This window comes from Siphateles boraxobius, unplaced genomic scaffold (assembly GCF_051911475.1).
Source record: "Siphateles boraxobius isolate OS27281-9 unplaced genomic scaffold, OSU_SipBor_1 11, whole genome shotgun sequence".
Classification (NCBI taxonomy): domain Eukaryota; kingdom Metazoa; phylum Chordata; class Actinopteri; order Cypriniformes; family Leuciscidae; genus Siphateles; species Siphateles boraxobius.
Window position 1 is genome coordinate 8,854,395 of NW_027508711.1, and position 72,089 is coordinate 8,926,483.

The 72,089-nt window shown below is 41.2% G+C and overlaps 1 protein-coding gene and 1 long non-coding RNA gene across 2 annotated transcripts; one reads left to right on the top strand and one right to left on the bottom strand.

The window, feature by feature from the left end:
- Nucleotides 1-2,785: 2,785 nt before the first annotated feature.
- Nucleotides 2,786-14,871, top strand: LOC143701781 (multidrug and toxin extrusion protein 1). Its single transcript, XM_077195392.1, has 17 exons — nucleotides 2,786-3,255; nucleotides 3,713-3,814; nucleotides 3,897-3,965; nucleotides 4,041-4,189; nucleotides 4,521-4,563; nucleotides 4,672-4,716; nucleotides 4,815-4,912; nucleotides 5,264-5,361; nucleotides 5,921-6,034; nucleotides 6,128-6,195; nucleotides 6,965-7,073; nucleotides 7,232-7,307; nucleotides 7,565-7,634; nucleotides 8,307-8,439; nucleotides 12,663-12,757; nucleotides 12,831-12,909; nucleotides 13,008-14,871. Exons 1-17 carry the CDS (start codon nucleotides 3,073-3,075, stop codon nucleotides 13,241-13,243), a joined length of 1,767 nt encoding a protein of 588 aa, XP_077051507.1. The 5' UTR covers nucleotides 2,786-3,072; the 3' UTR covers nucleotides 13,244-14,871.
- A 15,065-nt stretch (nucleotides 14,872-29,936) lies between these two features.
- Nucleotides 29,937-33,325, bottom strand: LOC143701930 (uncharacterized). The gene is made up of 4 exons (XR_013190205.1): nucleotides 33,123-33,325; nucleotides 30,713-30,761; nucleotides 30,389-30,599; nucleotides 29,937-30,295 (listed from the first exon to the last, which is right to left on the bottom strand). It is a non-coding gene; the product is annotated as an uncharacterized LOC143701930 (long non-coding RNA).
- Nucleotides 33,326-72,089: the final 38,764 nt, after the last annotated feature.

The following is a 72,089-nucleotide window of genomic DNA, read 5'->3' on the forward strand; positions in this document are numbered from 1 at the left end:
AAATGTATTGACGATTTAGCTCTGAATTGGACGGGCTATGTGCAGTCTGCTTTTAGCCCACCCTGCGAAACAGAGGCAATCAGTGGTCTATGATCAACGGCTTGGCTATAAGCCCTGATTTAGACCAGCGTATAGCCAAAATAGTCAATTTTAATTTTGGAATCGTGACATTTTAGCGGGTAACAGTGCAGACTAGAGTAAGCCTGTGCATGTTAACATGGTATGCACGTGTATTGTAACCCCATGTGTCCATGTGCAACCTATTATAATGTGTTATGAAAGCCACAAATATATTTTACTCTCTTCTATCATTATAATATGAAAATAGGACTTTTTAATTTGGCAAGTTTATTTGTAAAGCACATTTCAACAGCAAGGCAATATACAAATACGTACAATATAAGAAAACAATTAAACACTTTAAAATAATAATAATAATGTGACCAATTGGTAAAAGCTTGTGGCAATCAAAACTAAAAGTATTTAGCCTAGTTTTCTTGGAGTTGGTTCCAGATATATGGTGCATACAAACTGCAAACATTGACCAGAGTGTCACGTTTGTATTAAGGACAGGAAGCAATAGCGAGGGAGACAGAACCGGAACCAACAAGACGCACATCCAAACACAACGATCTGACAAGGAAGATGAAACAGCGGTGAGTATATATAGACAGGTGAAATGGATTGCAGCTGGTGATGATAATGATGATCAGTTGGAGTGGATTTGGTAATGACATACATTCACGCCCACTACACACGTGGATTCACACAACAACATAAACACAAGACTAAACGGAAGTAGAGAATACATCTACCGTGACACAGAGAGCTTATCTCTGTTTTAGGCTGAATGCGCCAATCTAGATAGAGGGCGCAATCTCAGAACTCCCTGATGAATCAAGAAGGAGACCACCGACACATTGTCTGCGTGATGACCCCTGAGGTCTGGGAGGAAGCACTGAGCCCTGCCATCCATTACCGCACCCCAGCCCGTTAGGGAGGCGTCTGTCAAAGCGGATTTCCAGCGACATGATGCTCCCAGCACGGGGCCTTGGGACAGAAACCAAGCTTTTTTCCACATATATAGGGAATGAAGGCATCTGCGCGTAACCCTGATAATGCGAAAGGGTTCACACTCAGGGAAACCCCTTGGTTTTCAACCACCACTGCAGGGCCCTCATGTACAGCAGGCCGAATGGAATGACATTGGACACTGCTGCCATGAACCCTAACACTCTCTCAAAATGTTTTACAGTGATGGCTTGGCCTAGCTTTATCCTGGTCACCATGGCCAGGATGGAATCGATCTGTGCAGGAGACAATTCTGCCCGCATTGTGACCGAGTCCCACACCACTCCCAGGAACATGGTTCTCTGGGCTGTTGCCAACACGCTTTTTTTCGTGTTGAGTCTCAACCCCAGGCTCTGGATGTGGGCAAAGACGACATCTCGATGGCGACCTGCCAGCTCTTGTGACTGGGGCATAATAAGCAAGTCGTCCTCAGATTTGATCGGACTCACGATGATGGGAATAGTGAGCATCTTGAACCTGAATCTCCTCAGAGACCGATTCAAATGCCTTAGATCTAAATTTGGCACAACCCTCCATCCTTCTTGAGAACTATGAAGTAGCTGCTGTAGAACCCGGACTCCCTGTCCGGCGGAGGAACACGCTCTATGGCCTCCTTTACCAGCAGGGAGTTTACTTCCTGTTCTAATACCCGACCCTGCACTGGGTCAACTGCAGTCCAGACCAAATTGTAATTTTGGTGGGTGGAATCAAACTGCAGCCTGTAACCCTTCTCAGGACCCAAGGAGAAATATTTGACAGGTCTTACAATGCTTTGAAATATTCTACTAAGGGAACCAGCCTCTCAAGACTGATTTTGGGTAGTAATTAAGATTCATTCTCGATCCCCTGAAGTCGCTCTCCGGCAGGGTTTGGTCGAAACGATTCTCCATGTGCGGACGCGAGCGCTGCCTGGCCGCAAGCCTGTGGGGCAGACAGAGGAACGTGCGTTCGCCTGGAAACCAATGTGTCCCGAAGCGCACGACGCTGGATACAAACATTTCCTGAGGGCTCCGCGGAGGAGCTATTCTTGGTCGTCCCTCCACAGGGGGATAGCCCTGCTATTTTGCCCCCCAGTGTGTAGCTACAGTAAATTTGAGCGAGTGGCTCGTATGACCTTGTGTGATTGAATGGAGGCGGGGCTAATTTGCATATTAATGGTTCTGTTCAGGCTATACTAAATGAAGCAAGGGTGTAGAGTTACATTCAAGCTATTTAAGGCATGAGGAAAAAATATTCACAGGAAAAAAAAACGTTTAAATGTGTATTTTTGTTGATCAAAGATGAGTTTTAAATGATATAAGTATTGACTACATGGGTGAAAAAAAAATTAAACTGGAACTTCCACTGGATATCTACTAAAGTAGCAATCCATCTTATCCCAAAACCTGTAAATACTACAGAATAAACATTATAGCAAAGGTGTAAAAATAAAAGAATTTGATCCAGATGCTTCATAATTTTTCCTGAATTTATTTACATTTTTCTCTTTTTTTTCAAAATTGTGAAAATTATATCATATGGATACTATTTTGTGGGATTCTGCTACAGAGTTTCCCTGATGTTTGCTCTGTAAGAAAATGGCTTGTGTAAGCACAGATCAGCAGTAAATGAAATCAGCAGTATAATGAGCTGAATCTCTCATGACTCATTAACTTCAGAGACCTTGTTAAAAGGCTTTACAGCACATTAAAAAAGATATGAGTAAAGATTCACACCATATGTTGTCTCTATTGACTTTTCTGCTTGAATGATGGGGTTCCTTTAATGAAACCTGACCCGAGCACAAAGTGACTTCTGTTTATGTAATGACCTCGTGGAGTACAGCAGCAGGCAGGGCTAAACTTACTACCAGACAGTTTTCTAAGTGTCTCCCTTTGAGATCCACCCAGACGTCTCCCTACAATGGACCTTAAGCGAAATGTCTTTTATGCATATATAGTTCTGTACTGTAACTAAATATAAGCTGCATTGTGGGAATTAAAGACTTCAGGAATAACGAAAATGGACAGTATTACCACAGTGAGTCAGACAAATGGAGACTCAAAACAGGAGAAAAGTGATGATGCTGAGTCAACGTCAAGTTCACAGGTTGTTTGTGGAGGGTGTCGAAAGAAACTTCGGAGTTTGTTACCAGTGAATTATAAAGAAGAAATTGTAGAGCTGCTAAAACTGGCTGGACCAGTGGTAAGTTTGAAAAGTGTGAATTGATTTATGAAGGATTTTAAACTTTGCTTATAGCAATCATGACCAAATATCGAAATGATTTTATTCAATGTTGATTGACAATAGAAAAAGAAAAATGGACACCATTAATTTTGTAGAGAACATGAACACATGAATATGAATCATTAAAATAAACTATATTTTCTGGTTGACGGGGGATATTTGACCTTTAATTATTGACACACTTTCTGAGACTATGAGAAACAGGGAAATATCTAGTTGAATGCCTCTTTCTATGTTTAGTTTTGCAGAATAATCTAAACTAATTAATTGTCAACTTCTTAGTTCTTTAGTCAGAATTGCCTCAAGAATATTGTACATGACAAATCCAATATACAATATTGTAGCTTTAACTGAAAAAAGTGGAAATGTCTTGTGGCTTTTATCGGATACTGAAAACGTTTCCCGTTTTTTGCAGTTTATATCTCAGCTGATGATCTTTCTGATCAGCTTCATCAGCACTGTGTTCTGTGGACACTTGGGGAAAACTGAACTGGCCGGTGTGGCTCTGGCTATTGCTGTGAGTTCACAAAATAACTTAATTATAGCGGCATTATTTAAAACACCCATCACCTTTATAACTATGTCCTTTTTGCTCACAGGTTATTAATGTGTCTGGAATCTCCATCGGATCTGGATTGGCGTCTGCGTGCGATACACTCATCTCTCAGGTATGATAGTCAATGTTCAGTAATGTGAGTGTCATTTGTGCTCAGGTGTCATTTGAAGTGAATTGTGTCCTGCAGACGTTTGGGGGTAACAATCTGAAGCGGGTGGGTGTGATACTGCAGAGAGGGATTCTCATCCTCCTGTTGGCCTGTTTCCCCTGCTGGGCGCTTCTCATCAACACAGAGCCGATCCTTCTGGCTGTCCGGCAGAGTCCCAGTGTGGCCAGGTCTGACACATTCAACACACATTAAGTTATGGTTCTGTTTAGCTTACTTCTGATATCTGCTGATAAAATCTGTTGTCAATATATTGTGAATGCAAGTGAGCATACAAGTAAATGATGTAAGTATTGTGATATAACATGATGTCATATAATTTGGACATGTGGCAGTCACATGGACCTAAAGCCAGTGTCTGTGGAGTTCCTTTAACTGCCCCCCCCTTTCTCTCTCTCTCTCTCTCTCTCTCTCTCTCTCTCTCTCTCTCTCTCTCTCTCTCTCTCTCTCTCTCTCTCTCTCTCTCTCTCTCTCTCTCTCTCTCTCTCTCTCTCTCAACAGTCTGTCACAACTCTATGTAAAAATATTCATGCCTGCCTTGCCTGTGAGTGACACATTAAACATGAAATGTATTCACTGTCTGTAACTATAAGTAACTATACAGTAAAAATAACTATTATAGGTACTAACTTTAAAAAAATATTTTTTTCAGGCTGCCTTTATGTATCAGCTGCAGGCAAGGTATCTTCAAAATCAGGTAAACTCAAGCAGTGTATCTCCATTATTATTTTGCCTGAGATTATCGTTCATAAATAGGATTTACAAGGGTCTGTTTTTGATTGTATATTTGTTTAGGGTATTATTTGGCCTCAGGTCATCACAGGAGTAGCAGGGAACATCCTCAACGCTTTAATAAACTACATCTTCCTTCATCTTCTAGATCTTGGTGTGGCGTAAGAACCTGTCTAGATTCTGTTTATCACATTTCATAGGATCTTATGTTGTGTCCCAAATAACATACTATACACTTTGCACTTATACTATGCACAATGTACTCTGTACACAAAAATGCAATTTTGCCATCTAGCTTTGGAGTCTGATAGTCACAATGTAAGGAAAACTGTGACAGTTCGGATCGGTCTGAAAACACTACTTGCACTATTTCTACTACAAAATGGAATAAAGTGCATAAGTATGCAAATTGGGACACACCTTTAGTTTTTTGTATTTTTTTTAAGAACCCAAGGCTTAAAAATAATTAAAGGTCCAAATGACGCCATGAATTTATTCTTTCTTACTAACAGTGGATCTGCTGCTGCAAACACCATTTCCCAGTATTCATTGGCTGTGTTTCTCTATGTCTACATCCGCTGGAAGGGCCTACATGAAGCCACCTGGGATGGTGAGTGTCTATCTACGTCAACGCCAGAACCCTTGGTTTTCAAGAGAGTGTACGGTTTATATTCTGAGACACAAAGACTTGTGCAATAACAAAATTACATTAAAACCTTTAAACATTCAAGGAATGTCTGGTAAATGTATTTTAACTGAAGTCTTTTCACTAAAAGCTATTTCTTAGATGATTCAAAAGATTATTGCATAATTTAAAATTGGATATGGATGTTGCTTGAATATTTAAATGTTACTATGATTTAATATTTTTGATTCCTTGAATTACACAACTTTTCTTTATTTGAAAATTGTTTTGGCATTGTATACTTATTTAAAAGATGATTACATCACTCACAGGAGCAATATGTAACAGTTTTATGTCCTGGTGCACAGCTTGCTGTTTTCTTTATTAATATGTGACCAGAAAGTAGTTTAATATGTGACTCTTTAAGATAGTGTAGAGGAGAGCTCACTGAAATGTTTAGATGAGTCATGATTACTTTTGCATAGATACTCATTATTGAAACTGTCATATCTTCTTGCCGATCTCCATCTCTGTCTCACATTAGGCTGGTCTCGTGACTGTCTGCAGGAATGGGGCGCCTTCATTCGCTTGGCTTTTCCCAGCATGCTCATGCTTTGTGTGGAGTGGTGGACATATGAGATTGGTGGATTCCTGGCGGGTTTGCAAACTTCCTGTGCTTTTATGTAATTCAATTTGTCTTGTGGCATGAATTATATTTGTGATCTTCATGTATTGTATTTTATCATTGTAGGCCTCATCAGTGAGGCTGAACTGGGAGCCCAGTCTGTTGTGTATGAGCTGGCCACTATTGCATATATGGTAGGTTTACAAGGGTCATTCAGTCTAACTTGTAACAAATACAAAACTGTACACTTGTTCTGGTTTCAGGATCTTCTCAGACCCAGCAGCACCAGCTGTTTTCTGGTCAACAGGTCAAGATATTACCATTACATTCATACAAAAGATAAACTGAAATTGGAACTTGTTGACAGAACTGTGTAACTAATGTTACATTTCTATTATTCTACATTCATTACTTAGTCTCATTTTCCATTAGTAAATAGTCTTTTGTTATCCTCTGCACGGGTGGTGAAAACCAAATCACACATTGTAACTAAACACATCAGCCTTTTATTTCCAAATACATTTTCTAAAACAACTCACTCTAATATATATATATATATATATATATATATATATATATATATATATATATACATTCAACAAATACTCAAAGTAATATATCTTGATAGTAGTAATCTTGCATATTTATATATGAAGAACTTGCACAGGAATGCAGCTGTGTGGTTCACTTTTTTTTAAGTGAAACTAAGCAGCCACAGCCTTAATCCATCCCATAATTGAGATTATTAAATGTAGTCATGGAAATAACTGAAATGCATGTAAAGTTTTCATAGTAAGTGTGACCAAAAAAAAAAAAACTCTGAAATAACAGAGTAAAACAGTAATAACAAAAGCAAAATGGCTCCAGGAACAACAAAATCTGTGATAAATTATATTTGAATCCTTTGGTTAAAGTAGACCAATTAGCTTGAGCACAAGTCATTGTTTTCTCTTTGTCTTTCAGTTCCCACTGGGATTTGCAGTGGCAGCCAGTGTGAGGGTGGGAAATGCTCTTGGAGCTGGAAACACGGAACAAGCCAAGCTATCCGCCAAAGTGTCTTTAATCTGTGGACGTATGTGATCTATTCATCAACAGCTTTGCTATAAAATGCCTAATAGCTTCTAAGAATATCTGCATGCATTATTAATTATAATAATCTCACTTATGACTATGTTTTATTATCATTGTAAAGTTAAGTGTGATTTGGTTTCCCTGGTGTGTTTTTTCTAGTACTTGTTTCTTGTGTGGTTGCAACCATTACTGGGAGTACCAAAGATGTTATTGGATACATATTTACCACGGAAGAGTAAGTACCTACAAAGTAGATCTACTTTGCTTAAAAGCAATATAACATTTTAGATTGGGTATTTGGTATCTACAAAGATTCACTTATCGAATGGGAGAAACTTCAACGTACAGTAGCAGCTCTAGTAAAGAATAAAAATAAAATAGTTAAATAAACATTAATTGCATCATAATAACATTGGTTCATGTAAACATGGATGTTGAAACTTTAAAATCATTTACATCTGATCTGTGTACTGAACTCTCTCTCTCACACAGGGAAATTGTGTCCAGAGTATCAGAGGTCATGATCATGTATGGCTTCTTTCATCTATTTGATGCCATTGCGGTAAGAGTTTTTATTTTTTACTATTATCTGCATTAGGAAAAAAAAGATTTCCAGTACAAATATCGGATCGCCTGTAAATATACATATACTCTGAGAAGTAAAATTGCATAAACTTGATTCCAGATACCAATACCTATAACCCCACTGGTATATTGATTTTCTCTTGTTTTAAGCATAAATCTAATGATATTTTGTGAAGGTTTTTTATATTTTGGTGAAAAGCAAAACAAAAATATTTTTTATTCCTTTTTAACAAAAAGTCTTTTTGATTTCATGAATTACGCAACTTTTCTTTATTTGAAAATTGTTTTGGCGTTGTATACTTATTTAAAAGATGATTCCATCACTCACAGGAGCAGTTTTATTTCCTGGTGCAAAGCATGCTGCTTTCTTTATTAATATGTGACCAGAAAGTAGTTTACTATGTGACTCTTTAAGATAGTGTAGAGGAGAGTTCACTGATATTTTTAGATGAGCCATGGTTAATTTTATAACAATTTAACAAAAAGTCTTGAATAGTTTAAATAAACTGAGAGGGATAAAAAAAAGTGTGTGGTGATATTTTAATGTCTGTGAGGTGCTTTCAGTCTTTCAGAATACTTCAGATATTGTGAATGTCTGTCAATGTCCTTTTGATAATAGTCAAATTAAGGTTTGTTTTTCTGTCTGAAGGCTATTACAGGTGGCATTGTCAGAGGTGCAGGAAAGCAGCTGCTCGGTGCTCTTTGTAACATTGTGGGATATTATTTTGTGGGATTACCAATAGGAGTGTCACTGATGTTTGCTCTCAGCATGGGCATAGTTGGTAGGTGACTTGCAAACATGTGGTGAAATGGAAATTCTCAGCAGCTTTGCTGAAATAACCAAAAATACTTTATTAACCCTCTGATGCTACTCTGCTAAAATTTACTAAAATACTAAAAAAAAAATTTACTTTTACTTTTCTACTTTTTTTTACTAAAAGGTAGAAAAGTGAAATCGTGTTTTACCACCCCTTTAATTGTATATTTTATAAGACCACGTAGCCTTTTCGAATCATGTCAATTTTTCTGTGTTCACTTGGCAAGTTCCACAAAATTCTTTACTCTTCCAAGGAAGTAAAAAAAATACTTTTGTGAAATTTGCTAGTGTGAAATGTTGCTGTCTGAGCATAAACAGCATCTGCAAAGTTACAATGCTCAAAGTTCAAAGCAAAGGGATATATTTGCTTTTAAAGAAAAGGACTACAACATCAGCAACAATCCATCAACTAACCATTCAGAGACGTCCTGTTGCATTCTACATGTTGTCACTTCTTGAGTCTGTCCATCTTTGTCTGACTCTGTTTTAACATTAAAGGCAGAACAGTTTCTGTCATTTTAGTGTGTCTGCATGAGGTAATCGCAGCTGCTAACACACAAGATCTCTTGAAATCCCGTCCTCTGAGGCAGCTCATTTGCATTTAAAGGGCCAGGCATAAAACGGTGCGTTTTTGCTAATCCTCAAAAATGTCAACTTTTTTATCTTGTGAAAAGGGCATTTTACCACCCCTTAAAAAAATTCTCTGTAAACAAAAATTTACATACACATACACAGGAAAAAAAGTTACATACACAACCTTTATACAGTATCTCAGAAAAGTGAGTACATCCCTCACATTTCAGAAAACATTTTAGTATATCTTCTCAAGGGACAATACTATAGAAATAAAACTTGGATATATTTTAGAGTAGTCAATGTGCTGCTTGTATATCAGTGTACACTCACCTAAAGGATTATTAGGAACACCATACTAATAGTGTGTTTGACCACCTTTCGCCTTCAGAACTGCCTTAATTCTACGTGGCATTGATTCAACAAGGTGCTGAAAGCATTCTTTAGAAATGTTGGCCCATATTGATAGGATAGCATCTTGCAGTTGATGGAGATTTGTGGGATGCACATACAGGGCATGAAGCTCCCGTTCCACCACATCCCAAAGTTGCTTTATTGGGTTGAGATCTGGTGGCTGTGGGGGCCATTTTAGTACAGTGAACTCATTGTCATGTTCAAGAAACCAATTTGAAATGATTTGAGCTTTGTGACATGGTGCATTATCCTGCTGGAAGTAGCCATCAGAGGATGGGTACATGGTAGCCATAAAGGGATGGACATGGTCAGAAACAATGCTCAGGTAGGCCGTGGCATTTAAACCATACCAATTGGCACTAAGGGACCTAAAGTGTGCCAAGAAATCATCCCCCACACCATTACACCACCACCACCAGGCTGCAAAGTGGTAACAGGGCATGATGGATCCATGTTCTCATTCTGTTTACGCCAAATTCTGACTCTACCATCTGAATGTCTCAACAGAAATCGAGACTCATCAGACCAGGCAACAATTTTCCAGTCTTCAACTGTCCAATTTTGGTGAGCGCTTGCTAATTGTAGCCTCTTTTTCCTATTTGTAGTGGAGATGAGTGGTACCCGTGGGGTCTTCTGCTGTTGTAGCCCATCCGCCTCAAGGTTGTGCGTGTTGTGGCTTTACAAATGTTTTGCTGCATACCTCGGTTGTAACGAGTGGTTATTTCAGTCAAAGTTGTTCTTCTATCAGCTTGAATCAGTTGGCCCATTCTCCTCTGACCTCAAGCATCAACAAGGCATTTTCGCCCACAGGACTGCCGCATGCTGGATGTTTTTCCCTTTTCACACCATTCTTTGTAAACCCTAGAAATGGTTATGCGTGAAAATCCCAGTAACTGAGCAGATTGTGAAATACTCAGACCGGCCCGTCTGGCACCAACAACCATGCAACGCTCAAAATTGCTTAAATCACCTTTCTTTCCCATACTGACATTCAGTTTGGAGTTCAGGATATTGTCTTGACCAGGACCACACCCCTAAATGCATTGAAGCAACTGCCATGTGATTGGTTGATTAGATAATTACATTAATGAGAAATTGAACAGGTGTTCCTAATAATCCTTTGGGTGAGTGTATATGTACTGTCCTCTGAAAATAACTCAACATACAGTCATTATTGTCAAAATAACTGTCAACAAAAGTGAGTACACCCTAAGTGAACATGTCAAAACTGTGTCCAAAGTGTCAATATTTTGTATGAGTACCATTGTTATCTAGCACTGCCTTAATCCTCCTGGGCATGGTTTTTAATCAGAGCTGCACAGGTTGTTGCTGGGATCATTATGTAAGTAAGTCACTTTGGAATAAATCACAGCGTGCTTCATGATAAAAAAACTTGACTTTACAGTCCAGAAAATATAGGAAAATAGCAAATTATTTCACGGACCCCCTGGCACTTGAGAACTGCTGGTCTACACAGAAGAATGCCCTGTCTAGGCTCTTCCCTGTACGGGTTGTGTCGAGCCATTCGTTAGACTGGTTGTTTGATGAGAAAAAGATGAAATGTAGTTGCAATAAACGAGATAAGAATCTGCACATCAGTTGCAGCAGCGGAGGACTCTATTCTGCTGTGCGGAACCGAGGAAGGACTGATGATGGCACAGTTTGATCTTCGGCTGGCAAATCTGCGGAAATGGGCGTTTCATTCCCGCCCATGTGTAGAAATCCAATATTCAAGCTGTTTATTAATTTTTCAAGCTGAATTGTTTTTTGGGGAAAATGAAAAAAACAAAAAGGAACTGTCTTCTCATTTTTCTGCCCGTTTCTGAATGACCAAAAGATACACGGACCCAACACTGTCACCCTGTCAAATTTGGTGTTCTTGTCATGTACTGTAAGTGGCCACATCCAAACAACAAAACAAACAACATCCCGAACAAACAGGCCTTTTTTCGTTTCTGATTTAAAGTTTTTTGTTTGTTTTTTGGTTATCCGAAATAGAAAATGAAACAAATCCTTTTTAAAATTTCGCTCATCCCTTTTTGACACTGAAAAAGAGAAACACTTTGTAATTTAATTTTAATTTTTTCTTTTTTAATACCCGTTTCTGAAAGGAAAATCAAATGACCACGGACTGCGAACGACCGCTGCTTTTTCATTGGCCATGTAGGTTACGTTATTGTTCAGATGATTGGTTAATCTTAAAAAAATGTGTGTGTGATTCTGAATTTGTTTGAATTTCTAAATACATACATTTGCAATACCTTTCAAACAATCCATGTGTTTTTGATATTTTTCCAAACACAATATTTCTCTACTTGAGGCTTTTATATGTAGGTTAAATAAAATAAGCTACTTCTGTTTCAGTTTTTTGACAAAAAACTAAGGCTTCAGGTATCAGTGTTGTAATTGTTTGGCTGTAATAATATTACTGAAGTGTTTTTTATTTTTTTTAAGATTAAGAGGATCATGAAGAGGTCAGGGGGGCGTTTGTTCAAAAAAGGTTGAGAACCAATGCTCTAAAGCAATGCTGGCAACACTCATGCGTCTCTTTTTGAAGTCAGCTTCTGCACTGACGCACAGCATGAGAACTCGACTTCTTTGATTGACCCTGTTCCAAGCGGAAAACCTCTGAATGACCCTGGCCTGACCCCCGGCCTCAGGGTGTTACCATTCTTCTTATAGCCTAGGCCATCTTTGTGGAGAGCAACAATTCTAATTCTCAAATCCTTAGAGAGCCATGAAAATATTTGCCATGAGGTGCCATGTTGAACATCCAGTGGTCAGAATGAGAGAACTGTACTCAAAGCACAAATTTTAACTGCTCTAATACAAGATACACAAATTTATATGGTCCTGTCAAGCAAACAAAAACATGAACGTGATGAAAAGGACATGTGGCTTTGCATAAACCACGTACAGCTATTATCGCATCAGCTATTTTGAAAATAATATTTTATAATAATATACATCAGCTATTTTGACTATACAAGCAGCACATTGACTACTCTAAAATATATCCAAGTATTGTCCCTTGAGAAGATATACTAAAATGTTTGCTGAAATGTGAGGGGTGTACTCACTTTTGTGAGATACTGTAGGAGTACAAGTGTGACCCATTTGTGAGGAGCACCAGAGGGTTAAAACTCAAGTTCCCCAACTTAAGTCCATCAATCTCCTCACGTCTTTTCTCTCTGTTGTTAGGTCTATGGATTGGGTTTTTTGGGTGTGTCTTCCTACAGTCTTTGTTCTTCATCATCCTCATTTGCAAACTGGACTGGAAAAAGGCGACTCAAGAGGTTAGGCCATTTTTCCTCATCCATAGTCTATTTGTACAGATATTTATTTTAGTCTTTATCTTCTTATTTTCAGGCCTTGATCAGAGCAGGTGTTCAAACCCCTGAGACCAAAGATGAATCTTATGCTATGGAAAATAAGGGCTGCACAGAAGGTACCTTCTCTCTGTGGTATATGATGACCTTAATGATGAACAAAAAACATGTTTCTTTCATCATGAATTTTCCCTTATGTTGATCAATTATTGAACAGATGTGCCAGAAGAGTCCCAGGACACTGAAGAAGGCCAGACAGATGCAAGCACAGATCTGGAAGGACTCAGTAAAGGAGGAGGAGGAATAACAGACGCTGGCACAAAGGTCACAGTTGGGGTGGTTTTGACCACCAAACAGCTGGTTGTTCGTCGTGGACTAGCGGTTTTCTTAATGCTGCTTATTCTAGCTGGAGGGATTGTGTTAAATGAGGTGCTCACTGGATTTCTCAGATGAGCATAATAAATACAGAGCTTTGTCTTCAATGCAAAAAAAATAAAAAAATTCCACCAGTGCCTACGCAAAGTTAATAATATTTTAGAGGTAGATGGTTGTTTTATTTATTTTTCTATGTATTTTTTCTTTCAAAGCAGCCTTTTTAAAGTTCTTACACATTGTACCACACTGGCGTTGTGAAAGTATTATTGAATTTCAAGAATAAAATAAGCAACAAGCAGTAACGGTTACTTGACATGTATTTTTTATTTATTGTCAGTATTGCGGTTGTTAGTGGAAGCTCGTTTCTGCCACGGAATTAAAAATAAAAAAGATAATTGTGACGTTACATCATAATTGCGAGTTTGCATCTCACAATTCTATCTTTATGTATCACAGTTGTGAGATAATAAAGCAATTATGAGTCTGAGGAAAAGTCTGAACTGTGAGATATAAGTTGGCAAAAAAGTCTGAATTTTATTTATTTATTTACATTGGTAATGTAAGCTTCCCATGAAAATATTAATTTCAGGATAAATGTGTGCAAATTATGTGCAAATAGTTAAGGTACCGTCGCATTAGCACAATTTCTGTGAAATGTTGCAGACAAAAAAGTCCATGTCTATTGCAATAGTGTAGCGATATATGAAGCACAGCTCACACAGAAGTCACTTTTAAACCAAGCACGTTTTTTTGGCCAATGCTACAAATTAATAATTAATTAATAATAATAATTTGTTACATTTATATGGCGCTTTTTCTGGGACCTCAAAGCGCTTTACATAGGAGGGGGAATCTCCTCAACCACCACCAATGTGCAGCATCCACCTGGATGATCCGACGGCAGCCATATTGCGCCAGAACGCCCACCACACACTAGCTTACTGTTGGAGAGGAGACAGAGTGATGAAGCCAATCAAAATGTATTGGGATGATTAGGAGGCCATGATGGACAGAGGCCAAAGGGCAAATTTGGCCAGGATGCCGGGGTTACACCCATACTCTTTATCGAAGGACTTTGGGACTTTTGGGATTTTTTGTGACCGTAGAGAGTCAGGACCTCGGTTTAACGTCTCATCTGAAGGACGATGCTTTTTGACAGTATAGTGTCCCCGTATTCACGTGAGCAGCTTGAACCTGTTGCGAAAACGGCGTGGGGAAATCATACGCCTCCACACAAGAAATCCCTGATCATGTGAATTCCTATTGAAATAACTGGATTTCGCATTCGTAAATTTGCTGAGCAATGGTAAATGTGACAGCACTTAGCCTGTTTAGTTAGATTGCTTTGTGTTCACCATCACTGAAATTAAACTGTATGATCCCTTTTGTTGTTGTTTTTGTTGAAATAAATATTCTAAACTGAAGCTTCTTGTAAACTGATCATGGAAGAATCACACACCAGTTGTGTGGCATTTGATGCCATTACTGAGTTTTGTAGGTTTAAAATTAGATTTTGGAAAACAAATGAACATTAGTGATTTTGAAATGAACTTTTTTGTTTATCTTCATTCATCTTATGTTCCTTTGCTCTGTTCCCGCCTCTACTTGGTCGTCATGGTTTCTGTCATTATGAGGTTATGTGTATCAGCTGTGTATCGTTAATTACCTTATTTGTATTCACTATTTAAGTTTCTCCTTCACCGTCATTCAGTGTCTGGTCACGTCTTTGTGTATCATCTTGTTCGCCTGTCATTTGGACTATTGTCATCAAAGCTTTGTGTTGGAACCTCCCTCTTTATCTTCATCTGTTTACCTGCAACAACCTGTGACAGAAGCTTTATGGAAGTTAATAGTATCTGAGATTTCGAAGCCCAAAGTGCATCCATCCATCCATTATAAAAGTAATCCATACAGCTCCAGGGGGTTAATAAAGGCCTTCTGAAGCAAAGTGATTAGTTTTTATAAGAAAAATATCCATATTTATAACTCTATAAACTAGAATCACTATCTTCTCTACACGAGTCGAGTTCCAACCGAAGAGTGATATCTGCCCCAATGCACGACGTACTGAGGAGCTCAGAAGCACAGAGGATAGATCAAAACAAATCACCAGTCATGAAGTCTAAAACGATAACTTTTCAAGAGAAATGTTGGAGGAGCTTAAGTTTGTTGTCCAGTCCTATTTGTTTGAAACGCAAGAGGCGTCTACTCTCACCTAAGCTTACGCGACTCCTACATCATACTGTACGTCACATGACGTTACTGGAAGCTTGTGATTACAATTTATAAAGTTATAATTATGAATATTTTTCTTATAAAAATGCATCCCTTCACTTCAGAAGGCCTTTGCTAACCTCTTGGAGCCGTATGGAGCACTTTTATGATGGTTGGATGTAGTTTTTTGGGCTTCAAAATCTCAGTTACCATTCACTCCCATTATAAAGCTTGGAAGAGCAATGACATTCTTTATAACTCCGATTGTGTTTGGCTGAAAGAAGAAAGTCGTTTACACCTAGGATGGCTTGAGGGTGAGTAAATGATGTGATAATTTACATTTTTGGGTGAACTATCCCTTTAAGAGAAAACACTTTTCAAGAACTACATTTCATATAACTACATTTTCAAGAACCACATACTAAATATAGTTTGTTGGGACTATATTTTTTCTGGATCTTGTGAAGTCACAATGTCACTCATTAAAATAATCACTGACCACAGAATATGCAAGGGGCGAGACCTGGTTAAGCTGCGCTTACAAAGACTGTTCTAAAGAAGATGAAGAAGACATGCTTTAGTAGCGTGCAGTTGCCATGTCAAAGAGACGCTGTTTTTCCACCCCAGTTACAAAACCCCTTTGTTTGTCTTTCCTAAAGGCAGACAAACTTAGAATACAGCAATGCATTTGTTGAATAGTCAAGCATGAAATCCTATTCTAGTACAAAACAAAAACAAAATCAAGATCGTAAAAAATTCATAAAATGGCATAATAAGACTACTTAAAATAAAGCCACTGCATAAGGCCATCTGGACTGTTATCAACTTGTTAATTTAGGGATGACAACTATATGTTGTGTGATTCTGATTCCCTCTCATAATTTTGTCTGTCAATTTAATGACCCCCTCAAAAATTTGACTTTCATCTACCATATTTATACATTTACTTACTCAATTGCTCACTAATTTTACAAATCTTTTCTTGTCAGCTTAGTCCCAGACACTGGCCATGGAGTAATATGTAAACATTTTTAATTTGTGAACAAACAGAAGTTTAGCCTACCGTGTGACTGAGTGAAAGTGTTTCTGATGAGTGAGATTTGAAACGCCTACACAGATATTCATTGTTTTGAAATCTGTATTTCATAAGATGCATTCAGTATTTTTTTCTAATGACACATAATGAAATAATAATAATAATAATTATGTTATTACTATTTAATATAATTAAATATGATGTTGTTGTTATTTACTTGAACAATAAAAAAACGAACACATCTGAGCACAAAGTGACTGTTTATGTAATGACCTAGTGGAGTACAGCAGCAGGCAGGGTTAAACTTACTACCAGACAGTTTTCTAAGTGTCTCTCTTTGAGATCCACCCAGACGTCTCCCTGCAATGGACCTTTAGCAAAATGTCTTTTATGCAGATGTAGTTCTGTACTGTAACTATATAAGCTATATAGGCTGCACTGTGAAAATTAAAGTCTTCAGGAATAACGAAAATGGACAGTATTACCACAGTGAGTCAGATAAACGGAGACTTAAAAGAGGAGAAAAGTGATGATGCTCAGTCAACGTCAAGTTCACAGGTTGTTTGTGGAGGGTGTCAGGAAACTTCGGAGTTTGTTACCAGTGAATTATAAAGAAGAAATTGTAGAGCAGGTGAAACTGGCTGGACCATTGGTAAGTTTGAATCGTGTGATATGTTTTATGAAGATGAAGGACATGTCACAAACATTTAAAAATGTTGAATTTGAAAAAATTTGCAAAATCATTGTCAGTAAACAATTGACAAATGAACATTGACGAATTAACAAAATAGCAAAACTTAATTCGGATTACGTATGAAATTTTGAATATTTTATTTAGCTTTGATTTTTTTTTTTAGCTTTAACCTGTAATTGTTGCCTCTGTTAAAAAATCAAAACATTTCATTACATTGTGCTCATCCCAAATAGTTTTGGCAAAACTATATTTTCAATTTGGAACTGAATCAGATATGACCATTAGAATGTTCTTAATAGATCACCCAAAGTGATAAGATAAAATAAAATTCTGCATCAAAATTTATAGACAAGACAAGTAGTTTGTTTAGGCATGGTTTGTAAGGAATTACAAACCTGCGCACATATATTCAAACGCACATAACTATACAATCAATTCTTAATGCGCATGTGAACGCCATCAGCGTCTATCACAGGTTCACGTTTAAAGTCTGTTTAGAGAGAACGGTGTCGTCTTAGCGGCCCCTAATTTAATAACAAATGATCATTTAGACGGAAGTGAATCAATCAAATATAACTTTAGCTGGAAATTTTTTTTTTCAAGAACCACTACAAAAACAATCTCTGTTACCTTAAATTTTATGTTTATCTCTGTAGAGCTGCTTTGAAACAATCTACATTGTTAAAAGCGCTATATAAATGAGGATGACTTGACTTGACATCTGCCATTTCATGTATCTGAATGCAATCTAAGTCGCAAAGTTAAATGCTTAATTTATTCATTTGTAATAATAAATATTTGATCACCTATAATGAGTTAATAATATATTTCATTAGTCCATTTTATCTGAAGAACATGACATGATCAGTTTCAACCATATTTTATTTCTCAAGAAGTGGAAATGTCTGTTGGATCCTGAAAATGTTTCTCCTCTTAATGCAGTTTATATCTCAGCTGATGATCTTTCTGATCAGCTTCATCAGCACTGTGTTCTGTGGACACTTGGGGAAAACTGAACTGGCTGGTGTGGCTCTGGCTATTGCTGTGAGTTGACAAAATAACTTTTTATAGCGGCATTCATTAAAACACCCATCACCTTTATAACTACGTCCTTTTTGCTCACAGGTTATTAATGTGTCTGGCATCTCCATCGGATCTGGATTGGTGTCTGCATGCGATACACTCAACTCTCAGGTATGATAGTCAATGTTCAGTAATGTGAGTGTCATTTGTGCTCAGGTGTCATTTGAAGTGAACTGTGTCCTGCGGACGTTTGGGGGTAATAATCTGAAGCGGGTGGGTGTGATACTGCAGAGAGGGATTCTCATCCTCCTGTTGGCCTGTTTCCCCTACTGGGCGCTTCTCATCAACACAGAGCCGATCCTTCTGGCTGTCCGGCAGAGTCCCAGTGTGGCCAGGTCTGACAACAGTCACTATGTGACGCATGTGACCACAGTTCCTTAAAGCCCCCCTGTAGTCAATCATTTTATCACTTAAAACTCATATTTGCGCCTTTTGAAAAAAATTCTTCATACCTTAAAATAGTTTGAATGTAACTCTTCACCCATTTAGTATATGCAGATCCATTAATATGCAAATTAGCCCTGCTTCCACTAAATCACCTATTCTTAACCATAGGGCCACCTGGAGGGACGCAAAAAACTTTACGTTTTTCACCTGTGGGCCGCGAGGGCCGCGGGACCAAACTAGTTATCAATTGAAGACACCAGAATGACCACTGTTATCCATGAGACAGTTACGGCCGCTTCACGGCTGCTCACTCTCCATTAAAGTGAAAGCACACTTTTGATGGACAAAATAAATTTGATTTCACACAAAAAGTGCCCAAAATGCACAGAATAAGCATGTCTAGTGAGTTTTAACAAGAACTAGGGTAGGCAAAAAAGGCAAGGAATATAGGCAAATTCAGTTTGGGTGAAAGTATGTTGTATTATAAAAAACTAAAAAACCTAAAGTAAAATAGCCAGAAAATATTATATAAAAACTTTCTTTTAGTTTATGAAATACACAAACAGCTACATAGGCTAGCACAACCCAAATCAAATCAGAGTGTGCGGTTTTGTGTGTGTGTGTGTGTGTGTGCTTTATCTGCGGAGTTTGCATTCTTGTAAACCTATTGAAAATATGCGATGACTGAAACGACAAGATTGGAGCTGTTTTCTTGGTTGTTTTGTTGTTTACTGACATTTATATGGTTTACCAACTTCTAAAATCAAATGTATAGTTGTCTTTGTAAATAATTGTTCGCTTATATGTAGCTTTAGAGCCACTACTGTGACACTGTACAAACGGTTCCAGTGTGAATACTCTCGCGTGTCTGCAGCTGCAGTGACGATGTAGTTACGCTGACGCACTGCTCAAGTGCCGCTCACGCTTGCGGTGTGAAACAGCCGTTACAATGCACCATCCCACCACTAGTGGCAGTAATGCCAACACTGGAGGCTACTCTGAGAGTGAGCCTTTCCCCCATTCCACCCAGGCTGGATCTGATAATATCTGTGAAGCAGGCCCAAGTGTCTCATTAAGAGGGGAACATAAATAGGGAGTTGTAGCTTGTTCAAATTGGACTGTTGTGATTGTTATTGTTCATTTATAACAGATATGAAGAGCAACTTCTGGTTCTACCATGCAAAAATGTAGACTGCTGAAACAATAATCAAATTATTTTGCAGATTATAAAGCTATATTTTTTCATTTTCACTTTATTTAAATTTTAATTTACAACTTATTTATTTTGAAAAATATTATTATGAATTTATTTATTTTAGCAACACATTTTATTGTTTTTATTTCGCATTGGCTTGACATCGCGATTGCGATACGATTAATCGTGCAGCACTAGTAAGGCTAATATGTCTGACTTGAGCCTTTAAATTTGTTCTTGATGCAGATTGATTTGTTCCATGAATTGTTGTGTGTTTTGCATCTTGTTGTAGCCTATGTGCAGGTTTACATACACAATAACCTGTTAAACTGCAAGTGGATTTCATTTAGTTATTGAATACAAATCAAACCAATGGTGAGATCAATAAACCAATACAGTGCTAATATTTGAATGGGCCCTGGGCCACTTTGTACTGTAAAATGTGGGCCCCGACATCAAAAAGGTTAAGAACCCCTGCACTAAATCACACAAGATCAGACTACCTAATTCACTTGGGCAGCTTTTCTTTAGTAAACGTTGGAAATACTGGTTTAATTCAGCCATATATGTTTGAAGAAGAAACTGATTCAGAAGAAGTGGAAGAGTCACTTGCTGGGGAATGGTTCAGCAAGTGAGACACAGAGCCAGCCTTCCTGCATATAACCTGTTTGTAGCCAACACATGGGAAGAAACAGGCTCTGCTCAGAGATTGTAGAATCTCGCGAATGTATTAGGTGTCACCCAGTCCGCAGCTCTACAAATGTCTGCCAGCGAGGCTCCGTGCACCAACACCCAGGACGAATTAACACTCCAAGTTCTGAAGCTCTGCATGAGATCCACGTACAGTCGCAGAGCAAGAACAGGACACAGTAACGCAAGGGCTAGGTCTGCCTCCTCCGAGGGCAGCAGTTGTAAGTACACCACCTGGTCCATGAAGGAGTGGTGGAAACTTTGGGCACATATCCCGGCCGGGGTCTCAGGATAATGTGAGAGTCAGTCGGCCTGAATTCTTGGTATGTTTCGTTGACTGAAGACACCTGCAGGTCCCCCTACCCTCTTAGCACTGTCTTAAGAGACAGGATCTTAACCTCAACTGACTGCAAAGGGTTTAAAGTGAGCTCTCTGTAGGGCCGTAAAGACCAGAGAGTGGGGATGAGGTTGAGGCACCCCTTTCTGGAAGCTGATGACCAGGTCATGCTTTCCCACAGACTTACATTCTACTGAATCGTGATGTGCGGCGATTGCAACAACATACACTTTTCAGCGTGGAGGGAGACAGCCTTTGCTCCAGCCCTTCATGCAGGAAGGAAGGACAACTCTTATCTGGCATTTATGAGGGTCTTCTCGGTGAGAAGAACACCAAGTGGGGATGAGGTTGAGCCCGCCCCTTTCTGGAACCTGATGACCAGGTTGTGCTTTCCACAGACTTACATTCTACTGCATCGTGATGTGCGGCGATAGCAACAACATACACTTTCAGCGTGGAGGGAGACAGCCTTCGCTCCAGCCCTTCTTGCAGGAAGGAAGGACAACTCTAATCTGGCATTTATGAGGGTCCTCTCGGTGAGAAGAACACCAATCACTGAAAAGACTAAGTCCTCTACATCCCGTCCAGAGACCACATGTGGAGGTTCCAGAGGTCTGGACACGGCTGCCATATAGTGATATAGAGAGGCAAACAGGCATACCACTCTCCCGGGAGTGTGAGCTGTCGTGCTGCACGATTGAGCTCACCCAGAATGTAAAAGGCACGAAGTGACCTGAGTCGCTTCTGACTCCAGAGGAGGAGATTGCGGGCGAGTTGCGACATGCGACGGGAGCGTAGACCACCCTAACGGTTGATGTACGCAACGGTAAACGTGTTGTCCATCCAGACCACTACATACTTGCCCTGCAGCAACGGTCGAACTGGCACAGGGCAATTAATATTGGTAGAAACTCGAGATAATTGATATCTCGAGATAATTGACTGCCACTGCAGTCGAGGTCCTGTTCAGGAGACCGAGGCAACATGCCCGTTGCACACGTGGTGTGCAGCAGCTGGTGTTAGAGGCATCTGTTAAGACAGCAATGTGCCTGGACACTTTTTCTAGGGGAACGCCTGTAGAAAAGCAAGGTCTGAATACAGGCTGAAAGCTCTGTAACTGGCCGGTGTGATTGTCACCTGGAATGTGCCATGCACATTTTGGGACTCAGTCGTGTAACCAGTGCTAAAGTAGAGTCATAGAAAGCAATCTGAGCGGCGTGACTGGGGCTGCTGATGCCATATGCTCCAGAACCCTATAAAGTAGTTTTAGTGGAATCACTGACTTGCTGTTTAACGAATTCAAGCAGTTCAGCACTGACTGAGCATGTTCGCTTGTGAGACATGCTGTCATGTTAGCCAACTCATACTGAGCAAAGATATTCTCTGCACTGGGGGGAGAGTTTGCTCTTTTTACAAGTTGACCTGAAGCCTGTGGTAGATTTTTGTAAGACCTAAGTCTGCCTGGGTCTCGTCTACAATCGACGTCCCCGAACGTGTACAGTCGACGTTGGCCAAGTTTGCAATCCCTATCTTGTTCCCCTAACTAATTTGTTGTGCAGCATTAATAACCGACAGACTTCAGGCAATGCCTTTGAATATGCTTTAATCACGGCCGGAGGTTTTCGAGCATTCCTTTGAGCATCCCACCAGCAAAAGGAATACAACAGTTTTTATAGACTAGGAGCATTGCAAAAATGACATGAAACATTACATAATTTCCCTACAATTTGATTGGTTCTTCATTGTGTTACGACCCTTGGCACAAGGGAAGCGACAAAAACAAGGGGCACACATAAACCAAATTGTGAGCTCAAAAGTAATGTTTATTTTACTACAAAAATAAGACAAGACTAAATAATAGAATGAAAACAATTAAAGAAAATAAGAGTGTTTCCGTATTCATCAGCAAGATCAGAGTGTAAAGCAAGATGCATGGTTGAAAGTGTAATGCAATGTTGAAGTTGAAATGTAAATGCAAAAAGTAACAAAATACAACGCATGCAAAGTCTAAAAGCAAAGTCCAAAACCAAAGTTCCCTCTCCCTTGACTCAGTTGTTGATCTCTTAAGAAGTGTCTAAGGCACGGTCACAGCCACAGGTGTTTCCGGTTAACTGCCAATTGAGGTAATTAGTGGGCTCAGGTACCAAACTGCAATTCCCAAGACCAACAGCAGAGGTCGTCACACCCCTCCCCATAAGACAGGGACTCTCTCAAGATCAGAGTGTAAAGCAAGATGCATGGTTGAAAGTGTATGCAATGTTGAAGTTGAAAAAGTAACCAAATACAACGCAAGCAAAAACCAAAGTTCCCTCTCCCTTGGCTCAATTGGTGATCTCTTAAGAAGCGTCTAAGGCACAGTCACAGGTGTTTCCGGTTAACTGCCAATTGAGGTAATTAGTGGGCTCAGGTACCAAACTGCAATTCTCAAGACCAACAGCAGAGGTCGTAACAATATGCAAACCCTTCTGTTACTAGGTAGAAGTAAACTCTGTTTTCTTGATTACTTTATAATCACAAGGCTTCAAACCTAGACATCTGTCGGGTTTAATTTCCCATATTTGTTATTTTTACACTCGCAAACCAAAAGTCACGAGTTTTCGAATGGTTTCGAAACATTTAAGATTTCAAAAGCATATGACAAAAATGTTGTTCCTGTAAGAAAAATAAATGTTAGTTATGATTAATTAAACTTCATCTGATCATCTCCACGATCTTAGTCTCATCTCCACCTCAGCGTGAGCGGGACTCGAACCATGGGGCGCGGGGTGCACATTACTGTCCTTCTTCCTTCGAGAAGGGAAACAGACGAGAGTGGAATGTTTTATAGGAACAACGCTCACAGTTGGCGCACATGGACCCCTCAAGGACCGATCAGTCGTGCTCCTCACCCAAACAGAAAACATAGTGTTGTGGAAAAGGTATGTGTGTCGCCAGGTGTCAAGCATCTTGGACATAGGTAATAATTTCCTAATAAATTCATAATTTCCTTCAGTATCAAGCAAACTAGTCCCTGATGACGAAAAGAGGATGACATGTTCTCTAGGTGCCCCTTTTATACTTCCTGGTCACACTATGTGATTTTCCTTTCGAAAGGGATCCTGGCTTATCTTGGACCCCCCTGCTTCACAGCATAGTTAATGACATGCTAAAGCCTGCCGCCCTCGTGACGGGATTTGTTACAACATACCTGTGACTTAGAGAACAACGGCAATTTTAAACCGTGTTTTTGAGACTGTGTTTTGTTCATTGTCGTTTTAAAATATTTAAAAATACTCAACAATGATGTTGACAAATTAATTTGCAGATGGTTTGTCTTAAAGGGTTAGTTCACCCAAAAATGAGAATTCTGTCATTAATTACTCAGTGTCGTTCTAAACCCTTAAGATCTTTGTTCATCTTCGGAACACAAATTAAGATATTTCTGAATAAATCTCAGAGCTTTCTGTCGCTTCATTGACAGCAATGTCATTGCAACTTGCAAGGCCCAGAAAGGTGGTAAAAACATGATAAAATGGGGGGGGGGTTGTGCACAAAAAGTATTCTCGTCGCTTCATACTATTAAGGTTGAACCACTGTAGTTACATTGACTATTTTAACAAGGTTTTTACTACCTTTCTGGGCCAAGAAAGTTGCAATGATGTTGCTGTCAATGGAGGGACAGAAAGCTCTCTGATTTCATCAAAAAATCTTAATTTGTGTTCCGAAGATAATCGAAGGTCTTACGGGTTTGGAACAACACGAGGGGGAGTAATTAATGACAGAATTTTCATTTTTGGGTGAACTAATCCTTTAAATCATATTAAAAACACCACATAGACATATAAACAATATTAAAACTTGATTTTCAAAACAGGGGGTCTTTAAATTTACATGTATTCATTTAGCAGGCGCTAAATAAAACAGTTATTATAAATTGTAATAATATTTCACAATATTACTGTTTTTCTATATTTTTGAATAAAATAAATGCAGCATCTGAACTTCTTTCAAAAACTTTTGAATGGCAGTTTAGCAAAACTTGAAATCTGCTGGTAAAATACTGTGATGTGTATAGTACATAATTGCTATGCAAGTATTATGAACGTTAGCATTCATATCTGTCTAGTTTCTCACAGTTGCCTGTTATTGTTATTCAGTGGCTTTCAAAACTAAATATAAACCATTCGTTATTGTAATTTTGGCAAATCCCATGGTCCTACAGTCAAAGTAACTGTTCTTTAACTGTGTGTGATTGTTTCTCTTTCTCTCTCAACAGTCTGTCACAACTCTATGTAAAAATATTCATGCCAGCTTTGCCTGTGAGTGACACATTAAATGTATTAACTTGTAAAATGACTAACTATAAAGTTAAAAACTATTCCTCCGTATCTAATTAATAATGTAGAAATGTGAAATGTTCATAAAAGTTTATTTTTCCATCCCATATATATATATATTTTAAATACTGTTTTTGTTGGCATCCTCAGCTGCTAGATCTTGGTGTGGCCTAAGAACCTGTCTAGATTGGGTTTATCTCATATTTAGGAACTTGGTTTGTTGTTTTTACTCATTGTGAAGGATTGTGATGTGTAAACTTCTGGGTTATTTCAGCCGTTACTTAAAAGGTCAAATGATTTATTGGACTTTCTTATTAACTCACAATGGATCTGCTGCTGCAAACACCATTTCCCAGTAATCCTTGGCTGTGCTTCTCTTTGTTTATTTGCTGGAAGGGCCTGCATAAAGCCACATGGGATGGTATCTATCTATCTATCTATCTATCTATCTATCTATCTATCTATCTATCTATCTATCTATCTATCTATCTATCTATCTATCTATCTATCTATCTATCTATCTATCTATCTATCCAAGGGTGTAACTTTGGTTTGAGAAGTGGGGGGGACACAAAATTGGGAAAAATTTTTTCGATTTGAATCCCATTTCCTGCATTTACACACATTTAGGGACTATGGTGATACAAAATCCAGGAAATAATTAAGTTGATTATAATGATAAATTCTGCCAAAAATAAAAGTAGGCTACTAAACTATGTATAACTATAAGATGTCTTACTTTTTTATTGATTGCCAAGACTTGAGAGAATCATTTTATAAAGTCAAAAATGTTCACCATTAATGTTTTGTGTGTAAATAAAATTGAAATAATGTGAGACCCACTGTAATGTAAAAACAACATAAAGACAGTATATTTTAAATAATTGTATAGAATGTATAGAATTTTATGAATGAAGGCCAGTATCACTGATATTAATATAGCTAATGAAAAGGATCCCCCCCCCCCCCCCAAATTTGAAACATTTATTAGGCTTCAAAAATATAACAACTTTTAATTTAAGTGAACTTTAAACAATCCTCACACAAACCCATAATAAATGTCATATTTACCTGTGCCCTTCCTGTCTAACAGGTAGACCTACAAAATATACAGAAATTGAATAAGGTTATCAAATAGTCTGCACTGCATAAATTATAAATTAAATATAGATTAATCCTTATTAAAGCTAAAAACGTTCTTTAGACAAGATCATTGAGTAATTTGCTCTGTTCCTCTTTGTTCTTTGGTTAACTTTACTGACAGACAGAATTGGCTGCTGTCCCTTTAAGATCTGTCACTTATGACAGGATCTTACGCATTTAATTTTCTCATTTGCTCTTAACTTTCATTTAAGATTTTATTTAACTCAAGACTGTTCTTGTGAGGATACAATTCACAAAACGGACATTTTGGCATAAATGTGTGTGTTATTATTCAAGCGCGAAACGAAATAGAACTGGATTCTGTGCGTCGTGTGTGTGCGCGTCAGGTCATTCACAGACAGCGCGATACCTGCTCATTAGAACTTTCGGTGAGCTAATTTTAGAGTGTGGACGAGACGTTCCTGGCCGCGGACGCGCGCATCGGCAGTGCAGTCTATTTCCTGATCCTCCGTGGCAATGACGGCGTGCGGTATAAAAAAATCATAAACGAATTTGAAAGTGGGGGGGACACAAACGGGATTTTGAAAAGTGGGGGGGGGACATGTCCCCCTTGTCCCCATAGGAAATTACGCCCGTGTATCTATCTATCTATCTATCTTTTACTAGAAAGAAGTTCAATTAAATGTTTTGGGGTTGTTTTTTTTCCGATCACCACTTGCCATTATAGGAAACTAATGAAACTAAACTCTATATTAAACTATATACCTGAGGCCAATACCATACGCATCTCGATGCATAGCGATACGATACATTAAAGATACATATAAGCAGCTATTATGCGATGCAAAACGATTCACTACTATTACGATGCGACCTGAACTTTGATTCGATTCAACGCGATGCTATTCAATGTAATACATACAATGCAATGGAGAAAAATATGATGCAATGCAATTCAATATGGTGTAGCGCCCCCTAGGCCTATTTCCTGGTACTAAAGAGCTTGCCTGCGCTCTTAAATTAATCCCAGTAAACTGTATATAATATATAGAATTCTTGCTGACCTCCTGTTTAAATTTCTGTTTGTGTAACTTTACTTGTGCTTTGAATAACTAATAAACTTTTAAACCACAACCCGGTAGACTTGTGTGTAACTGACTTAAACCCTATTCACATGAAATATAATTTACATATTCAATCTATTATCCAATAGTAGTATATATGATATCGTAACTGTCAAAATGATTGATTGACAGATGGGCGTGGTTTTCCTTTGATCGTCCCCCGCCCCGTCCGGTTCCTCCCCTTACTGACCCGCCCCTTGACCCACCCCATCCGGTTCCTCCCCTTCCTGTTACCTTTGACCTAGTTCCGCCCCTTCCTGTTACCTTTGACCTAGTCCCGCCCCTTCCTGTTACCTTTGACCTAGTTCCGCCCCATCCGGTTACAGCTTCTGTCAAAATGATGGATGATGACCTTTGATCTAGTTCCGCCCCTTGCGGTTACAGCTTCTGTCAAAGTGATGGATGTGTGACAGTTAGTTTGATCGTTTGAAGTTCATTTGATCAAGAAAAGGGAGGTATTGGCCTTTGAAGTTAACATAAGCTTTGATGTTACAGTTACAAAGTGATGTGACAGTTAGTTTGATCAAGCAAAAAGTGTGACAGTTAGATTGATTGTTTGAAGTTGGTGCTTTGGTCACCGCATCCCCTAAATATCCCTGAGCTTTATCAAGGGCAGCTGTGAAAGTGATAAGAAAAAATGTTGGAAGTTTATCTGTTCTGTAAAAGAATATAAAATAAAACCTCACACAAAAAGTTTGAATAAAATGTAGAACTATTCACTGAACCAAGCATTTCAGTTTAAATAAAATGGTGAAAGTTTATCTGTTCTTTAAAATAATATAAAATAAAATCTCACACAAAAAGTTTGAATAAAATGGAGCCACAAAAATATTGCAAACAATCCATTGTGTGGATGACCTTGCTCTGTCTTGCACTGACGCTGAGCGCTATGTGTGTGTGTCAAAGCAGTAAAGGATGCGCCGCGTGCACTTATCTGTCTGTTTAGATGAAATAAATTAATCTTACATGTTTTACAGAACTCTAGAAAAATCACACGCTATAACCGGATCTCTCTGAAATGTATCTCCAATTATAATCTTTTTGGCCCGTAACCCAGTTAGGGATGCGTCCGTTTGACATGAAATACAGGCTTTGTCTGTATGAGACTGTTAATTAGGTCAGGGACGGGGTCGCCAGATAAGACGCTCACATACGCGGTGCAATGGCGCCATCTAGTGGCCACGGAACACTGTTTTTCTCCATATCCATATATAAATACAGATGTCCTCAGGCCAAAAATCATCAGAAACATATTTTCCTGACTCAGCTCAATCATCTCTACTTGTCATCAAAATGCAAAACTGTGAGTATTTCTTTTCTCAATATTTTATCTGTTATAATAATATGATTTTGTTCCATCATCTGCACTGTACAATATTGGTATTAGTTTAATATGATTGTTTATACATTATTGTTTTAAACATGGATGCATTGTGCTATTGAAGTTTATCTACTGTAACTCAAATCTCCATTATACTATCTGTTTAATGTTTATCTGTTGATGTTGGTATTTTTTATCATAAAACTATGATTTTTAAAAAACTGTTTTAAACTTTCATTGGACTATGGGGTTTTATCCGTTATAATAATATGATTTTTAAGGTGGTGGTTCTCATTCCTATGGTGTTTTAATCATGCAATGTGCTATTGCCTTTATTTAATTATTTTTTTATTTTTTAAAAAACTGTTTATTAGTTTTAAACACTCATTCATTATGATATTGCATTGTTTTATCCGGAAAATTTAGATGTAGAACAGATTGATATAAATGTTTTGTTAGGATAGTTCTATTTGTAATGTGTTTTATTTAAAACACCATTTGTGACTATTACATTGTTTCATCTGAAAGATTTAAAACATCATTAATATAAATGTTCTATCTGCAATATGTTTTATTTAAAACATCACCTGTGACAGTCATTCTAACCACGTAGCATCCACTGTCTTTTCTTATCATGCTGTTTTATGATCGATATCAATTCTGTTTGGCCTGTGTATGTTTTTTCAGAAAACTTTAAAAATTATAATGCTAAGGTTTTTTTCACCATTGAGTGACTTTTATTATGAAAAGACTAGGCTTTTCTAACAGGAAGTGTCCGGTGTTTTGCTTAGCTAGCAGGTATGCTGTGATTCTGTTTTTGCTATGTATAATTTCTGTTTGCATTAAATCTGCGTTTTACCATCGCGTTGTTTTGTTATCTATTTACTAAGACAGCGCTGCGCTCCCGGTTATTAGGCATGCCTTAGCACCACTCCTGTTAGAAATGCATGGTTTAGCTTAGCAGCGTGTTATGTATTCATGAGACAAAACCACCAAATGCTACCAAACATACTTTACTGGTGTTCAGATCACAGGTTGATTACATCACATTCCCCACACGTGCAACTCACTTCACGTGACTTAAATACCCGCTCCCAAGGATGAGAGCCCATGAATACACATCCTGCATATATAAGCATTATGCCAATACACCACATTACCTCCCCCATTAAAACTAAACACACCACGTTAGTTCAAATTCTCAATTTCTAAAACGTTGTGGTAATGTAATAGTCCGTTTAGAACGACGCAGACCCACTGGACTTGGTTCAACACATTGAGCAGTCTCCTTTTCCTCCTGTGGCATTGGAATCTCTGAGGATGAGGTATGTGGTCTCAGTTGATCACCATGCCGTCTGTACACAGTATCCGATATTGGATCACGTACCTTGTACGAAACAGGTCCTGTCTGCTGTGTAATCACTCCAGATAACCACTTCGGACCTCCCTCCACTGTACTTCGCAGGAACACAGAATCATCCACAGCAAAGGATCTCTCTCTTGCACGATAGTCATGTTGATTTTTCTGCAAATACTGTTTTCTACGAACCATTTCATGAATGTTCGGTTTCAGGAAATCCAACCTGGTGCGAATGTGTCTCTTTAAAAATAAATCAGATGGTGACTGACCTGTGGTACAATTAGGAGTTGTGCGATATCGTAACAAAAATAAAGACAGTCTATCATCAATGCACATTTGTTCATTAGTCAATTTCTTCATACCTCTCTTAAATGTCTGGACATATCTTTCTGCCAATCCATTTGTGGCTGGGTGCTTAGGTGCACTCCTGGTATGCAGAATACCATTCTGTTTCACAAATCTTTGGAATTCATCAGAAGTAAAAGTTGTTGCATTATCAGTCACTATTTGTTCAGGTAATCCATATGCAGAAAACAATCTCTTCAGTCTGGTAATTGTAGCTTGAGAAGTGATCTGTGACATACGAAAAACTTCTAACCAGTTAGAATGAGCATCAACAACGATCATGAACATGTTGTTCAGGAAAGGACCCGCAAAATCCACATGCAACCTTCTCCAACACTCACCCGGGAATTCCCATGGATGAAGAGGGACGTGACTTGGCATCCTTTGTTCCTGTTGACAGATTTGACATTCCTTGCAAATTCTTTCTATGTCTGCATCAATTTTTGGCCACCACACAAATTTACGAGTCAGCGCTTTCATTTTAACAATGCCAGGATGTCCTGAATGAATTTCATGTAACACTGATTTTCGAAACTTGAAGGGTACAATCACTCGTGTGCCCCATAACAGACATCCCTGTTCCACTGAGAGTTCATAGGACACTTCAATTGGCCACCCCTCCATGACATAACGAAAAACTTTAGAAAGTTCTTGATCTGTTCTTGTCATTCTGGCAATCTGTGCAGCATTTAGAGGAGCTTCTTGAAGATGATTTGTCAAAAGAGTGTTGATATTTTCTGAAATGGCTTCGGTTCCCACATCCGTAATTTCAGGTAGTGGAATTCGTGACAGGCCATCTGCATTTCCATGACATTCTGCCTTGCGATACATGATATGATAATCATATGCCGACAAAATTATAGCCCACCTCTGAATACGAGCGGCAGCCATCATTGGGAAGTGTTTATGTTCTCCAAACAGAGTCACTAATGGTCTATGATCCGTTATCAAATTAAAAGATCTTCCCCAAAGATATTGATGGAATTTTTTTACTCCATAGATCACACTCAACGCTTCCTTCTCAATCTGTGAATATTTCTTTTCAGCAGGGGACAACGTCCGTGAAGCATATGCAATGGGATGTTCTTCACCATTCGGCATAACGTGCTGAAGCACTGCACCAATTCCATAAGCCGAAGCATCACATGCTAAAGTCAAAGGCAGTTGTGGATCATAATGTACCAACACTTTGTCACTTGTGAGCAATTCTTTACACTTTTTGAAAGCATCTTGTTCCTTTTTCCCCCAACACCAAGTAGTTTGTTCTTTCAACAGTCTATACAGTGGTGCCAACACTGTGCTCTGATTTGGTACAAAACGTCCATAATAATTTACCAAGCCTAAAAAAGCTCGCAGTTCCTTTACGTTTGAAGGTGCTGGTGCATCTTGAATGGCTTTTACCTTGTCTTTCGTTGGATACACCCCTTTTTCATCAATCACATAGCCCAGGTATTCAATTCGTGTTTGTCCCCACTCACACTTACATTCCTTCACTCTTAAGCCTGAGTCTTGAAGACGCTGTAGGACTTTACAAAGGTTTGTTAGATGTTCTTGTTCATCCTGACCTGTAATCAACAAATCATCCAGATACACAATCACTTTCAGATCTTTCATCAAAGTTTCCATTATACGTTGAAAAATGGAAGGGGCTGAACTGATGCCAAAAGCTAGACGATTATACACATATAATCCCTTGTGGGTGTTGATTGTCGTATACTTCTTGGAATCATCATCCAGTAAAACCTGTTGATATGCTTGTGCCAAGTCAATCTTGGAAAACAACTTCCCTCCACTCAAAGTGGCCAAAACGTCCTCAATCCGTGGCAGGGGATACACTTCAGTATTGGACGCTTGATTGACAGTGACTTTGTAGTCGCCGCATAAGCGGATTGTGGAATCTTTTTTAATAACAGGCACAACTGGAGCCGCCCACTCACTATACTTTACTGGAAATATCACATTGGCTTTCTCCAGCCTATCAATTTCCTTCTCCACCCGTTCCTTCATAGCAAAGGGAAGAGGACGACTTTTAAAAAACTTGGGTGGAACATCTGGTTTCACTGAAATAGTAGCTTTAATGTCCTTTAGAGTGCCCAGCTCATCCTTAAAGACTTCACGATACTTATCCAGCACTTCTTTGATAGACCCAGGCTGCTTAACTTGACTCACATATCGAATTATTTTCCAATTCAATTTTACTTTCTGGAGCCAGTTCCTACCACACAGGTTTGGACCATTCCCTTCCACTACAATTAGTGGTAACTCATTCACTTGATCCTCATATTGTACAGTAGTTATAAATTGACCCAATACTGGAATGCATTCACCAGTGTAGGTCTTTAACTTTACTTTAGCTCCCTCCAGTGGCAAATGGGCAAACGATTGTTTATACACTTGTTGCGAAATTATGCTTACAGCTGCTCCTGTATCAATGTCCATCAACAAATCTCGCTGATTCACAGTAAAATTCACTCGGAAAGGCTGTTTCTCAGTTTCACTTAACATGGAAAACATTTCCAGCTCTGGCTCTTCAGCATACATATAAGCAGTTACTTTGTGCTTGTTTTGTTTTTCAGTAGCTTTACTGTTGAGATGTACTTTCTCTTTAACTTAACAAGCTCTCGTTATATGTCCAATCTTCCCACAATTGTGACACTTCGAATTTTTAAAATAACATTCCTGAGCATTATGGTTTTTCCCTTTACAACGATAGCATACTTGTCTCTCATTATACACAGTCTTTGCATTTACCTTATGCACTGCTGCCGCTGAATCCTCGGTTTTCCTCAGTTGCTGGGTATCACGATGTGCAGTTTCCATGCTCTGCGCAATTTCAAGTGCTTGTGCAAAAGTGAGTGTGTCCTCCGAAAGCAATCTTCGTTGACATGCTTCACTTTGGATTCCGCTAACAAAGCGATCACGTAGTGACTCATCCAAACTTGCACCGAAGTCACATTTAGATGCACATTGTTTCAGTTCAGCACATACTGGGACACAGTTTCATGGGGCTTTTGAACACAACGCTGAAATCGGAAACGTTCAGCTATTATCAATGGCTTTGGTTCAAAATGATCCTTAAGAATATTCACAATTCCTTCCAACGTTTTATCCTTTGGCTTTTCAGGCTGAACCAAATTCCGCAGTAATCCATATGTGGACGCTCCCACAGCACTAAGCAAAGTCGCTACTTGCTTCGTATCATCCACGTCATTTGCAACCATAAACAATTCTGCGCGTTCCATATACGCGGACCAGGACTCGTCTTCTGGTTTATACTCATCCAGTCTTCCGATTTGCGCCATGTCCTCTCAGTTTTATCCTCGTCGCCAACTTATGTTATGTATTCATGAGACAAAACCACCAAATGCTACCAAACATACTTTACTGGTGTTCAGATCACAGGTTGATTACATCACATTCCCCACACGTGCAATTCACATCACGTGACTTAAATACCCGCTCCCAAGCATGAGAGCCCATGAATACACATCCTGCATATATAAGCATTATGCCAATACACCACACAGCGCGTGCTATGTTGCTAACTGCTCTTAAATATGTCTGACATCATGTATCAAAACTAGTTTTGATCCGTATCTGTTTCACAAGGCAGATCGATCTACTTTTGAAATATTGCCATGTTATTTTTAGACCTAAAAAGCTTGTTTTAGTCACTGTCTTAAACACCATGTTATTGATACGGGAACTAACCAACTCCCCTGCGCCACCTGCTTTCCCAGTGAACTATAACAGTCATGTTATGGTGAAATTGCACCCCCTAGTGCACCGTTGTGATATAACATCCTGTTATGGCGAAATTACGCCCTCTAGTGCACTGTTGTGATATAACATCCTGTTATGGTGAAATTACGCCCTCTAGTGCACCTTTGTGATATAACATCCTGTTTTGGTGAAATTACGCCCTCTAGTGCACCGTTGTGATATAACATCCTGTTTTGATGAAATTACGCCCTCTAGTGCACCGTTGTGCTATAACATCCTGTTATGGAGCCACCTGCTCACCCGGAGTTAAAACAGTATCCTGTTTTGGTGAAATTATGCCCCCTAGTGTACCAGGGTGATAAAACATTGTTATGCTGAAATTTTGCCTCCTTGTGTTCCGGGGGTGATATAACATGCTGAAAAATAATGATTATTATATATTTTATTTTTAATCATTAATTTTTTATATAATTTTATTTTTTAATCATTTATTTTTTTAGTTAATTTAGTTTTTAATTATTTATATATATATATATATATATATATATATATATATATATATATATATATATATATATATATATTTTTTTTTTTTTTTTTTTTTTTAAGCCTCTGTTGTGGGCGTGTCATCAAACAAGCATATAAAACGACTTACAAGTGTTTCCATTCATAACAGGATTTTTTTCCCCAGGTCCGAATTCCGAGAGCGGCACTTTCGATGACACCGATGGATGTGAGGACTGATCTTTTTCTATTCTTTTATAAATTATTAAATAAATTTTAATTATATTTTAAAATAAATAAAAATGTAATTCTCTCTTTTCTTTTTAAATTCGCAGCAGCTACTCCGGTGATTGATGCAGACAACACATCGGATGGTAAAACAAGACCCATCGTCAATGTAAAAAATTTTCTAACACCTATGAGAAATCTAATTTATTTATTTATTTATTTATTTTAGATTTCATATATTTTATTACGCAACCCGGCTTCCCCCTGACGGATCACACTCAAGAAGAGAATGAAGACCTCACCAGTGTTGAAGTAGCAGACGCAGCTGACCCCACTCCGGCCCGTGCTGAGGATCAAATAGCCCTTACCGACTCGGCTTTAGACCAACGCCCCGGACCAAGCGGAGAGTCTTTGAGAAAGAAGACTAGAAAAACGGATCGTTCTACCTCACCGATCAGTCCTATCGACTATTTGATCCTCAGCACGGGCCGGAGTGGGGTCAGCTGCGTCTGCTACTTCAACACTGGTGAGGTCTTCATTCTCTTCTTGAGTGTGATCCGTCAGGGGGAAGCCGGGTTGCGTAATAAAATATATGAAATCTAAAATAAATAAATAAATAAATAAATTAGATTTCTCATAGGTGTTAGAAAATTTTTTACATTGACGATGGGTCTTGTTTTACCATCCGATGTGTTGTCTGCATCAATCACCGGAGTAGCTGCTGCGAATTTAAAAAGAAAAGAGAGATTTACATTTTTATTTATTTTAAAATATAATTAAAATTTATTTAATACTTTTTAAATTAAATCTTTCAGATGAAACAATGTAATAGTCACAAATGGTGTTTTAAATAAAACACATTACAGATAGAACTATCCTAACAAAACATTTATATCAATCTGTTCTACATCTAAATTTTCCAGATAAAACAATGCAATATCATAATGAATGAGTGTTTAAAACTAATAAACAGTTTTTTTTTAAAATAAAAAAATAATTAAATAAAGGCAATAGCACATTGCATGATTAAAACACCATAGGAATGAGAACAGCCACCTTAAAAATCATATTTTTATAACGGATAAAACCCCATAGTCCAATGAAAGTTTAAAACAGTTTTTTAAAAATCATAGTTTTATGATAAAAAATACCAACATCAACAGATAAACATTAAACAGATAGTATAATGGAGATTTGAGTTACAGTAGATAAACTTCAATAGCACAATGCATCCATGTTTAAAACAATAATGTATAAACAATCATATTAAACTAATACCAATATTGCATAGTGCAGATGATGGAACAAAATAATATTATTATAACAGATAAAATATTGAGAAAAGAAATACTCACAGTTTTGCATTTTGATGACAAGTAGAGATGATTGAGCTGAGTCAGGAAAATATGTTTCTGATGATTTTTGGCCTGAGGACATCTGTATTTATATTTGGATATGGAGAAAAACAGTGTTCCGTGGCCACTAGATGGCGCCATTGCACCGCGTATGTGAGCGTCTTATCTGGCGACCCCGTCCCTGACCTAATTAACAGTCTCATACAGACAACGGACGCATCCCTAACTGGGTTACGGGCCAAAAAGATTATAATTGGAGATGCATTTCAGAGAGATCCGGTTATAGCGTGTGATTTTTCTAGAGTTCTGTAAAACATGTAAGATTAATTTATTTCATCTAAACAGACAGATAAGTGCACGCGGCGCATCCTTTACTGCTTTGACACACACACATAGCGCTCAGCGTCAGTGCAAGACAGAGCAAGGTCATCCACACAATGGATTGTTTGCAATATTTTTGTGGCTCCATTTTATTCAAACTTTTTGTGTGAGATTTTATGTTATATTCTTTTAAAGAACAAATAAACTTTCACCATTTTATTTAAACTGAAATGCTTGGTTCAGTGAATAGTTCTACATTTTATTCAAACTTTTTGTGTGAGGTTTTATTTTATATTCTTTTACAGAACAGATAAACTTCCAACATTTTTTCTTATCACTTTCACAGCTGCCCTTGATAAAGCTCAGGGATATTTAGGGGATGCGGTGACCAAAGCACCAACTTCAAACAATCAAACTAACTGTCACACTTTTTGCTTGATCAAACTAATTGTCACATCACTTTGTAACTGTAACATCAAAGCTTATGTTAACTTCAAAGGCCAATACCTCCCTTTTCTTGATAAAATGAACTTCAAACGATCAAACTAACTGTCACACATCCATCATTTTGACAGAAGCTGTAACCGCAAGGGGCAGAACTAGATCAAAGGTCATCATCCATCATTTTGACATAAGCTGTAACCGGATGGGGCGGAACTAGGTCAAAGGTAACAGGAAGGGGCCGAACTGGAAGGGGCGGATCAAGGGGCGGGGCAGGAAGGGGAGGAACCGGAAGGGGCGGGAATATCAAAGGAAAGCCACGCCCACCTGTCAATCAATCATTTTGACAGTTGCCATATCATATATACTACTTCCAATGATATCTTACACTAAATAAATAATCACGACTCAGTTTTTGAAATGTTAAATACAAATAGAGTTTACTAAATAAATAAAATATAAAATTCACCAAAAGAATGAATTCTCAATATAAACAAAACAACAACAAAAATAAGATATAAAATGTATCAATGAAGAAAAGTATTCAACAAATACTTACTTAGCTTATTGAATAAAATTAAATCACCTCAAACCTCAAGTTTGAATTAGCCACAAAATGTAAAAGAAATCAAAAAGTTACACGTACCTCAATAGCCTCAAAATGTAGTAAGCCTAGAAACTTGTAGGCTAAAATACAGAACATAACACATCATGAAGCACACACGCGGGCCCACGCGCACACACACACACACACGCACACTACACATGATTCACCCCAGTCCTAGCCGGCAAATGAGCTCAAACCTAAACGTTAAAAAAAGCTAAAAGCTGAAAGCTAACCGTTGCAGGCCTGGAGCGTCGCTTGTGTTCGGTGTGGCAAAACAAAATGACCCCTTCACTCCCTTTGGAGCAAAAGAAACAATTTAAAGATACCTTAATCCCAAGTGGTGGTTCTTCCGTCGAATTACCACACCGTCACAGGCAGTCTCTCACACACGATGACCAGGGGCTGGCAATCACTCACACGACAGACATCCTCTCAGTGGCGAGATGTTAACTTCAGCAAACCGTCAACAACTACACAGTCTTCGGCTTCCAAGTTCACAATTCAGTCCAATTTGTGTGCACAAAACCTAAACAAGGTCCAACTGACAGATATACAACGTTTGTCACGTTCTATCTTACAATTTAACCACTAAAACATGGAGCAAGTCCTCCACGCAACTTCTCCTCAGCTATTCCGTTTTTCCCCCTCTTCCGGGTTGCAACCTTTTACCTCACGTCACTCCATGCATACAAAAATCATATAGTAAAATATTTTTTAACACCAAACATCAAAATTTTACATGTTACATTATACATTTCACTTCACCAAAGAAATCCTTTAAACAAAAACTCTTAGAATAAATTAAACCCATACTTGAAACAAACACAATTGTATATCAAACTACAACTACCATAAACCCTTGTATTTACCTAAAATGAATAGAATGAATATGAACTACAATACATTTGTTTCTTGAGCTTACTTCTAAATTCTAATATTGTATAACTTACAATACATAAAACATAATTTCTTTAGTTCTAATGTGCAATTATGAACTCAATGCAATCTAAGTTATTTAGCACTTAGTTAACTTAAATGCTTTTATAGCACTGCGCTACACCCTCCCCCTTCTGAAAGCTAGCATGTCCTCATGCGCTATCATTTAGACATGAATAAGTCCTCTTCTTTCGGGGGAAGAATTAGCAAGAGAGCATCTAAAACATTGGGCCATGGGATGTCACCAAAGTGTCTTGCACTTCCTCTTCTCAGGCTCTTATATGAACCACAGTAAGGGGCTTATCGACTGGCTTCCCCGGCTCATCATACATAAAGCGTGTCACATGTTTTACCTGTCTTTTAGGACGTCTTTCACAGGTAAGTTCTTCCACAGGCACTTCATCTTCAACCAGTTCACACTCAACAGGATTTTATCCCCCTTCAGACTCTGAGGCGTCCACAGGGTCTGGTTGTGGTTGTAGACTACTTCTGGCGTCATCATCCACAGGTGTTTCTCCAGCTTCTCCAACTTCTTGAGCATGGCTTTGCTTCAAGTCATCAGACACTGGGGTACTCTCAGGTAGGATTTCTCTCTCAGGAACAGCAGAAGGTATCGATCTGAACAGTTCGCTCACATCATCTCTCAGAGGGAAATACGACCCATTATGTTCCTCATCAGATGAGGACCTTTCAAATCCATCTTCAGCATTCATTTCTCTGACTTCCTCATTCCTTGTTTCCTTTCTTACCCGTTTCTGATTTGTTTGGGTTCTGGTCACAGGACAATGAGGGGTCTTTTTTCTGTCTTCGGGGGTTGGCAACCTCACAGACTCTCGTATGGTAAACAGGTGGTCTCTATGAAGTGTCCGTATACCTCCCATTCCTTTTTCAGATTTCAATCTGTAAACAGGTAAGTCTGGCAATTTATTCACCACAATGTATGGCAATGGATTCCACCTATCCTGTAACTTGTGTTTTCCTGTCAATCCCAGATTCTTTATCAACACTCTGTCTCCTTGTTCCAGAGTATGATGTCTCACTCTACTGTCAAAGTTTTTCTTGTTTCTATCATGGTTCTTTTGTGAAGCTTCGGATGCAAGTTTGTACGCATTCTGCAGTTCTTTTTTCTTGCTCTCCACATACTGCTGGTACTTCACTGCATCCTACCCATCAGCAGAAGTGTTAAAGCATACATCAATGGGCAAGCTGGCTTATCTTCCAAACATGAGTAAGTATGGCGAATAGCCAGTAGCATCATTCTTCGTTAAGTTGTACGCGTGGACTAGTTGACTGATGCTCTGACTCCATTGTGACCTTTTTGCGGGATCCAAAGTTGCTAGCATTGACAGTAGCGTCCTGTTGAATCTTTCTGGTTGTGCATCACCTTGCGGGTGATAAGGTGAGGTTCGAGACTTACGGATGTCTAACATCCCCAAAAGGTCTTTGATAAGGCGACTTTCAAAGTCTCGCCCCTGATCGGAATGGATTGGCGAAGGTAATCCATAATGCACAAAGAATTTCTCAAACAAGGTCTTGGCTATAGTCATAGCTTTTTGATCTTTGTACGGGAAAGCTTGGGCGTAGCGGGTGAAATGATCTGTTATGACCAACACATTTGCGATCCCTCGGGAGTCTGGCTCAATAGACAAGAAGTCTATACAAAATAGGCCGAGTGGACCTGTACTTGTGATTTGACTCAATGGAGCAGCTCGTTGTGGAATTGACTTCCTTGCGATGCATCTCCCACAGTTCTTGACGTAACTCTCAATTTCAGTGTTCATTCTCGGCCAGTAAAATCGTTCCTTTAGGAGTTCATTCGTCCATTCAACTCCAAGGTGTCAAGTGTCATCGTGTAGGGAGCGCAGGACCATCCGACGGTATTTCTCAGGTAAGACTAACTGTTGTCTTTTGTCTCCAGACTAACTGTTGTCTTTTGTTCACCACTCTGAAGAGAAGGTGATTCTTCACAATCAGCTTGAGACTTAGTCTTTGCAGGAACACTATGCTTTGTTACGGCCTGCTCGTTTCGGCCGTAAATAAATTAAACAAGTACACCAAAATGATTTGCAAGATTTTATTTGTCCTCCAAAATCACACTTAACTGAATATAACAAAGTCTAGGGTTTCAAATCAAAAGGGGAAAATCATAATCCAGTTGGGGAGTAAAAGAAGGCCAGTATGGGCTGTAAATCAAAGGTTCGAATGACCTTGCCAGAGGCTGTCAATCCTCTGGACGAAGGTGAAGAGGAAATGTTCAATCCAAGGTTTTATCCTCTTCATAATTAAGGATAATGAAGAAGCAGGGGTGTGCGATCTCCCACGCTCTCTCTGAGCAAAACCGCCACCAGCAGGCGAGCAAGCGGAACGCAGGGTCGTAACACCTCCCTCCAAAAGAAAAAGATTCGGCCACGAATCTAAAAATCAAAAACAAGAAAAGACAATTAGGCACAACCCATAACAAGCGCAATAGCATTCTGAATGTCGTCTTCTCTTCATTCTTCAGGACCTCTGGGCCCTAGAGATGCAAAGAAAAGAAATGAACGCAGAGATTAGGTTATGCTCTAGAAAGTGTGTCAGCTATGACATTATTTTTCCCTCGGATGTGTTGAATCTCAAGATGGAAAGGTTGTAAAATGAGACTCCATCGCATAAGTCGCTGATTTCGATTTCTCATTCGATTCAAGAAAACCAATGGATTATGATCCGTATAGATGATAATCGCTGCAGCGATTCACCCTAGGTATACCTCAAAATGTTGCACGGCCATCACTAGGGCGAGAGCTTCCTTCTCAATGGTAGAGTATACCTGTTGATGTCGATTAAACTTTTTTGAAAAGTAACTTACTGGATGTAGAACCTTGTTCAAACCCTCCTGTAAGAGAACAGCGCCCGCACCACAAGCACTTGCATCGATTGCAAGGCTAAAAGATTTCTCAAAATCCGGGGCTGTTAACCTTCTGAGGTTGACTATCACGCGGGCGCGATAAGTCTCGCTTTTTTTCTTATCAGTGCAAAAGAAACTCAAAATACTCTGTTGATTTTGATCTTACATATTAAGTGTTGTACATAATAAGATCATGATAAGTGTCTACTTTTTTGTGGATACTCACAATAAAAACAAAGTGTTGTGCTTTTCGCCAAATAAAGAAAAACAAATATGATGCGCGTTCTGCCTTCTCTCTGTCAGTTAATGCCATTCTGAAATGCGTCCGAAATTCCACAAATACTTGTCATACAGGCATGAGTGTTTTTCCATAATGAAGCTTGAACTCTCTTCTTTTAAATGAATTAATTTATATAAAAAAACAAATATTCTCAGTTTATGTAATCTGTATGAAAAGAGAGATGTCAGTCTTTTTCTTTCCAGCTCATTATACCTAATTACGCGTTAATGTGCCACGCCCACGGAGAGCGCGCGGTATTCAAACGCAAATGATCTAAGGCAAGCCATTCAAACATGCCAACGCCCACCAGCTGGATTATAGAACACATCATGTTTAGTAAGTATCTCACTACAGCTGTGTACACAGCGTATCCCTACGCTGTGCGCAATAATACTATCTAATAACCCTGGAAAATTTACCAGAAGTGCTGGTAGTTTCATTTCGAGGAGCAACGGATCCAGCTGATGTAGTAAGTCATTTATTCTTTAGTGTTTTGTTCTAATCGTGATATTGAATAGTGTCTTACTGTAAACCGCAAAAAGACTGTTTAAATATGAATTGCGTGTCTGTGTGTAGGCTAAATGATGAATGAACGGCATAGGCGTGCACGCTGTTGTTTACTACAGTTATACAGCTGTGCTGTTCATTCACTCTTGCACCTAAATTAGTAGAAGTTATGTTTACATGAACACATCCAAACTATATTGCTATAGCCTACTAAGATGAGTAAAAATAGACTGAAATATGTTGAAATAAAATGTCTGTATAAGCAACAAACTGCAAATTCACATGTATATGCTAATATATCATACACAATATGTTACAGACAAAATATGAATGTTTAGACAAGATTTTGTGATTAGTTTTGGATAGATTATAAAGTTTTGACTGTAAAAAAGACTACTGTCACATTAAATAGGTACGCTTTTGTTCACCAATTTCTGCTCATAGTTAAATATACTATAGTATGATGTTTTGTCAAAAATAAAGTAGGTATATTGAATTATCAACTAAGATGTTATTATAGTGTTTGTTTCAATATTCAAACTAATGAATCCTTACCTTTTTTAATACGTATGATAAAATGTATACTTTTTACAAAGAAATACACTTGAAATATTTTTAAAATTGTAATTGTTGTTGTAATTGTAACCTATTTGCAATTGGTTACAATTTCTAATTGTAAAATATGTATATATAGATCATTTCTTTTGTCCTTGCATTCTTTGGGATCCTGTGACACACCTGTGTGAAAGGGCTAATTAATATGCAGCTCATTATGTATGTGGCACATTATACGGCCTTTGTCTTCTCAGGTGTGAACACGCCTCCACGCATATTGCCTTTCCAAACAAAAGGTGTCATATAAAATTTAAATCAATGTATTGTTTTGTGTAAATGATTAGGCGGGATGATTTTCAGATCATTTTGAAGCAAAAATTCTAGGCAACAAAACTCATTAGTCAAAAGTCTTGTGGACACATATTTAGTATGCGTTTTGTGGCCTTATTTCAGACACTTTAAGTTTTAGTTTTTTCAATAACCATGCATAGACATTATTCTCTAAAAAATACAAACATGAACATACATATTGCTCACATATTACGGTAGCCCCGTTTGTGCTATATAGAGGGAATTTACACCTTTGCCATTAACATGTTTATAAATAACTGAAAAAAGCACAAATGTCAGAGCATGTCAGAACACCTCAAGGACCCCAAAAACCCCTTAGACCTCTGAGGGTTAAAACAGGGGCACACGCCACCAACGCTTTACAATTTTCAAAAGCCTGTTGACAGAGCTGAGACCACGCAAAAGTCAACTTTGGACTCAATAAATCGGTAAGAGGTGAGACTACACTGGCAAAATTTTCGCAATTCATGACGAGTGATGGGTACGGGAAAGTCACAAATGTTTCCCGTTTCCCACGACTTTACCTAAATAGGTAACGGTTGCCTTCGCGAATTCCGATTTAGCAAGGTTTATGGTAAGATTAGCCTTTGCTAAACGAGAAAACAATTCTTTAATCTGATTAAGATGTTCAGACCAGGAGGAATTATACAACACCATGTCGTCAAGATATGCCTCACATCCTGACATTCCATACAGTATACGATTTACAAGACGCTGGAACGTCGCGGGTGCATTTCGCACTCAGAAAGCATAACTTTATACTGCAGGAAAACATCAGGTGTGACGAAGGCGGATAATTCCTTCGCTTGACTAGTCAAAGGCACCTGCCAATATCCCTTTAAGAGATTGAACTTACTAAAATATCGGGCAGAGCCAACATGATCGACGCAGTCATCAATTTGAGGCAAAGGGAAGCAATCCGGCTTAGTAACAGAATTAAGTTTTCGATAATCTGTGCAGAATCGATATGAGCCATCAGATTTATTTACTAGAACACAAGGGGAACTCAATGAACTGAAACTAGATTCAGCCAGATCATGAGCAAGTAGATAGTTCACCTCTTGTTTCAGCAAATCACTTATAAAAGGATTGACTCAATATGCGTTCTGTTTAACCGGACACGAGGCTCCCACGTCAATATCGTGTTCTATGATAGAAGTACGACCAGGAACATCACGGAAAAGAGAGGGAAATGACATCACCAACTCAGTGACATCACTCCTCTCCTTCTCTGTCAGATAAGAAAGATGGGAGGAAAGATTAAGAAGAATCTCGGAGTTTTTAAGTCGTCCGTCGACCTTTTCTCGAGAAAGAAAACTCTCATCCTCATCAGCATTCTCCAAAGAATCCTTACTCGGGCTACGAAAGGAAGATGACAATTCTGGAAAAGAATCACAAGAGTTTACCACATTAACAGTAACGGAACGAACAGGAGCTATGTACAATTTCAACAGATTACTGTGACATACTTTGACGTTCTTTCTCCGATCAGGAGTATTCAACAGATAGTTATTATCGGAAAGACGTTTAACTATCTTGTAAGGCCCTGTAAATTTAGCCTGAAATGGATTTGCAGGTAGAGACAATAAAGCCAATACTTGTTCACCCACCTGAAATTCTCTTAATTTAGCTTTTCTGTCAAAGCGTTGTTGCATTTTTATTTGAGACTTTTTCTTTTTAGCAAGAGCTCGTGCCTCATATAATATACGGCGGAATCCACTCCCATAATCTGAAATATTTTCAGAAGGTTTAGACATTCACCACTCATCAGATAACACAGCCATAGGTCCTCGCACTACATGTCCGAACACTAATTCTTTTGGGCTAAACCCAAGACTTTCTTGGATTACCTCACATATCACTAACAACATCCACGGCAGACCTTCTTCCCAATCTGCATCGAGTTACACACAATATGACCTCAAAAGGGACTTCAGGGTTTGATGAAACCTCTCAAGAACTCCTTGACTCTGTGGATGATAAGCACTAGAAATATTGTGTTTCGCTCGAAGTTGACGCAGGTCTTTTGAGGAACTGTTTCGACATGAAGTTCGAACCCTGATCAGATTGAATAACTTTGGGTATTCCAAAGGTCGACATGAAATTAGTAAGGGCCATCAAGACTTTCATCAAGATTTTGTGGTAATGGACCTTAATGGATAAACAGTAGGAAAACGGACCAACACAGTCAACTATCAAATACTCGAAAGGAGTGGAACCGACGGAAATAGGCTGCAACTGAGCAACAGGTAACTTTTGATTTGGATTACCGGTGATCTGGCATGTATGACAAGATCGAATATGTGTTGCCACATCTCGTTTCACCTTAGGCCAGTAGAACTGTCGCAAGACCCTTTCATACGTTTTACGAACTCCGGTATGACCAGCAAGTCCTTGATGAGCCAGATGCAACACAGATTCCCTCACTGTAAAAGGAACCACAATCTGAGTTTTAGGTTCTAGAGAAACATCTTCATGCAGCACCATTTTCCGACAAAGCAGACCATCATCAAGTAAGTACGAAGACGACTGAGGATCAGAACATTTCTTAGACCCTACTTCAGAGAATAAGGTTTTAAGACTGTTGTCGCTCTGTTGAGCTCTAATCAAATCCTGTCGAGAAATCTGTAACGAAGTCAGAGAACAATCAACATCAGAGAGATCAACATTAGTTTTCTCAGGAGTGGACAGAACCTCTGATGTATCAGTAGATTCAAGTCGCAACACTGTCGAATCTTTCTGATCAGAAGACAACGAAGAACAGGATTTCAGGTCTCTCTGCTCAGGACATTTGGACACATCAGATCCTGAGACACCTGTATGAACAGTATAAAAGAAGGTGTCATGCAGTGGAACTTCAACTTCATTTTCAATTAATGGATTATCCATTGATCGAGTAACTGCACAAGCTGGAAACAAATCAGGAAATTCTCTACAATTTCCAACATCAGATTTCTTAGGTGTAGATGCTATTATGGGTGGAGCTGCCACATCACTCCTTCCCCAAATATTCTCACCAGCTAAATCATTTCCCAAAATGAATGTAATCCCAGGAACTGGAAGTGCAGGACGAACACCAACTATTACTTCACCAGATACAATGGCAGAGGAAAGATGGATTCAATGCAAAGGCACTTCAGTAAACCTCATCTCAAACCCTCGCACTAATACATGAGTTCCAGTAGCGGTTTCAGAAGTAAAAGGCAAAATTCCTTCTGAAAGAAACAACTGCGCAGCTTCCGTATCTCGAAGAAGACGTACTGGCACCGTTTCGTTTGAACCAGGCAATGACACATTTCCCTCAGTGATAAAGGGTGCATAATCAACAGAAGAAGTTATACACTGATCAACAGATTTATCATTAGAACTAGATGAATGACGATCTTTCTCATCACAGGTGTCAATAATCAATGATGAAGTAGAAACCAAGGCAACAGATTTCGACAATCTCTCTTTCTTCTTAAGAGTAAGACAGTCCGATATTTTATGACCAGGCTTCTTACAATAAAAACAAACGATACTCGGTTACTAACGTAACCTCGGTTCCCTTTCAGTCGAGAACGTCAGACGTAGTCGACGGTCGACTGAATTGGGATCTCGCTAGAGAGCCTGTCTTCTTCGAGTACTATTGAACGAGCCAATGTAATTGGCGTGCGTGATTCGCATCAGACACTCCGCCCCCGCGGCGCGGGTATAAATACGGAAGTGGATGCACGCACTAGTTGCCTTTCGCTTCGGAGCCGATCGTTTGATGTCTCTGAGAGTGCTGTTGTCTACAACGAGCGAGTGTGTCGGTGTTCTTCAGGAAGACTCTCCCAGTGCTGGTGTTCTACAGCGCGAGTGCAGCGGTGATCGCGAGCTTTGAGCTCTCAACTGCTGTTTTAACAGCAACAAATTTCTAAATGTTTGTGTGTGTTGATGGCTGGTTAGAGGGCGGAAAAGTGAGTGCTTCACTGTTTCAGTTCTCTGTTCAGTGTTGCCGCGGTCATTCCCCTGTGTGCTCCGGCACTGGTGACGGTCCTATTTTCTGAAAGAGCAACACGGGTGCGTTTGCGTCTTTTTCAAGATGTCATTCCGCCCGTGCGTTTCTGGGTGCGGTCGTTCCCTGTCTCTCTCTGATGGTCACAACTGTTGTGTCACGTGTTTGGCTTACAGCACGCTGAGACAGCTTTGGTGGACAGCTCATGTTTTCACTGTGGGAACATGACTGTCGCAGTGTTGAGGGCGAGACTCGCCTTCGTTCGCGGAGAGCGAGTCCCCATTACCATGCCCCACCCTCGGGTGCTGTGTGGGATGGGTGACCGGAGGATAGTGTTGGATGTCCCGCCCGGTAACCATTCCCTGTGGGCTCCTCACTCCTCCCTTCCACTGCAACCACTGGAGCCTCCTGTGTTGTCTGCTGGTCCATCTGTAATGGGTGGGCCAGCGGTTTCACTCGGGGCTCCCCTGGAGGACAGGACGCCGATTGCAGCATCGGAGGGTGAGCTGACTTCTAGAGATGATGACTCGGCTTCATTGTCTCCCTCCGGGAGTTCAATGTTGCCCGAGCCGGATCCAGACTTATCAATAATGCTGAAACGGGCCGCCGAGGCTGCCGGGCTCGAGTGGAACCTCCACCGTGTCCCGTTCAGTCTCGGTTGGAATCTGGAGTTTGGTATCTTGGGGCGGGCCGCGCTGGTTCTCAGCTCGCCGCCCCAGTGCCTTTCTTTCCCGAAATGCATGGAGAGCTTATCAGGTGGTGAACAGCATCTTTCTCTGCCAGAAACTGCCTGAATAGCTTTTCCCCCTCATTACCCTTGATGGAGGAACGGTGAAGGGTTGCGAGGTGTCCCTCCATTGGAGCGGTCTGTCGACACAGGTGCACCTGTGTCCGGCGGCCGCTCCCTTTTGGGGGGATCCTCGTCTCCCCCCTAAGGCCTGTGAGTTTCGTCTGTTCCGACGGGCAGAGCTTACAAAGCCTGTGGGCAAGCCCCTTCCTCTTGCGTGCCATGGTGTTGCTGCAGGCTAGGGCACCCATGGCATGCACGAGGGTAATCCAGACCGTGCGCTCATAGGTGAGCACCGCATTCCATCCGACCTCACCCTCCGGGGTACGGGTGTCGTAGCGTGCGTGATCGGTCTGGCGATGTCCACCTTGGTGGTCCAGGAGCGCCTTCGTTGGCTCAGCCTGGTTGGTATGGCGGATGCGGACAAGGTTCGGTTCCTGGTCTCCCCAATTTCCCAGGTTGGGCTGGTCGGCGACGCGGTGGAAAACTGCATCAAACAGTTCTCTGCCGCTCAAGCGCAGACGGAGGTCATCCGGCACATCCTGCCCTGGTGGCCAGCTGCTGCCTCCACCCGCCGCCGGTGGCAGCTCCTCCGCCTGCTCGTCGCCGTGGGCGTTCTCCGGCCGCCGCTCCTGCTGGCCCTCCGCAGCAGCCTCCACCCAGGCCTCAGCATGGAGCCGGCCGCAGTAGAGACGCCCAGCCCGCTCCAGGCGCTGCCAAGCCAGGTTGCGGAAAAAAAAAGCGGAGCAAGCGGTACCCACACTTCAAAGAGAGAGCAATTTCATCTGTTCCTGGGTCCCAAGAGGGCCAGTCTGGCGGGTGTGACCCTGTATAGCCTTACACCCCTCAGCTCCCCCTTGGTCGCCAGCAGGCAGCTTGGTGCGTTCGAGGACCCGGTCATCCGCCTTCTCACGCGCCCCCTGCTGCTTGTGGAGACAGGTAAGTGTTGCACAGCACACTAACACCACTCTCTCTACTTTGCTGCCCCACCTCAGGCTCGGCTACCCCGCTCAAGTCAGTGATAGTCATCACATTAGGTGTTGAGCAGACGTGCTCCTGAAAATTCAGTGATATTCATCACACCGAGTGTTGAGCAGTGCTCCTGACTTGTGCGTGCTTATCTTATCCTGCTGGCGAAGGATTTGATATAGCCGCTCCTCCAGCCGGTACGAAGGCCAGTTGTAAACTCGTTCTTCGTGCTACTAGGGGGTGGGTCGTGACCATCTTGGCCCAAGATTGGTCTGCAGCTTTGACCTGAAAGACATGTGCTTCAGATCTCTACCTCCCGCACCGCAGGCCATCCTGTGTGTTGCGTCTAAGGGTGGAGTATCAGTACAGTGTCCTTCCCCTCGAGTGCTCCAGAGCCCGTTGGGTCGTCAGGTCAACTGGAAGAGAGTAGTCTCGCCCACGGGCTGAGTATCTCTTTCTTAGTTTTGGAGAGGTACTCGGTCCAACATGTCTCTCCAATGAGAATGTGTTCAGCTGGTGTTGAAGTGAGAAAGGGTCCCACTGAAAGAACTTTCAGAGGCTCCTGGGGTATATGGTAGTCGCAGCCTTTGGCTTCCTCCATATGTGACCGCTTCAGCGCTAGCTTCACGATCGAGTCCCGAGGTGACCGTGGCAGAGCAGCTCACCCTGTGTGACTATAGTTCATCCCGGTCTGCTGCCAAACCCTCTTCAACAGAGGGGCCATGTACAAAGGGCGTGTTTTAACGGGGGCCTGGGCGACCCCCGACTACACGGGCATTCGTGCCTCGAGTTGTTAGACATTGCGACCGTTGCGCAAGCTTCCCCTGCATGTCACAAACTCACCCGTCACCTCCTCCTTGGAGTCAGACGCTTCTGAGGGCGCCTTGTTCCACTCCTCCCGCTTACTCAATCGTGCCGCCATCGAGCCTCACGACAGTTATAGCCAGGGCAAGTGGAGACTCCATCCCCTGGGTCCGGCTGGGTCATGACCATTCCGGGGCCGCTCAGTTGCCCCCCCGGTTTTATTTTTCCGCCAGTGTTTGGGTAAACCGAGCGGACTACCCTTGGACAAACACTGGGTCTCAGCTGCCCCAGGGGCCCGCAGAAATGCGTTTAACCCCAGTGAGCCTTCTAAAAGTGACTGCGACTCAGGGTCGCCTGGCGCCTGCTCAAGTCAGTGAAATCATCACTCTTCATGTTGGGCAGAATTGCTCCTGAAACTCAGTGAAGTTCATCGCACTCAGGTGTTGAGCAGCAATGCTCCTGTAGCTCTGTGAGTTCATCACAGGTAGCTCAGTGAATTCGTCACGCGCAGTGCTGAGCAGAAATGCTCCTGGTGCTCAGTTAAGTTCTTCGCACTCAAGTGTTGAGCAGAAATGCTCCTGCAGCTCAGTGAGTTTATCACACTCAGGTGTTGAGCAGTAATGCTCCTGAAGCTCAGTGAACTTGTCACACTCAAGTGCTGAGCAGAAATGCTCCTGTCGTTCAGTGAAGTTCTTCGCACTCAAGTGTTGAGCAGAAATGCTCCTGAAGCTCGGTGAGTTTATCACACTCAGGTGTTGAGCAGGAATGCTCCTGAAGCTCAGTGAACTTGTCACACCCAAGTGCTGAGCAGAAAATGCTCCTGAAGCCCAGTGATCTTCACATGTTGTGTTGAGCAATGCTCCTGTCTTTTGCGCCCGTCGCTTGCACCTACGTGCCAAGTCAGGAGAGGAACAGGTCTTCATAGTTGCCCCTTATTGGCCCAACTAGACCTGGTTCCCTTCAACAGCCTTCCTGACTTCCCCTGAAAACTCTTTCGGGGACGGGGCACGATGGCACACGCGTTCTTCCCCCGGAGATTCCGGGCGGTCTTACATCTGAACACGGAGGTTCAGGTGGCTATCACAAGAACATGTGATAGTTACCATCTCTTCTGCGAGCACCCCCTAGAATTGGGTAGCGTGCTTACGCCTTTAGAAGTGGAACCTAGTCGTTGAGTGCGTCTTCTCTCCAGAGGAGATCCTGAAAGCTTTCGATCACTTCAGTGCTCTCTTTCCTGCAAAATGGGTTGCAGTAGGCTGTTTTCCTTCACCCTCAAAATGATGTTGCCTCGGTGTTTAAACGACGCTCATCGTGTTGCAGAAGTATGCAGAAGCACGTTCTGATCGTCAGGTTCCTGAGGAGCAAGGTCTTGTAAATCCTTGTGTCCCTCTTTATCCTCTTGGGCCTTGTCCCTGGTGCGACTGCACTGCAGAGACCGCCCCTGAGCCACTGCAGGCAGTGAGTTAAAAATTCTGTTATATCAGTTCTCCTGCTCGCGTGGTCTCTACTAGAGGGTAGGGACTTGCTCGCTTTTGGTCAACGTATTGTGCCTGGAGTCTGGGCCGGCTAACTCTCACAAGCTGAGACCCCGGCTCGGATTGTGCCCAAGGTTCCTACCTCTCCCGTAATAGGAGCAGGTGGTGAGCCTGCAAGCGCTGCCCTGGAGGAGGCAGATCCAGCCCTGGCTTCTCTGTCCGTTCGCTTGGACGTGTACAGAATGCAAGTCATAGACCTCAGACCAGCTCTTCAAATATCTGTTGGAATTCAGCAGAGAGGGAAGGCTGTTTCCATGCAAAGTTGCACTTAGTGCTTGCCTTCATTTCGGCAAAGGTCCGAGATGCAACATGTCCACTTAGGTGTTGAGCTCCTCTATGATGAGTGTAAAGTGCTCCGCCTGGGCGTTGACGATATGCTTTGCTAAAACAGATTCTAGAGTTGGGGGGTGGACGACACCTAGTGAACCGCTGCCTCACGTGGGCTCCCTTCTCATGAAGCCAGTTTCACCGTGAGCCCGGTTCAAGTGTCGGCTTGCTGCGCCATTCCCCTCCTATGGACTGGATACGTGCGCCTTTCTACTCCAGTTGAGTTCCCTTAAAATTGAACCCTGTTGAGTTCCTCCACACCCCTCCGACGTCGGACGTGCGGAACGTCTGGTGTTAGGCCTACCACTCGTAAGCAGTGTGGAACCTGTGTTAGGCTGGGTCCATATGTTGCGGTCCCTTCGGTGACCCCATATGTGTATTCTTCCACGATACGGCTCCCTGCGGTGAGCCCGTGTCTTCCCTCGGCAGAGTCTCTCTGCCGTCACTGTCCGGTGTGTCTCCCCCCGTCTTAGGCTGGAGCCACCCCAGTGACATTCCATATGTTAGACTGCCCGGTTTCCGCCCAGTTCATATGTGTATTCTCCACATTACCTCCCTCTGGGTTGGATGTGGCTTCCGCAGCGACCCTTCCTTCCAACGTACGGGGAACGCTTTCCCAGTTGTCCTGTAGGAACAGCAGTGACTTCCCTGGCCTAAGCCCTGTCCTTCCCCGCCTTAAGTTTGCGGGGGCATCAGGAGGCTTTGGTTTAGGCACTGGAAGGTGGCAGCGTTAGTGGCATGTTCAATGGGTGATCCCAATTCAGTCGACCGTCGACTACGTCTGACGTTCTCGACTGAAAGGGAACGTCCTGGTTGCGTATGCAACCCACCGTTCCCTGAAGGAGGGAACGGAGGACGTAGTCCCCTTGCCACTACCGCTGGACCACCGCTGACCCCGGGTTACTCTCGGCTCCTCAGCGAAAAGCAACTAGTGCGTGCATCCACTTCCGTATTTATACCCGCGCCGCGGGGGCGGAGTGTGTGATGCGAATCACGCACGCCAATTACATTGGCTCGTTCAATAGTACTCGAAGAAGACAGGCTCTCTAGCGAGATCCCAATTCAGTCGACCGTCGACTACGTCCTCCGTTCCCTCCTTCAGGGAACGGTGGGTTGCATACGCAACCAGGACGTTCTCTCTAGAGAGGGAACGAGTATTGCGTAAGTTTAGCTTACGCTACGGGAAAGATTCATCTTCTCGAGATACTGAAGCCAAAAATGATCCTTAATTTTGTATAACTTCTCAACGCAGTGCAGCAGCTAGCAGACCTAGAGCAGGCCATCTCGCGTGCTCATTGGCTGCCCTGCGGGCAACTGCTGCAGCCTACCAGTGCGCCCGGCGTGACGTCACGCCCAATGAGGGGCGCCCGCTCCTTTATAGCGTCACAGCCCGCCAGATAGGCGTGGCTTAGCATATTAAATAGGGGCTGTAGGCTGAATTCTCTGGTTTTTCGACGACTGAAGCGAAGTCGCTCGTGGCGCGAGCACGGCCGGTTACACAATACTCGTTCCCTCTCTAGAGAGAACCGAGGTTACGTTAGTAACCGAGTATCGTTCTCTTACGAGAGGTTCTCTCGTATTGCGTAAGTTTAGCTTACGCTACGGGAACACTTTGTCAACGCCGTGCGCGCCAAGCATCCACATGAGAACCCCGAGCTTGAGGGGAACCCCATAAGTGGAAAAAATAAGGTGGCCAGCCACGCGGGCCATCACTTGTACATAAGCACACATAGGGAATACAGAGCAGCGCGCCGGTCTGTATAGTCATATGGCACATACCCTACTAGTGCAGCTCAACCAGGAGAGCTGAGTCATGAACGTGATCTGAGCAGGAGATCTGGGCAGAATACACCTCTTTTTCAAACTGACAATAGTTTAGCCTGCAAGGCAGGAACTTCTAGGTTATAAAACCTGACAAAGGTAGACGGGGAGCCCCAGCCCGCCGCTACACATATGTCATGGATAGAAATTCCACTGGACCATGCCCACGACGAGGCCACGCCTCTCGTGGAATGAGCCCTGATGCCCAGAGGGCATTGCAGACCTTTCGACGCGTAAGCTGCCGCTATAGCGTCCACTATCCATCTGGACAGGCTCTGTTTCGAGGAGGCAAGCCCCTTGGCGCGCCCACCAAACTAAACGAAAAGCTGTTCCGAACGCCTGAAGGAGGCGGAGCGCGTAATGTAAAACCTCAGCGCTCTGACAGGGCAGAGGAGATTCACATCACTTTCGCTGTCAGATGCTGGGAGAGCTGACAGCGAATTAACTTGCGCTCTGAATGGAGTGCCCGTCACTTTAGGGACATAACCATGTCTAGGTCTGAGGATGACTTTAGAGTCATTTGGTCCGAACTCAAGACACGACGCGCTGACAGACAGCGCGTGCAGATCCCCTACACGTTTTACTGACGACAGTGCAGTCAGAAAAACGGTCTTTAGTGATAGATATTTCAACTCCACGGAGTCTAGTGGTTCAAATGGAAAAGCTTTCAGGGCCTCGATGACCAGTGAAAGATCCCACATGGGAACCGACGGGGGGCGCGGCGGATTCATCCTTCTAGCTCCTCTAAGGAAGCGGATGACCAACTCATGTCTTCCCAGTGACTGGCCGTGCGTCGATTCCGCGAATGCTGCTACGGCCGCCACGTATACTTTGAGCGTGGATGGGGATCCTTTGTGGATTCTTGGCGGCGCCGTCCACTCGGGAGAGCGACGCGGAGGCCTGTGACTGAAGTCTAGCAGAAAACGGTGAATTCCACGACTTCGTCAGCTCCGCATGAAGTTCCGGCAGGAATGGAGCGGGCCTGGTTTCTGAAACTGCGCGGCGGCGACTTTGAAGGAAGCAGCCGTCGAGCCTGTTCGGCGCGGGTTCCTTCGGCAGCGACCACTCGAGCCCGAGACGGTCAACCGCTTGCGTCAGCAGGCGCATAAGTTCCGCGTCAGCTCCAGCGCGGGTACGGGCGGATTCCTGGATTGACGAGGAGGCGGAGTGAAGCGACCATTCCTCGCTGTCTGATGCCAGGATAGAGCAGCAGTCTTTTGTGACATGTCCCACGGACTCATCCTCCGAAGTGACGGCAGTGAGGCTCGTAAGCGGCAGCTGCGCGTCGGTGAGGAGAGGTGGGGAAGGCGAGAGCGAGGCTCGAGGGAGGTTCTCCGGCGAGCGCGTCGCTGTGGCCACAGGTTCCGGCTGTCTCAGGGAACGGCGCTTCTTTCTGCGCGGTCCCACAGGAGGCGGAGTGACCGCTGTGGTGTTGAATGCTTCGAGTCGAGCCCGCAGGGTCGACAGCGGAAGCTCCTCACAGAGCTCGCAGCCCCCGGACGCGAGGGCGAGCTCTGCGTGTTCCAGGCCCAGGCAGAGAGCGCAGATCAGGTGGCGGTCTCCGGCGCTGAGCGGGGCTTTACACGAGCCGCAGGAAGTGCGAGGCATCTTTAAAAAGACGCTCGCTGCTCTTTTAGAATAATAGCAAAAAAGGATACGTCGCCGGATAGCGTAGCTCGCACGGATGGCTGAAGGTGGCGAAGACGGCCGGCTTCCTCAGCGCTGTCCTAGGCTGTCTGTTCGCTGTTCGACGGCGGCGGTGGCTTCTCTCAAATCCAGCGATGCGAAGAGCTCGCTGAAGAGTCGAAAAATCAGAGAATTCAGCCTACAGCCCCTATTTTATATGCTAAGCCACGCCTATCTGGCGGGCTGTGACGCTATAAAGGTGCAGGCGCCCCTCACTGGGCGTGACGTCACGCCGGGCGCACTGGTAGGCTGCAGCAGTTGCCCGCAGGCCAGCCAATGAGCACGCGAGATGGCCTGCTCTAGGTCTGCTAGCTGCTGCACTGCGTTGACAAGTTATACAAAATTAAGGATCATTTTTGGCTTCAGTATCTCGAGAAGATGAATCTTTCCCGTAGCGTAAGCTAAACTTACGCAATACGAGAGAACCTCTCGTAAGAGAACCATGTCCCGTGAGAGTGCAGGTTTACTAGAATGTTCAGCCACTGTTGTCTCACTATTCCTACTCATCACATAAGACTTTGTCTTAGGTTGAAAGCAGAACTTAGAGATACTCATTTTGTTGGTTTTAAGACATACTGAACTGAATGACCCGCAATAGGTTAGCACAAATTCATCTGCCATGATAGCAGCTTCTGAAAGTGTATTCACCTTGTGTTCAGCAAGATGCCTAGCTACTGCATGAGGAACACAATATTTAAACTCCTCTAAGAGCACTAATTCTCTTAATTGCTCCTTACTTGTAACTTTCATTGAAATGCTCCAACGATCAAATAGGTCCTCTTTTCCTCTTGCAAATTCAACATAAGTACATTCATCAATTTGTCAACTCAAATTCCTAAATTTTTGACGATATGCCTTAGGCACGAGTTCATATGCATGCAACACAGCAGATTTCACCACATCATACCCACCACTCTGTTCCAGTGAGAGTGCAGAATAAACTTCTTGAGCTTTACCTGTAAACACACACAGCAACAATAAAGTCCAAAAGCTTTTCGGCCATTTCATGGACAAAGCAACACGTTCAAAGTGATAGAAATACTTATCCACTTCCTTTTCAGAAAATGGCGGCACTAATCTTATATTCCTGTGAACATCAAATACAGGTTCAGCTGCATTCGCATGCTGTTGTGGAACAGGAGGCACATTCGCTTGTGAAACTTCAACTGTCTGTGCTGCTAATTCTAACTCCAACTTTTTTATCTGAAAAGCTCTCTTGTCACGTTCCCTCTCTAACTGAAATGTTCTCTCTTCACGTTCCCTCTCTAACTCAAGCTCCATTTTCAGCATAGCTAACTGATGATTTAATTTTCTCTCTTCTGCTGGTGGCGGTTTTGCTCTTCAAATTCTCTCTCTACAGCTCGCTCTTTAATAGCACGATCATCACGTTCTGCACGAATTTTCACGGGATCTAAACACAGTTGCTTCCCTTGCAAAGACAACTCTGGAAATTTTGTCTCACTTTCACTATAAACCTCAACAGGAGTAGACACAAACGATTCACTCAGAGTGATTAACTCAGTGTTTACCTCTATAACTCCTCTATCAACAAGTGACCGCTTCAGAGTAGTCACCATAGTCTCCCTCAGCCTCTTTTCTTGAGAAATAAAATCAACACTGAAGCGTTCGGCGATTTGCACCAACTGCTCCTTTGTACAACTCTCAAGCAAAGCTTCTGATGGACATGCAAAGAAATCCTCGACCACCGAAGACATTTTGTTCGTATGTTTTATACACAATAACACAAACTAAACTACTAGCTAACACATGTGAGACGCTGTTCACTCAAAATACAATTCCCATAAGCCACTACTTCAAATAGGAACTACGTCACCGTATTACGCAATCTCATTCACAAAAATTTCCAAAGACTCCCCACAAGTCAAAACATAGTGTAAGCGCAAAATAAACTGCACTATACACGCAAACTCAACAATTTACCTTTTTTATTTTTGTAGAATGGATTTACCATTTATAATATAAGAGAACTCCAGCTCCTAACTCAGAAAAACACTAACTAAATCCTACCTTGTCTTCAGAGATGTACCTGGCTCGAGGTGACATTAAACGCTGAACTCCACAACTATCAGTCAAACTGAAAGTCCGGAAGCGTACCCCCTAAAGAGATTTAATCTCCACCCAGGATATCCTCCAAAAACAAGAAAGGCAAAATAACAAAACAAAACAACAAACAGTGCTCCGTCGGAACGATTGTATTCACAATCCAGCTGGAAACACTCTAACTCACCAGAGTTCTCATTTATAAAGGTAACCATTCACAAACACATACACACATGTACAACCCATACTTACCAACGTTTCCTACCCCGATAGGATCCCGGACGAGCCCCCAATTTAAGTTACGACCAGCTCATTTCGGCAGTACATAAATTAAACAAGTACACCAAAATGACTAGCAAGATTTTATTTGTCCTCAAAAATCACACTTAACTGAATATAACAAAGTCTAGGGTTTCAAATCAAAAGGGGAAAAATCATAATCCAGTTGGGGAGTAAAAGAAGGCTAGTATGGGCTGTAAATCAAAGGTTCGAATGACTTCGCCAGAGGCTGTCAATCCTCTGGACGAAGGTGAAGAGGAGATGTTCAATCCAAGGTTTTATCCTCTTCATAATTAAGGATAATGAGGAAGCAGGGGTGTGCGATCTCCCACGCTCTCTCTGAGCAAAACCGCCACCAGCAGGTGAGCAAGCGGCACGCAGGGTCGTAACAGCTTGGATCTTGATTCTTGGCCATAGACTGAAGCTGGCCAGTCTTGACTGCTTTCTTTACTGCACCTATGACTGAATCTTGTTCTTGAGCTCTTCTCAACTCATGGTGGCTCAATTGTTCCAAGTCGCTTATCTCCAATTGTGTCGGACAGGCATAGACGCTAGGAAAACTCTTGGAATTGGCTCCTAATTGATCTATAAGTCTGTGTGACCCAGTTGTCAGGTATGGAGTGGTTATTTGGCAGATGGCTTTAACCCCGGGAAAGATATCTCATCCCAGTCAGGTGACAGTTCAGTGGATGGTAACTGACGGGAGATCAGATCAGCATCAATATTGTGTCGACATGGTCTGTATTGGACTTTGAAATCATAGGTGGCAAGAGCTGACAACCACCTATGTCCAGTTGCATTGAGCTTGCCCGTTGTTAGGACGTATGTGAGTGGGTTATTATCTGTTCTCACTGTGAACTTAGCCCCATAAAGATAATCATGAAACTGTTCCACGATCACCCATTTCAATGCAAGAAATTCAAATTGATGAATGGGATAGCGCTGCTCAGGGGCACTGAGTTTGCGGCTTGCAAAAGAAACAGGCCACAGACCATAAGGATAGTCTTAACCCTCTGGGGTCGAGGGTGTTTTCTGGGACCTGGAGGTGTTCTGACATGCTCTGACATTTGTGCTTTTTTCAGTTGCTTATAAACATATAAATGGTAAAGGTGTAATTACACTCTATTTAGCTCAAACAGGGCTACCATAGTATGTGAGCAAGATGTATTTACATGTTTGTATTTTTGACAGAATATTGTTTATGCATGGTTATTGAAAAAACTAAAACTTAAAGTTTCTGAAATAAGGCCATAAAACACACACTAAATATGTGTCCACAAGACTTTTGACTAATGGATGTTCTCGCCTAGAATTTTTGCTTCAAAATGATCTGAAAATCATCCTGCCAAATCATTCACATAAAACAATACATTGATTTAAATTTAGTTAAACACTTTTGGTTTGGAAAGGCAATATGCGAAATGGGCGTGCCTCATGTATAATGGTCTGATTCACACCTGAGAAGACAAAAGACCTGCTTAATGAGCCTGCATAATGAGCTTTTCACAGGTGTGTCACTGAGCCACAAGAAAGAATACAAGGACACAAGAAAAAAAAAATATATATATATATATATATATATATATATATATATATATATATATACACTACAAAATTGGTTCACAGTTAGAAACATCTAGAATTTTTTTTTTTTTCACCTGTATTTTTGCTTATCAATTGTATAATATCCAAGAACATTTCTGGTAATTGTGTAGTTAATTCTCATACTGTATTTTCAGAAAGTTTTGGATATGTATCCTCTCCCCAAATTTGTCACTAATAAAACACAATACAAATAATTTGAAGAGAAGGAGTATATTGACATTTTAAGATTTTGTTTACGTCTACCTTGTAAATATATGATTTGCTATTTTATTAAAAAGGTTACAATTAAAGCAACAATTAAAATAACAATTTTTCAAATGTAATATTTCTTTGTAAAAACTAAAGTATACATTTTATCATACATATTTCAAAGTTAAGGATTCATTAGTTTGAATAAAGCCTACATTGGAACAAACACTATAATAGCATCTTAGTTGATGACTTTATTTTTGACAAAACAAACATAGCCTAATATATTTAACATTTGAGCAAAAATTGGTGAACAAAAGCTTATTCAATGTGGCAGTAGTCTAGTTTACAGTAAACAGTTAATAATCTATCCAAAACTAGTCAACGAAATGTTGTCTTTCATATTTCGTCTGTAACATAGGCATATCGTTTGTTGTTTTTATGATAGCCTATATTGGGGCATATAAATATTGATTTGCAGTTTAATTCGTTGCTAATACAAAGACATTTTAACATTATTTCAACATATTTCAGTCGATTTTCACTCATCTCAGTATAGCAATAGGGTTTGGTAAAAACTGTTCAGTTCATTCATTCACACACAGACGCGATTCATATTTAAACAGTCTTTTTGCGGTTTACATACACTATTATATCACGACTAGAACAATAATAATAAAAAAATACGTACTCAGATGGATCCGTTGCGTCTCGAAATGAAAATAAACCAGCACATGTTCTGAGGTAAATGTCCCAGGATTATTCCTCACACAGCCTCGCAGGACGAAACATTACATTAATCTGATGATTACATTTGTTGTGTTATCGCGTTTATGAGGGGCGTTGACACGTTTGCATGTGTTGCTTCAGATCATTTGCGTTTGAATACCGCGCCCTCTCCGTGGGCATGTCACATTAGCAGAATAATGAGCTTATGGGAACGATAATGAGATCGGCTGACACCTCTCTCTTTTTTTATAGATTACATAAACAGAGAATATTTATTTTAGTTTTGAATTAGATATTTTAAAAGTACAAACTTAAATGATTATAAAGATATATTGCTCATGCTTGGGTGAATAGTATTCGCTGAGCTTTGTTTAAGTTTAGAGATGTGCTCTAGAAAAAAAGTTAACGGAGACAGAGAGGCAGATAGCACACCCTGTTTATTTTCTTCATTTTACAAAAGCACACGGTTTTGATATTAATGTGAGTGTACACAAAAAAAGAAGACCCTCTATAGTTTATAATCATGTATTGATTTTATTTATATGACCAAAAATGACGGAGTATTTTAAGTCTATGTTGCTACTATGTGGAAAAAAAAACAGCAAAACGCGCCGGCACGTTCCTCGACCCCAGAGGGTTAATTGACGACGGCGCCTAAACCATTCAGACTTGCATCTACACGGAGTACATATGGTTTTGATGGGTCAGCAAAGGCTAGCACTGGGGCATGAGTGAGGCAGTGAATGATGTTATGAAATGCCTTGATGCACTCTTTGTCCCAGTGCTCCCCAAAAGGCTCTCCTTTCTTTGAAGTAATACTTCTTCTCTTGGGCAGCCTTGTGCCTAATCTTAGGAGGGTAACCCTTTGTGAGCTCAGTGAGTGGTCGAACTATGTCTGAGTAGTTCTAAACAAACCTTCGGTAGTATCCGCAGAATCCGAGAAACGATCTTAAAGATCTCAGATCTGTAGACAACTTCAAGTTCTTGACAGCACTCACTTTCTCAGGATCGGTGGCTGTTCCTAGTGCAGAAACTATGTGTCCAACATACCTTACTTGTGGCTGACAAAACTGACACTTGTCAAGTGATATTTTCAGACCAAACTCTTCAAGTCTGTCAAGCACTTTAAGTAGTCGTTCTTCATGCTCCTCTAAGGTTCGTCCGAATACAATGATGTCATCTAAATAGACAATCACCTGGAGCATGTCACCCACAGCTCTCTCCATCAACCGTTGGAAAGTTGCCGGGGCTCCAGTTATGCCATGGGGCATCCGTTGAAATTCATAGAACCCTAGAGCACATATGAATGCTGTTTTTTCTCTGTCTTCTTCAGACATGGGTATCTGGTAGTACCTATTCTGGAGGTCTAGCACAGAAAACCAACGACTGCTGGACAGGCAATCCAAGGCATCATCAATCCGCGGAGTGGTGTACTGGTCAGGGATTGTTCTGTTGTTTAACGTGCGATAATCAATGCACATGCGTACACTTCCGTTCTTCTTTCTGACAATTAATATTGGCGACGCATATGGACTTCTGGATTCTTTGATGATGCCTGCTGCCAACAGGTCTTTCAGGTCACGGCGTATGTCATCTATATCCGCTGGGGCTATGCGTCTGGATCTTTCTCTAAATGGTCTGGGGTCACTGAGTCTTATGTGGTGCTCCACACTCTTGGTGAGACCCACATCCCACTCATCAAGAGAGAATGCATTACCTCTTTTAGATCGCTTCTGACACAGCCTTTTTCTCCAGACCTCTGGAATCGGAGATTCACCAACGTCAAACAACGTCTCATCAAGAACCTTGGATGTAGATTTAGGTCTCTGGGCAATCATACCTGTGTCAGTGGGATACACATGAGCCAGGACGGTTCCAGCCAACATAGTGACTTATCTCAGTGTCTCATTTCTCAGCAGTACTTTAAAACTGTTGACATTTACCTCAGATGATGTTAGCACCACCGGCTGAATGAGCACTCCAGCAGGTAGCGTCACAGAAAGAGGTGTTTCAACCATGACAATGGCTTTGTCTATGGGTTCCCTGCATCCAACTTTGCAGACAACATATCGTTCACCTATGGCAGGAACAGATAGAGGACCTGGACCCATCCATTTGACTTCTGCTTTGGACTCTTCCACATCCATCTCTTGGCTATGGGAAAATTTCACTTGTTTTGTCTGTGGTAAAATTCTGAAAGAGCAAGCCTGTGAATCTATGGCGTCAGCATCTTTGCAAAGAGCAGCTAAACGATGGAATAAGTTGGCATTAGTCCCAATGACGACAGGAATATGGTCTGGGCCACTTGGCTCGGGACAAACTAATGCTAACACGTAGATAGACTCACTCACTCCTGTTAGTGTGGCTGGAAATTCCACATCTACTACTATGTAGCCTCGATATGGGTAGCCAGAGGAGCTCAAACCCCATATCGAAAGACCAGTGATGGGGTGGATGGGAACATTGGGCAAATATTTATTTTGCCACTTGTCAAATATTATCGTGACCTGAGATCCACTGTCCAATAAGGCATTACATGAATGGCCATTGATCTTGACGCAAATAGTGGAGGCAGGGCCTACCAAACCACTAGGAAGTTTGCTTTGAGCAGATTTGCGAACATGGCTCTTCTTGCAATAGGCATCTCTGCTCACAGTCAGATGTGGACTTGGCTCACTCTTCCCACCCTTGGCTCTCTTTAGTGAACGGAGCAGCTTTCTGATCACTTCCGAGGGGTTTTCTGATTCTTGGCACTGGCTGGCGATGTGCCCATCACCACCACATCGGTAACAAAATAAATCATCACGGCTGACTGAGGGTCTGTTTCTCTCATAAGAGCTCACAGTTTGCCGCTGAAATGTCTTTGTTCTTGGGGTTGCACTGCCTTCTACATTCATTACAGTCAGCTGTTTTTGCAGTTGCAGTCTTCAAGCTCTGTACTTCAGGGTCTATTCGTGCTTCAGCACTCTCAGAAGTCATCTTTGCTTTCTGTTCTGGGCTTCAGGTAATGCCGGGGCCTTCGGTGACTCTTCCAGCTTGGCACGCAGCTCCTTGACCTCACCTTTCAATGCTTGAATCTCAGTGGGTTTTGGTGGTGGCAACGCTTTAGGGATCACAGGTTTCACCGATGCGACAAGCTTACACCGGGCCGCTTCATTTTCCTCCTCCTCACGAATCTCGTTCAGTAGTTTCAAGAAAGTAGGCTGGGACTCTTTTCTCTCACTCAGTCTTAACTTCAGCAACATCAAGTCAGACTCTACCAGTGGCGGCTGCTGGTCTCTCAAAGAGGGGAAGCTCATTTTCGGCCTACATCATAGAATTGTCCATTTATTTAAACGTAAATTCTGCCCTGCGTTCCTTTTCAAGAAAATGCTCTGTGACCCTGTCGTACCAACTAGGCGTCTTTTCCAGTGACTTGACCAGTGTCCTCTCAATGGCCAGCAGAGCTAGGCTGCTTAAACGGCCTTGGCCCATTGTGTTACGGGTGTAGGACTTGAGCCGCTTTTAACAGGAGAAGCTCCTTTCTACACCTGCAGATGTAGCTCCAATTGTTGCCACTAATGAGAACAGTTTGTAAAGCTGAGGCATTGCACTGTCCAACTCCATGTTTTTAATTTCATTATGTTTAGCCACTTGAATAACCAGCACCTTTATTGATTGTATGCTCAACCCTGATCCTGCCCATGCAACTTAATCTTGCACATGCACTCACATGTTCATGGCTCTTTTCATGTCTTTTATATGCCCTGTCAAAGTTAGACAGATCTTCAAACCCCACCTTTGACCAAACAACACATTCGTGAGATGGTTTCATTAAGAGGCATGGCCAGCAGTACATTTTATTTGTCACAGCACTTCCAGTCAGCCAGCTAATTTTGTCATACCAGGAGAGCTGAAAGGACCTGTTATTTTTCCCTATTTTTAGCACTAAATCAATCTTAGGTGTTGATCTGCCCTTCTGTTTAATTTTAAGCTTTTCCTCGTGAGGAAGACTTTCAAATGACTTCGCCAAAATCAGGTCGACAATATTAGCACTGTCTGACATCGTGTGCAGTTTCACCCACGCTAGCCTTGCCTACTATATGAATGAATGAATGAATGAATGAATGAATGACGATCAAAAAAAAATTATTAAACTCGCTAAAACTCAAACAAGGGATGTGGTGTGTAACTGTGAAATATATAAATGAAATTGGCAATTTCGCACGCAAATATCAAGAAATAGGTTGCAGCAGTTTGTCTTTTGACTACACTTGAGAAATCCGCGATGGGACTGAGCGCGAATAGCTTCAGCGACTTCTTATAGTACAAAATAGCTGTCAGTCAAAAGGAGATGCAGTCTTTCGATAGATCCTCCAATCATCACGCAGACGCCCGGACTCCAGGCCAGCCCACTTCTCTATTCACCCCAAAGACACTGAGCGTCCGTGGGCGGGACATAATCGCAGTATTTATCCAATGACCGTCTAGTTTCGAAGCAGCCCCATTGAAGTCAATGGAAGCTCAGCTTCAATGGAGAAATGCCATAGGGAAATGCACTGTGATGCTACGAGACTGTATGAGAAGGAAATCGAGTCAGCCGACCTGCTATACGTTGCTGATTCTGAACGAACTTGTCTTCGAGATTAACTTGTTCTAACGCATTTTTAGTCAATAAAATATTAACACAATAGTGCATATTTGACCATTATTTTTTTGACATCATACAGGGGAAGCTGAGCTTCCCTTGCAGTCTTAAAGAAATCGCCTCTGGACTCTACCGCACCACAAAAAAATTGCTCAGTTCTCACCCGATCAACTTGTGCAGGTTGTAGTCCACCTGTCTGAACTACTTTGGTCAATGACTTCTCCATTCGACGGAGAAACTCAGACAGTGCTTCACCGGAGTTCTGGCGAAGAAGTCTGAACGCAAAATACAAATCTTCACCGGACTCTGAAGTCCCAAACGCACTTTCAAGCGCAACAAGGTACTCAGATGCACTAGCATCACCATTAGACAATCTAACTGCCTTGATAACCTGAAGGGCAGGACCCTTTAAGCTTTCAACAATCCACTTACGCTTCTCTTTTTCACCACAATCACTTTCTGCTATCATCAACTTAGCTTGCTCTATCCAATTCTCCATGGTTTCCTCTCCCGCCGGAGAAGGCACCACACCGGAGAAAACACGCAGTCGCTTGTAAGCAGTGGATTCACTAGAACGCTTTGTTGTCTTTTCCAAGAGCTCACCAACTGCCCGAATTACTGCTTCAGGATAACTAGTAGGGAGAGGGGAAGGCAACGCTTGAACATCAGTCATGGATTTACGTTCATCTTGTAGAAGCTTTCTGAGTTTTGCAGAAAAATCATCAGGGGCAGGCTCTTTGTTTCTGACGACCACAATCTTCCATGCAGGATCACCATCCTTAGGTAATACATCAGCAGGAAAATGAGAAGGATCAATCTTTTCACGACATTCACACAGCACCAGGAAACTTGTTTTAGCCGGACCTTCTTTCGAAGAACGAACACGAACTCTGCCAAATATTTTCTCAGTTTCAATTGTGCTCTCAATTAAGGCTATATCAGCATCAGCTGGAACATCCAACAACAACAATGCATGATCGGGCTGAACAATGCATTATTACACCAATCCAGCAGCTCTTGTTGCAAATCAGAACTGTTTCCTAATTTCATTTTTTTTTCCACACTCCAGATCAAAGACAGCAATGTAAGTTCAACTTAGCGCTCCCTGGAGCATCATCAACGTTAACAGGAAGGAAATTACAGCAAAAATCATCCCAGCGGTGCCTCCAATTTGTGTAGCGCCCCCTAGGCCTATTTCCTGGTACTAAAGGGCATGCCTGGGCTCTTAAATTAATCCCAGTAAACTGTATATAATATATAGAATTCTTGCTGACCTCCTGTTTAAATGTCTGTCTGTTTAACTTTACTTGTGAGTAGTTATTAGCCTACACCACCTTACAAAATGATTGATTGACCGGTGGGCGTGGCTATCATTTGATCTTCCCCTTCCCCTTCCGGTCCCTCCCCTTCCTGCCCCGCCCCTTCCGGTTCCTCCCCTTCCTGTTACCTTTGACCTAGTTCCGCCCCTTCCTGTTACCATTGACCTAGTTCCGCCCCTTCCTGTTACCTTTGACCTAGTTCCGCCTCATCTGGTTACAGCTTCTGTCAAAATGATGGATGATGACCTTTGATCTAGTTCCGCCCCTTGCGGTTACATCTTCTGTCAAAATGATGGATGGTGACAGTTAGTTTGATCGTTTGAAGTTCATTTGATCAAGAAAAGGGAGGTATTGGCCTTTGATGTTAACATAAGCTTTGATGTTACAGTTACAAAGTGATGTGACAGTTAGTTTGAGATGTATTGGCTTTGATGGTGACAGTTAGTTTGATTGTTTGAAGTTGGTGTTTTGGTCACCGCATCCCCTAAATATCCCTGAGCTTTATCAAGGGCAGCTGTGAAAGTGATAAGAAAAAATGTTGGAAGTTTATCTGTTCTGTAAAAGAATATAAAATAAAACCTCACACAAAAAGTGTAAAATAAATGTAGAACTATTCACTGAACCAAGCATTTCAGTTTAAATAAAATGGTGAACGTTTATCTGTTCTGTAAAAGAATATAAAATAAAACCTCACACAAAAAAGTTTGAATAAAATGTAGAACTATTCACTGAACCAAGCATTTCAGTTTAAATAAAATGGTGAAAGTTTATCTGTTCTTTAAAAGAATATAAAATAAAACCTCACACAAAAAGTTTAAATAAAATGAAGTCACAAAAATATTGCAAACAATCCAATGTATGAATGATATCACACTGCCTCAAAAAACATAGCGAGCGCGCGTCTATGTATGTGTGTGTGTGTGTGTGTGTGTGTGTGTCAAAGCAGGAATTCACCTCCCTCCGCATTGCTGAGGACCTTGGAAGTTTATCTCACACAAAAGTTGAAAAGCATTATGTTCATTTAAATGAAATGATTATAAAATTTACATTTAGTCATTTACAAATATTTGACACTGACTCAAGTTGAAAAACCATGCTGTTCAATTAAAAGTATATAAATTAAACAAAAATAAAATCATCTTACTGTTTCACCATGGTTGAAAAAAACCCACAAGTGTTTCCCCTGAAGTCTTTTCTCCCTGTCACACCAGCGTGTGGCTGGCCTGGTATCTGTTTTTGTGACATGTTCCTGAGCCCATTGAAAAGTGTATAAATTAAAATATATCATATATAAAATAAATAGTTTACTAATTTAACTAAAGTTGAAAAGCATGTTGTTCATTTAAAATCTTACTAAATTACTGAAGTTGAAAATCATGCTGTTCATTAAAAAATCTTACTAAATTACTGAAGTTGAAAAGCATTCTGTTCATTTAAAATAAATATTTTACAAATTTACTGTACCAATTATGTTAGATTTAGATAAAATCATCATACATTTTCACCAGGGTTGAAGTAGCTCCTATCACATAGATGTCCATATTGACCAAGTTGAAAAGAACCCCAGAGTATTTCTCTCTTTCTCTCTCTCTCACACCAACATTTGACAGTCAGAGGGGTGTGTTCAGTGATCAGAATGAGACTGTGAATGTTTTGCTAAATTTATTTCATAGTGTATAAGCATTAAAAGTTTTAAATAGTTTCAAACTTATTCAATTAATTCATAAAAAACAAATATGCTATCGATGGTCTCTGGGGTAAAACTTGACTATATTTTTTTATTTATCAGGGTGCATGTAAAGAACTTTGAAATTTGCGAGAAAAATCTGTGAGAAAATAATCTTAAAATTTTTAAATGAGATCTTTTCAAATTAAAAGACCGTTTAAATCAAATCTGTAAAGTTTTATTAAAATCGTATCTTCTATTTATCTTCTACTTCTGTATGATATAAATGATTTTCATAAATTTAACGTAAGGTTTTATTTTGACTAAACATCGTTTGTCCAAAAAATAAAATAATTTTTTTTATAATTCAAGAACTGTGCTTTGGCGTCTTAGATTTTATTTCAAACAGTATTTTTTGTCCATGCGACATGAAACAATGTTGTCACAATGTTTTTGTTGTTTTAAAAGAAATCCCAGGACTCTACATTGCTCTTATTTAGATTAAGTTGTATCATTTAGAAAATCACCACACATGTTCAGAGACGCGATGTGCCGCTGTGGTCCATGACGCTGCATAAGTAAAAGTTTGTCTTGAGCGAATATTTAATTTTACTCGTCTTAATTCAAAGCATGATCTTACTTTTTCTACGGTAGCTATGATCTATTGTACGTATAAGATCATTTTTGCTTTTCTTGTATCTCCCAAACTATCCTTAATTTATTGTAATTTATTGCCATGTGTAACCTGAAAAAAACAAGAGGTGATAAAAAAATGTCAATGATGACCTACCGTAGACCTCCTGGCTACGGCTGTGAGAGGACTCCATACTGAAAGAACATTGTGGACACACAGCTCTGACGTTTTCCAAGAGTATTTTGCCCAGCCTCTTCTGTATAGTATAAATAGCCAAGACAAATCATTTCTGGACCAAAAACCTTTGCACCCTCACTCCTCTTACCACCTCATCAAAAGACATGTCTAAAAGTGAGTATTGTCTCTATAATTCATTTATGCTACGGTGTTTTATTTAAAAAGATTGTTTATACATAAGGAAAAGATGGTATAATTCATTAGTGTTTTAAACACAATATTGCTGTTTAGCTTACACTCTAGCATGCTTTGTTGCTCTTACACATTGTTATATGTTCTATATCAAATGTTTTTGGCGTCATATTTTGATATATATCCCATATTCCTGGGCGAGGAACCAAGGTTCTTCCACATGACCGAGGCACGTAGGCATAGCCGCGTGACCTTGATCATGCGAAAAAGGATTTCCCCTCGGAAAAACCCCCTTGGTCCTGAGCCACCACTGCAGGGGTCTCATGTACAGAAGGCCAAAAGTAATTACGTTGAACGCAGCTGACATGAGACCCACAGTCTGAAACTGTTTCACAGTGAGTGACTGGCCTAGATAAACCCATATTACACCTAGAAAAATGGTCCTCTGAGCTGGGAGGATCACACTCTTCTGGCGTTGAGTGGCAACCCCAACATCTTTAAATGAGACAGAATGACATCTCGATGCCGAACTGCCTTATGCTCAAATTGAGCTAGGATCAACCAATCGTCGATATAATATAATACGTGAATGCCCTGGAGTCTCAAAGGAGCCAGAGCTGCATCCACGCATTTTGTAAAGGTGCGGGGTGATAAACCTAGGCCAAATGGAAGAACCCGATACTGGTATGCTTCGCCCCCGTTTTTAAAGCGAACCTCAGGATCTTCCTGTGATGAGGATGGATAGATACTTGGAAGTACGCGTCCTTCAAGTCTATTGAGACAAACCAGTCCTCGGACTGAATCTGTGATAAAATCTGTTTGAGTGTAAGCATTCTGAACTTGAGTTTCTGAACTCTGCTGTATAAATGGCGCAGATCTAGAATAGGACGCAACACTCCATCCTTCTTTGGAACAATGAAGTAACGGCTGCAAAACCCTGACTCTCTGCTGGGAGGAGAAACCCTTTCTATAGCTCTTTTTGAAGAAGTGTCAGTACTTCCTGCTCCATAACCAGAGCTTGCTGTGAGTCCACTACCGTAGGGAGGACCCCCTGAAATCTGGGCGGACGAGAACCGAGCTGAATTCTGTAACCCTTTTCTATTATGTGCAGGACCCATAGAGAAAATATTTGGCAGAAGTTTCCACGCTGCCAGAAATTCAGATAAGGGAACCAGTCTCTCGAGACTGGCCTCTGGATTTGATTGAACAATCATTTCAGTGCCCTGAAGCGGCGAACCGGCAGGGAACAACTGAACTGACCGTTCTACAACCCTCCTCGGAGGATTGCACCGGGGACGCTGACATCTCGGCGCCCTGAAGCGGCGAACCGGCAGGGAACAACCGAACTGGCAGCGCTGCGACCCTCCTCAGAGAGTCGCACCCCAGTGGGCGCCGAGGAGAAATGATTTCTCAAAACCGTCCCTCCTTTTTCTATCGGCAGGACTTCTTGTCTAAACTTTATTAGAGATGACGACAGTCCTCTTTTTATTTAGATCTTGCCTACCTCTAACTAGCTTAGTTCCTACGACCCTCCTCAGAGGATCGTAGGAAAAAGCAGGCACCTCGGCACCCTGAAACGGCGAACCGGCAGTGAGACCGAATCCTCCTCGGAGGATCGTATGGGGACGCTGACACCTCGGTGCCCTGAACGGCGAGCCGGCAGGGAACAACCGAACTGGCAGCGCTGCGACCCTCCTCAGAGAGTCGCACCCCAGAGGGCGCCGAGGAGAAACGATTTCTCAAAATCGTCCCTACCCCGGAGGGGACCACCCTTAGAAGCCTGAAAGCCTCGGCATCAGGTCTTCTTTTTTTTTTTTTGCACTCTATGCCAGTTTCAGGAACATAGATTGGTGAGGAAGAAACCTCTGGAATGCCGCTGAAAGGTTTAGTTTTCTTGAAAGCGGAGCGTCCAGAAGAACAGCAATTTTTATCTTTCTTTTTCTTTATTTTTATATCAGAAAAACGTATACATATAAACATATATATATATATATATATATATTCTCGAATATATTCTCAAATAGAGTCAATGCTGACATCCTCACATTCATCTATGTCCTTAAATACTTTACCCACTAGTACTGCCTCATAAAATTTATTTATTGTTAAAGATGGCTGGTGGGTAACGTCGGGGTTAAAAAATTATGACGCCGACTCGGGAGAGAGAAAGCTCGCAAGCGTCTCTATAATCCAAGGCACTGTCATACCATGATACTTAATACCCATAACATTACTCTAGTTAGACGTTTGGGTATTAAACACATAAAATAGAAACCGGTTTATTCCACGATCTCGACACCTCAGTGTGGAGATAGGGAAAAAACAGTAATCCCCGACGAGGAGGCTAAGATACAGAGTTTTCCTGTTTTTTTAGATATATTTCATCTAATAAACTCTTTTTATTGTCACTCTCATAATGTTCAGCTGTCCAGTAAATATTTAACTAGCAACAGCATTAGAAAAACCTCCTTTAAAAAGCTCCTCTTTATTCAACAGAGTTATGAGCTGCCTATTTATTGAAAAATCAAACATCTGCCTTTTTCTTAATATTTTTATTTGTTTTGTTCACTTTTTCTTAACAAAACACTAACGATACCAATTCCTCGGAACTGGAAATCGCAGCACACTGGATCTGCAGGTGAAAGCTGAGATAGGGCGGGGCCCGTCCCAACCCACGCTGTCAGATCCGTTTGCGAACCCCAAAATGCGAGTCGCCGCCGTGTCTAGGCAACAGCGGGACCCGCGCGGGGAGCGCGAACCAAACCATTCTCCTCAAAGAACGATCGGCGAGAGCGGAGCGTCTTCATAGATAGACTCATACAATGCTCACAATCAGCCCCCTCGAGGACTGACTGGGCATGCTCCACTCCCAAACAAGCAACACAAAGCTGATGTGTGTTCCCACCCGTAATATAACGAGGGCAGGGAACAACACACCGTGTATAATCTTGCTTGCTCGCCATAATAATGATAGATATATTGGGCTTGACAGACAACAATAAATAGACAAGGACAGATATACAGAGAGCGCTTGCTGAAGGTACAGAAGCTGTCACGGTCTGATTTCAGGGCTGCTTTATAGGTTCCTGGTCTATGACGTCACCTATGTCGTAGTGGGCTGCCATTGGACTGATTTTACACGTGCTTCATGACGTAATCACGCAGAGCGTTCCCACCGCGTCTCAAACGCAGCTCGAGTTCCCTTGAAAGGGAACTGCAGTAACAACTGTTGTATTGTTTGGCATTATGTATTTTTTAATAATTGATTGGTGATGGAGTTTTAATTTTTGTACTGAGAACCAAGTATATTGTACAAGTGAGAAGAATCCAAACCGGGCACATAATAAACAGTGGCAAAGTTTGTATTTCTTAAAGTTTTTGAGCCTAGATATCTTTAAATACATTTTAATGTTTTTTCATTCTACTCAACCTTATGATTATAATAATCATTTATAATAATCAAATATAATGTTTTTTTTTTTTTTATTACCATCAAATGAGAAACAACTTAACATCACATCAAGCTTTGTTGACGTAATTTTTACTGCTTCCTAAAGACAACACTTAATTCAATTTCCAGGTTAGTTTTTAACAAAAGATTGGTCAATAATTGAACAATTGCATGATACCATCCTCTGTG

Bases quoted from the DNA above. Each gene is read 5' to 3' on its own strand.
- LOC143701781 (XM_077195392.1), top strand. From the start codon at position 3,073: ATGGACAGTATTACCACAGTGAGTCAGACAAATGGAGACTCAAAACAG. The intron at 5,362-5,920 runs GTGAGTGTCTAT...GTCTCACATTAG, and splicing joins ACATGAAGCCACCTGGGATG to GCTGGTCTCGTGACTGTCTG. The intron at 7,635-8,306 runs GTAAGAGTTTTT...TTCTGTCTGAAG, and splicing joins ATCTATTTGATGCCATTGCG to GCTATTACAGGTGGCATTGT.